This window comes from Neoarius graeffei, chromosome 17 (genome assembly GCF_027579695.1).
Source record: "Neoarius graeffei isolate fNeoGra1 chromosome 17, fNeoGra1.pri, whole genome shotgun sequence".
NCBI lineage: Eukaryota > Metazoa > Chordata > Actinopteri > Siluriformes > Ariidae > Neoarius > Neoarius graeffei.
Window position 1 is genome coordinate 57,959,893 of NC_083585.1, and position 72,089 is coordinate 58,031,981.

Here is a 72,089-nt window from a genome sequence, read left to right on the forward strand (position 1 = left end):
TCCATTAGAGCTGCACCTGAGTGGAACATAATACCGTCCCACATCAGAGACATAAATACACATCATATATTCAAATACAATCTAAAGAAGTGGCTAGTTAGCCACCAAACATGTCAATGCTAAACAGCTTTACACCACTAGCACCTCTACACGGAGTGCAGAATTATTAGGCAAGTTGTATTTTTGAGGATTAGTTTTATTATTGAACAACAACTATGTTCTCAATCAAACAAAAAGACTCATAAATATCAAAGCTGAATATGTATGGAAGTTAGAGTGGGGTGTTTTTAGTTTTGGCCATTTTAGGAGAATATGTATGTGTTCAGGTAACTTTCACTGTGCAGAATTATTAGGCAACTTAATAAAAACCAAATGTGTAGCCATTTCACTTATTTATTTTCACCAGGTACACTGATATGACAACTCCAGATTTGCAAATAAACATATCTGACATTCAAACACAAAACAAAAACAAAATCAGTGACCAATATAGCCACCCTTCTTCATGAGGACACTCAAAAGCCTTCCATCCATAGATTCTGTCAATTTCTTTATCTGTTCACGACCAACATTGTGTGCAGCAGCAACCACGGCCTCCCAGATGCTGTTCAGAGAGGTGTACTGTTTTCCCTCTTTGTAGACCTCACGTTTTATAATGGACCACAGGTTCTCTATGGGGTTTAGGTCAGGTGAACAAGGGGGCCATGTCATTATTTTTTTCACCTTTCAGACCTTTACTGGCTAGCCACGCAGTGGAGTATTTGGATGCATGAGATGGAGCATGAAAATCATGTTCTTCTTGAAAGATGCTGACTTTTTCCTATACCACTGCTTGAAGGTTTCTTCCAGGAACTGGCAGTAGGTCTGGGAGTTGAGTTTGAGTCCATCCTCAACTCGAAAAGGTCCAACAAGCTCGTCTTTGATGATACCAGCCCATAGCAGTACTCCACCTCCACCTTGCTGGTGTCCGAGTGGAGCTCTGTGCCCATTACTGATCCAGCCACAGGCCCATTCATCTGGCCCATCAAGAGTCACTCTTATCTCATCAGACCACAGCACCTTAGAAAAATCAGTCTTAAGATATTTCTTGGCCCAGTCTTGACGTTTTATCTTGTGTGCCTTACTCAGTGGTGGTCGTTTTTCAGCCTTCCTTACCTTGGCCATGTCCCTCAGTATTGCACACCTTGTACTCTTTGACACTCCAGGAATGTTGCAACTCTGGAATATGGCAGAACTGGATGCTAATGGCTGCTTGTTAGCTTCACGCTTGATTTTCTGCAGATCATGTGCAGTTATTTTGCGCCTTTTTTTTCCCCACACGCTTCTTTCGACCCTGTTGACTATTTGCAATGAAACGCTTGATTGTTCGGTGATCACGTTTCAACATCTTCGCAATTTCAAGAGTGCTGCATCCGTCTGCAAGACATCTCACAATTTTATACTTTTCAAAGTCTGTCAGATCTCTCTTCTGACCCATTTTGCCAGAGGAAAAGAGGTTGCCTAATAATTATGCACACCTGATATAGGGTGTTGATGTCATTAGACCACACCCCCTCTCATTACACAGATGCACAGCACCTGATATACTTAATTGGTAGTAGGCTTTCAAGCCTAAACAGCTTGGAGTGGGACAACATGCATTAAAAGGATGTTGTGGTCAAAATACTCACTTGCCTAATAATTCTGCACTCAGTGTACTGATCAGTTGTATCTGGACGTTGCTTTATACCACCACTGCCATGTCAGCCATGTTTGTTCTTTCTTTCTTCTGCTTTTTTTTAACCTTCTCTTTCTTCCCCCTATCTTTACTGCCCCTACTGTAATTGTATGTTTTATGTGGTAAGTGTCTTTTTACCTATTTACCATAATGTATGTGTAGTTTATGTATATTGATTCTTTTAATATGCATCTGACCTTTTAACACCGGTCCATGGACAACAGATATAAAATAGCCATTTTGGCTAATTCTGGCACATTTACATTGTATGTTTATTAATGTGTACTGGACATGTCAAATAAACTTCATAAAAAAAAAAATGGGAGCGCTTGGTCTACACAGGCTGTGCACTTAAACCGTGCAAAGCTCACACAGCCTGCTTGTGCTTCTGCAGATAACGTCACAATTCTGGCTCCAGACTCCCTTGGAATTTTTCCAGACGCGTTTTTTTTTTTTTTTTTCTGCTGTAGACAGATGGCCTTGTGCAAAATTACCGTTCTGGATGAGTGTGTAAAGGGACATTCTTTCATATTAAAAAAAAAAAAAACAAAAACAAAATTGGTCCAGAATATGCACTTTAAGTTGGTTTGCCAACTGCCAAAAAAACCCTAAAGAAGGAGAAAAATAAAATGTCGGGGTGTGTTGCTGAACCAACCTCGGACAAAATAAAAACTCTATTCGACAAAAACAAAACCCCCAAAAATACAAAAAAAAAAGCAACAAAATATGGAATGAAAATGTTTGACAAGAATGTATCTTTTTTTTTTTTCAAGAATTATTATTATTATTATTATTATTATTATTATTGCATTTTTCACAAATTACTCCTGTCATTTTGCCGGTTTGTTTACATTCTAAGTGTAAATAATTGTCGGACATTTTGTATAAAGTTTTTATTTATTGAATTTGCAAAAAAAAATGCTCGGTTTCTCAAAATCCAGTGAATGTGGATAGAATAAAACAGTTATTCCACTCAATCTTGTCATACATGGCTTAGAGCTGACTTGGTGCTACGCACCTCGTTGGCTATCAGCTCATGTACGACTTGATTTCATGGAATAACTAACTGTATGGCACACACTGTTGCTATCAAACAATTTAATCACGTGGTGAGAAAGACCTATTTACTGGCATTTGTTAAACTAGCTCCTTACACAATCTTATTTTTGCAGAGTTAGACATTAGCCTAAATAAAAACAGTAATGAAATACATCACTTTTGTGAAATATATATTATTTGTGTTACACTGGACTACATTTCCCATCAGCCACTGCACCACACCTGATCATGTCACATGATTGTGTACCTGTTTCACGTCTTTGTTAATGAGCTCCACTATTTAAGTCATGGTTGTACAGCACACTTTGTTCGCTAGTCTCTACGTATGCGTTCAGGGCTGTGGGCATGTGCCGTCCTTGACTGCCATGCAACGGAGTAGTAAGGCGTCTCCTTCCCTCCATTAGCCTGGGGTGGTGCACTAGCACATCAAGCACTAGCAACCCTTCGCTCCCCCGGTCAGATTTACGACTGAAGACTGGACTTAGCAGACTGCATGGAGAAGACCACTACGGGCAGGAAGGCAGACCCAGCAAAGTGTTTGTGGAGCATGATCAGGGCACAGTGCATCACATAGAACACTGTTAGCCATCCACTGCATCCCGACCTAGCTCTAGCTGTCTTGATTCTGTCTTACCTCTGGACCCTGTTAGGTCAAGATGACAGAGTGAAGCTGATGGCTGCGCAACTCTCCCTCACTCTAATTCAAGTCACGTGCAAGTCATGACTTCAAATTCAAATCGTCTGGTGAAGTAGCGGGTGTGGAAACACTGGAAGCTGTAGTCATGAACCTGCACACAGGTGGCCCAGGGCATAGGGTCGCTCTCTGCTGGAACGAAGCAGTAGTGGAGTTCGGGAGCCCCCTGGGTGACTGAGCAGCCCTGTTTAGGATTCTCTCTGCTCACCTCCATGGAGGAAGGGGCTAGAAAAGGTCCCCAAACATAGCCTGCTTCACCTCACCCTGGTCAGTACACTGCAGCTGGTGGGGATCCCACTCAGCGGTCAGAATGCAACAAAAAGATAGTGAGGTACTCAATCTTGGAGATGTAGGCATACCTTCAAAGCCCAGATTGGTTCATCAGTCATCTCTGGACCCACAACCGCCACCCAACAAATTGTAGTCATGGTCATCTTCGACTCCAAAGGACGAACATAATCATCACTGTGTATGTTCTTGTCGCTTAGTCTTTCTTCACTTTCATCTGCCTTCACCTCTCTTACGTGATATGCTTTCCTGAAGTAACACTGTTAAAGTCCATCACTGGCAGAGAAGCTCAATTTTGGTCAAAATCCTGATTATTTTTCTTGTGCATATTCTGCTGGAGTGACTTCTAACGGGTTTTTACCAGTACTTAATTTGTGTTGGATCATATCGAAATGGGGTGGCAGTGTTGCCTCACAGCAAGAAGGTTCTGGGTTTGAGCCCAGCGGCTGATGGGGGCCTTTCTGTGTGGAGTTTGCATGTTTTCCGTGTCCGCGTGGGTTTCCTCCGGGTGCCCCGGTTTCCCCCACAGTCCAAAGACATGCAGGTTAGGCTAATTGGTGTATATTCTGGATACGGCATAGTAGGTTGGTATAATTGCCATCCAGACACTGCTGTTGTTGCACTGTTAGGGTCCAGGTCTCAGCTCCATAGAGGAGAATGGGCTCCACAACAGATTTAAAGAGGCGTAGTTTCAGGTTGTTATCCAGTTTCGAGCGCCAAATCTTGTCAAGGGAGTTGCACGCCTTCCAGGCAAGTGCCTTCCGGGTCTTGAAATCCTTATGAGTCCATTATGTGGGAGCCAAGGTACTTAAAATCATCCATGCGCTTTAGTTCTTTACCAGAGAGACAGGAAATGCTTGTGGTACCTGTGGTAGTAGAGATGTATTCCGTTTTGGCTTCGTTACAATAGAGACCTACTAGGGAGGCTGAAGTCTCGAGGGCTTGGAGAAGGGATTCCGCATCTCTAATATGTTCCGAAATAATGGCGAGGTCATCTGCATAGTCGAGATCAGTAAGGTATTTGGCAGGGTGTCTGCGGCTTTTTCTTGTTTGTAGCTGAAGGCCTTTCTCAGGGTGCATGTCTAAGGATATCCAGAGGACATAGTCAAGCACAATAATGAAGAGGAACGGAACCAGTGTATCACCTTGTAGCACTCCAGCATGGATATCAAAGAATTCAGTCACTCCATCAGGTGTAATAACAGTGGCTTTGGTGTTGGTGTAGAGTGCCCGGATCACCTTTACGATGTGGTCAGGTATTCCGTAGAGGGGAAATATTTCAAACATGGTCTCTCTGCAGATGGAGTCGAAAGCTTTCTTGAAATCTACAAAACAGAAGACGACATCCATGTTGTACCTGTTCATCTCCTCAATTATTCTTCTACGTGTCAGAATCTGGGTGATTGTAGATCTTCCTCTTCTGAAGCCATTCTGATTCACGCGAAGGAGCAGGTCCACCGGTGGTATAAGTCGGTTCAGAATGAGTTTGTTGTACATTTTTGCTGCTATTGGTATTAGCGAGATGCCTCTATAGAAGAACTGGTTTGTGAGATCTCCCTTCTTTGGAACAGGAATAATGCCGGATTCTAACCATTTCGAGGGTGGCGTCAGATCTGTGAAGGTGTTATTACAGATATCCAGGAGTAAGCTGTGGAATACTGGGTCCTTCCATAATACTGCTGGGATATTATCAAGGCCCAGGGGACTTGTTAATTTTAGTCGTCTCAACCATGGCAAGCAGCTCAGCCATCGTGAAAAGCTCAGTTGAGATGTCCAAGTTATCAGCAACTTGTATTCGTGGGAGATTTTAAGTGTCAGGAGTGTTTACAGGACGCCCTAGAAGATTACGGAAGTGGGTTAGCCAGTTGTCCTTTCTTTTCTCTGGAGATCCGCCCTTAATGGTGATAGAGGGTCTGCGTTTTTGGCCTGTAATGTCATTGATGGTTTTCCAGGTGGCATGTAGGTTCGATGCATTTTCTTTTTTCAGCTGGGAGATTTTACCCTGGATAAGCTCGGTCTCAGCTTGGATATATGCATCATCAAGTTCTCTTTGGGCATCTACTACGGCCATTCTGGCGGCTTGTGTCTGATTTCCCTGGAGTGCCTTGGATCTTTGAAGCACAATTTCCCGTGCCTTGATGACTTGCGGATGAGCGCTAAGATGGTTGGCTTTGGTTTTCTTCTTCCTTGGAAGGGTCTTAAGTGCAACCTCTTCGGCTGCAGTCATGATATTTAGGTACTGGGAATCGGCATCATCGTCAGGGTTCTCTAGCACCTCGAAGCTGTTGTACACTTCTATAGCATAGGTGGAGGATAGATCAGGGCTGGACAAAACGAGTCGCCAGTCTATTTCCTTCATGGGATGCTTGGTGGACTTCTTTGGAGCTCTAAGGCTTAAGCTGATAGAACAGGTTACAATCCTATGGTCAGAGCCAACACTTGCAAAAGAGGAGTATGCCTGAGCGTTTCTGACTCTGTTTTTCCACTTCTTTCTTACGAGGATGTAGTCTAACTGTGAGCGAGCACCTATGGGATATTGGTGAGTCCATAACTTGCTCATTGACTTCATGAATCTGGTGTTAGAGATGGAGAGTTGGAATTTGTCAGCAAAGTCAAGGAGCTCGAGCCTGTTTCTGTTCATTGTGAAGTTGTAGGAAAAAGGAAAATCCTCTGGACCAATTTGGGCATTAAAGTCATCAGCAATAACATGGAAATTGTGTGCAGGGATGCTTTCTGACATGCTTTTCAAGTCAGTATAGAATTGGTTTACTGTAGTCATTTCACTCATGTTGGTAGGGCTATAGCAGCAGGTGATTGTCAGCTTTGGATTGCTTTTAAACTCGACCACTAACACTCGATCACTGATCTTTTCAACATGTAACGTTGGTTATGACTCTGGGGGAGAGGAGTACTCCTACACCACCGATAGTGGAGCCTTGTTGGTTCTTGTACGCCGATGATGAGATCAGCTGGTAGTTCTCCAGTGTCCTGTATTCAAGATCTGAGTCAGGGTGATAGAACCTATGTTCTTGTATGCAGATGATGTCTATGTGGTATTTCGAGGTGCAGGAGACAAGCTCTTCAAGTCTTCCCGGCTTTGCGATGGTCCGCACGTTAAACGTACTGATGCCGATAGGGCTTTTACATTTTAGTAGTCGGGAGGTTGATGATCCCGTTCTTCCTCCATTGGGAAAGGCCCGTCCAGAAGGCTTTAGGGAATTTCTGTCATTCAACCTTGGGGTACGTGAGGTATGATTCGGAGCAGGATCAGGGTTAGCAAGGGCTGAAACTTTGGTGCGGTTAATTGTTGTACAATTCGCGGATCATCTCCTTGTTGTGGAGAAGCAGCTTGCATGCCTCAATGACCCATAGAGCTACACCAGCGGGAGCTTCTGCTCCTGTTAGGGTTTCCCATGCTGGATTGGTCGAAGGGTAGAGGCCAGACAAAGAATGATCCAACCCAATCCCAGAGGTAGCCGTGGTGACGCACCTTCTGTAGACTCCCTAGCCACCGAAAAGATGAATCGTATGACAAATTTTAACCCTGTGCCACACAGCACCAGTCAAATGTTTGTACACCCCACTCTACTCATTCATAGGTTTTTCTGCATTGTGACTATTTTCTACACCGAAGACATCAAAACTATGAAATAACATCTGGAACATATATGGAATTATGTGGTAAACAAAAACGTGTTTCATATTTTAGATTCTTCAGCGTATCCAGGGTTTACCTTGATGACGCTTTGCACACTATTGGCATTATCTTAACCAGCTTCATGAGGGAGTCACCTGGAATGCTTTTCAATTAACAGGTGTGTCTCATTAAAATATAATTAGTGGATGAGCTTACCTTCTTAATGTGTTTGAGATCAAACAGTAAATAGTAAATAATAAAAATACTACAAGTAAACAGCCCTATTCAACACCACAACTGCAGTGATCCATACATATTATATCAAGAACCGAACAAGTAAGTAAAGAAAAACGACATCCATCATTACTTTAAGACATGAAGTGACTTTTAATTTATAACAATAAAGAAAAATCACTGAATTAGACAGAAGACGTGTCCAAACTTTTGACTGGTACAGTCTGTGCAGTTATAGATTTCTAAAGGATGTAGAAGTGCCACAAATGAACAGAGCAAATCATGACAATGACAAGAGACTATACATTACGTGGCTTGAGGTTTTGCAGAATAATTTGGGTAATAAGGAAAGCAAGAGAGGTTTTTTTTTTTTTTTTCACCTCGTCCGCGATGGAGTAAATGGGGCAAGGTGTTGTAATCAGTGCTGTTTGTTTGTCTGTCTGTTAACAATCTAGCGTCTAAACGGTTGCACCGATTGACTACAAATTTTCAGGGTAGATGGGCAATGGTCCGTAGATTACCTGATTAAATTTTGGGGGTAATCGGGTCAAGGTGAAGGTCAAACTTTCGGTCAAAATGACATTTTCTGTTATAACTCAAAAATGGCTGCTGATAGATAGATGTTTACTATAAAGAGTATATACCGTAGGAACTCCCATATGGCCTTTCATTTGGCACCATGATCTTTGACCTTTAGTGACCTTGAAAGGTCAAACTCAAGGTCATGTATTTTCAGAGGGCTGTAACTTGAAAACAGCTGATGGTCGACAGATATTTACCATTATCAACTTATAGGAAGTGCCATATGGGCTTCCATTTGGCACTATGATCTTTGACCTTGAGTGACCTTGAAAGGTCAAACTGAAGGTCATGGGTTTTCAAAGGGCTATAACTTTAAAATAGTTCATGATAGCCAGATGTTTACCATTATCAACATATAGGTATAAAATAAGTGCTGCTAGGTGAGGTTTGTTTTGCCTGGCAACACTTGTTTTTCTTTCATTGGATAACAGTGTTTGTTTTTATATTCATGTGATGTTATAGACCCAGTGTTCTGAGCAAAACGTTTGTCATGAAGTTGAGCTCATATTACACTATTAGTCCTAGTTCTATGATGGTTTTCAACACTACTGTGTGATGTGATGTACTTGGAGCACTGTTGTATTTGTACATTCTGGGACACTTTCCCTTCCTGTTCACTTACCCAATCAACTCTTCCTTGGACAAAGCAGTACCTCATGCTTTGGATAAGATGGATAAGTTAGGGGCTTGAACCGTAGAGCTGTTGGTTGTGTCCATTTCATCTTTTCATAAGGCTAAATGGTCCCTGTGGAGTCCCCTCCACAGTGGCAGTTGGACCACTTCCAATGCCACCCCCTACCAGAACACTGGGGGAACCAAAGTATTATTTTTTTTTTCAGACACCATTTCTAGGAAGACTGTCAACCAAGACTAAAGAGCCCTTCCTCCCCATGAGACATGGTTATACCCCACCAAATGCCAACCTGGTATTTCTAGACCATGGGGTAACTGGGGTAAAACTCAATTACTCTTCATTTGGCCTGTTCCCTTTGACCTGTCTGGCTTGTGTGTCCCTTCCAGGAGCAATAGCTCCCGCCAGCATAGCTCTAAGGATCATCAAGACACACAAGGCTCTCCATCACAACAAAGTGGTAGTCCACCGAGTACATGCTTTACAATGTAAGCACTGGTTTTCATAAGCCATGTTTCCATTCATCTGCTTAATGTGCAGTTTGAAATTTTGAACTAAAAAAAGGAGTAATGGAAACGTGAATTTAAAAAAAAAAGAAAAAAGTTTTTGCGTTCACCAGGTGATTTTTCAGACAATTCCACAAAGCGATATTTTTCAAATTTGAAATTGGAAACACATTTTTCACTTTGAAATCACCGTGCCAACACTTATCCGGTCTTGGAGACCCATTACCATGTTTAACTGGAATGATTCTAATGAGAGGAGAAAACCCAGCTTTAAATCGTATATCAATAGCCAAGTTTCCGTTTCAGTAAATTCTGACGAAACACAATTGCGAATGTTCTGTGTTTGTTTCCATTGAGTGATGTAATGTGATTTAAAGCTGTGTTTTCTCTTCTCACAATAGCTCTTACAGAGTGCTCTTTTATCTGAAACATAGTGCTACAATTTGCTGTTCATGTCATCTCATGTGATTTAAATGTAAAATATGTTTCCATTTCAATTTTGCAAAATATTGCACAATTTTTTTTTCAAGTTTATTGAGGCTTTTTTTTTTAGATTAATGTTTCCATTACTATTTTTTTTTCAAATTATGCATTAAGCAGGTTAAAGAAAACACAGCTACTCGATGGAAACAAACCATTTGACTTAAAAAAAAAAAGTTTCTATTTTGTGCAAAACTACAATGGAAGCCCGCTGAGAGACTGTCTCACGAATCCTAGAATCCAAGAAAGAGTTTTTGCATCAGACTAAAAGGAGATGAATAGATTTTGTCTGAAAATCACATGTAAATATGAAGTAAAATCAATATGTAAGTGAAGGATGGTGGCGCAGGAACAATGATATGCACATGCACGGGGTTTGTGTCGATCATTTGGCATGGTATTGAACACAGTGTCATGTATTATGTACAGAAACCCCAACGTTTTACCCATCGATATTTCTGGGCTGGAATCCATGCCAAGTCCTTGTTTAAACTGCCCTCTGTAACTGCTGTGTTATTTTTATTCACTTTTATCACAGAGAAATAATACTTCATTATGTGCAATGATAACTCCATAAATATAATGACCCGAATGCAGAGCTACAAAAATATCAATAGATTTTGATGAATTGTTGGTTCATAAAAGCTTTATATTAAATGAGCGAGCTTCGCTGAACAGAGAGTAATATTTAATCCCAACACACTCGGTGAATTAAATCATGTGTGGCTGTTTTACATGCTGGCTGACTTACTGCTCTACAAAAAGACATACATTTTTTATCGAGGCCCAACATTAGTGAGGCTGAGATTATTTTAATTCTGAAGAAGTTTTTATTTAGATTATGCTCAAGTAATCTTGGAGCGAAACGAAATAAAGCCATGTCTTAAATCTGATAAGCAAATCCAAACTGCTGATATAAACACAGAGTTAGATACAGTATCTGTATTAAAAATAAACTATTCATTCATTTCTGACCTCCAACACAAGTCCAATCTGAATCAGGACACTATATAGGAGTTTGGGGGATCTATGATCAGAGTTCAAATGTTGTGAGTTCAAATCCCAGCATACTCCAAGCTCCAACAAGCTTGACTAAGATACTTCAACTACTCAAGTTACTGGTCACTCGAGTCACTGATCAGAAGGTTATGAGTTCAAATCCCAGCATAGTCAAGCTTGTTGGGTCTTGGGGCAAGATACCTCACCGACTTGAGCTACTGATCAGAAGATTGAGTTCAAATCCCACCATAGACAAGCTTGTTGGGTCTTAGGGCAAGATACCTCAACTACTCAAGATACCTCAATTATTTGTGCTACTGATTAGAAGGTTATGATTTCAAATCCCAGCATAATCAAGCTTGTTGGGTCTTAGGGCAAGATACCTCAACTACTCAAGCTACTGATCAGAGAGTTGTGAATTCAAATCCCAGCACAGTCAAGCTTGTTGGGTCTTCAAGGAAGATAATTCAATGACTCAAGCTACTGATCAGAAGGTTATGAGTTCAAATCTCAGCATAGTCAAACTTATTGGGTCTTAGGGCAAGATAACTCAATTACTCAAGCTATCTATCAGAAGGTTATGAGTTCAAACCCCAGCATAGTCAAGCTTGTTGGGTCTTCAGGCAAGATACCTCAAGACTCGAGATACCTCAACTATTCACACTACTGATCAGAAAGTTATGAGTTCAAATCACTGCATAGTCAAGCTTGTTGGGTCTTGGTGCAAGATACCTCAGCTACTCAAGCTACTGATTAGAGGGTTGTGAATTCAAATCCCAGCACAGTCAAGCTTGTTGGGTCTTCAAGGAAGATAATTCAATGACTCAAGCTACTGATCAGAAGGTTACGAGTTCAAATCTCAGCATAGTCAAACTTATTGGGTCTTAGGGCAAGATAGCTCAACTACTCAAGCTATTGATCAGAAGGTTATGAGTTCAAACCCCAGCATAGTCAAGCTTGTTGGGTCTTCAGGCAAGGTACCTCAACTACTCAACATACCTCAACTATTCACACTACTGATCAGAAAGTTGAGTTCAAATCCCTGCATAGTCAAGCTTGTTGGGTCTTGGTGCAAGATACCTCAACTACTCAAGCTACTGATCAGAGGGTTGTGAATTCAAATCCAAGCACAGTCAAGCTTGTTGGATCTTCAAGGAAGATAATTCAATGACTCAAGCTACTGATCAGAGGGTTATGAGTTCAAATCTCAGCATAGTCAAGCTTGTTGGGTCTTAGGGCAAGATACGCGATTTACTCAAGATACCTTAACTATTCGAGCTACTGATCAGAATATTATGAGTTGCAAGCTTGTTGGGTCTTAGAACAAGATACCTCAACTACTCAAGCTACTGATCGGAAGGTTAAGAGTTAAAATCCCTGCACAGTCAAACTTGTTGGGTCTTAGTGAGATATCTCAACTGTTAATGCTCAAATACCTTGTTGTGTCTTGTTTCAATTGTAATATCAGTTGCTTTCAATAAAATCATCAGTTAAATGCTGTTATAGAAAACTAATCAACAGCACTGTGGTATAATAATAAATAGTGAACAGTCAAAATATGAAATGATATAATAACCTCGACAACAAGGGTTATTAGATCAAAATGGCAGACTTGGAAAGGAGAACCAGAGAGAGGAAATGCAATGAAGATGTAAAGTGTCTGAGGTAACATATTAAGGATAATAAGTTCATGGAAATTGACAGCAGGAGCAGTGTGATTGGATGAGACTGGGGAAGTGGGCGTGGCTACAGAGTGGAAGTGTCTGTGGTAAACCAGGATATCACGCTGATATCTACACTAACCTGACATCCTGAGGAATTAGGGAGACTGAGGTAATGTTCAGTTTCATGCAGACAGGGTCACAGGAAAGGTATGAGTTCCAACTCTGAATAACAGGTGTGATTTTGCCCATTTTTCTTATTATGTCTTATTACAGCACAGACAGAAAGAGTGATCGATTAAACAGAGATGAACAATAATAACACGAGTAAAAATAAATAACTTGAGCTGAAGGTGTGTGAGTTGAAGCAGAAGTTTTGCAGGTATCTGACTTTCTGCATGAAAACACCAGCTTTTGAACAAACAGTAGTAAATTATTTACACCCAAACATTTCACAAGTTATGTTTTACACCTTTTCACATGTAGTGCATGCATTTGAACGTTTAATTTTTAAGTGTTTTTTTTCTCACTTTTTTGTGATTGTTCTTATCACATGCAGTACATGCTTGTTTATTTCTGCCAAGGTTTGTTCACAGAAACCATTTATTTTTCACATGGAGTGCATGTAAGTGTTATTTTTTATTTTATTTTTTTAAAAGCAAATTATTCTTTTTATTTCTACATATTGATTTCATAGGAAGTGCTTGTTTGTGATTTTTTTCCCCCTGCCCACATTATTTATTCATGTTCATGATTTAGAACAAGGGGCGGCACGGTGGTGTAGTGGTTAGCGCTGTCGCCTCACAGCAAGAAGGCCCGGGTTCGAGCCCCGGGGCCGGCGAGGGCCTTTGTGTGCAGAGTTTGAATGTTCTCCCCGTGTCCGCGTGGGTTTCCTCCGGGTGCTCCGGTTTCCCCCACAGTCCAAAGACATGCAGGTTAGGTTAACTGGTGACTCTAAATTGAGCGTAGGTGTGAATGTGAGTGTGAATGGTTGTCTGTGTCTATGTGTCAGCCCTGTGATGACCTGGCGACTTGTCCAGGGTGTACCCCGCCTTTCGCCCGTAGTCAGCTGGGATAGGCTCCAGCTTGCCTGCGACCCTGTAGAACAGGATAAAGCGGCTAGAGATAATGAGATGAGATGAGATTTTTCTTTCTTGATTCTTGATATTCACATTTTTTTATTTATTTTAATATTTTATAAAAAAAAAAGAGATTCTCGTTTTTAACATCTTAATTTTTCACATCCAGTGTATATTTGAACAAATGATTCATTTATTTTCTCATGATAACGGGGAATAAAATGGTTCTAATATTTTTCAGGTGTGATCACACACACCTCACACCATTACATATGAATGCAAGTGATTCCCCCCCCCCCCCACACACACACACACACTCAGAAAATAAAGTAAATTATTGTACCTTTAGGGGTGCAATGGCTTGTCGCTGGGTCAGGACCCACTAATGTACTTATATGTACCCTTTATATACTGATTGGGAATATATATGAACCTTTTTGGCCCTAAAAAGGTACAGATAGTTACCGTGAGGTCTAATAATGATCTATAGGGTGTACGTTCATGTAGATTGTACCTTGGGGGACAGAAATGGACTCCTACTGTAACTGTACCCCTATTTCTAAGAGTGCATAACATTATCCATCCTGTGTTTTCACTTTCTGTCCTTTTAAACTCCGAGTTATTTCCTGTGTGTCCTCCAGCCTCCGATGGTGTCATGGCCGTACTCTCGGACAGAGCGGGTGGCGTTGCAGTACGAGCTGGACCCCCTGACCTCATCACTCTTCCTCTGCTGTGGATCCTTCTCTTCAGGCTAGTGGATGCACAAGGTCAGGGTAAGTGTCTGTCTGTGTGTTTCTTAACGCCACATGGCTCTGTGTGGTTTTTGGGTCAGCTCGGTATTTATGGATCTTCTGAGCCACTGGACTCTGTGATTTGTGCTGTGATCGAGTGTTTCATGTGCACTGCTGGTGGATTTGTATCTTGACTTTGCTTTGCAAGACATGAACTAGAAAGTGTTTGGTTTGTTCGAGATTAAGTTGTGGCCAGTGGTTTGTAGTGATGTTCTTCTGTAGTAGTTGTGCTTCATATTTATTTGATTTACAGACCGCTAATCTCTCTTTAAAGGCTTGGTCTCTATTGTTTCTACTTTTTTTTTTCTCTTTCTCGGTGCTCCATATTTACGCTGCCAGTTCTTAAATCATATGATCAGGGTTCCTGGAATATCATGGAATTTTAAAAAAGGGCATTCCAGATATGGAAAGTCACGGGATTTGATCATATACTATTTGGGTCAAGTTATGTAAGATCATGTTTACATTTCATGTAATTTTCTTTAGCTGGTTATTTCACTCTGTTTAAGCAGTGACAATTTTAGGTTTTGTACTGAAAACGTCTATGAATTAATGAATAAAGCTTGCAAATCGATGGGTTTAACACTGTCGTGGAAAAATGACCAACACCAGTCTCGTCCTTTTGCAAGTGAAAGAAGGTTTATTGCAGAAACATAGTGATGAAGGTTCGGCACACCACTCATACTGTCCCTTTGTTCTCAAATCTATATATACTCTTTTTACTAGATAAAAAGGAGACATCTATTGCATTACATCTATTGCAATTACATGCCCTGATCGCTCTCCGGGAGCGTGATCAGCTCTAAAGCTGATTGGATCTTCTCTAATCGCTGGCTTGTATACTCATCTGCTACGCACGTCTGTTACGTACATAATGAGCATGATAAGATGAACATGCTTCGGTGCAGAATGTTCTAAGTCATTAGTCCTTGAAGAGGCAACACTCAGTGAAAAGGAAAATTACAAAACAGTATGACACTAAGGCCGAATCCCATTTCACCCCTTGGACCAACCCCTTGGCCCTTCCCCTCCATTTTGCGCGTTCACGTGAAGGGGTAGGGGTATCCCAATCCCAGTTAACGCGGAGGGGTAGGGCTTCTGTACCCCTCCAAACGGAGATTTTCCTGGAGCTGACTCCGAACGAAGGGGTTTGAGTGATTTCCCACAATGCCATGCGGATTTCAGCGAGATTTCATGCGGATTTCAGAAAGATGGCGGTTCCCGCGGTGAAAGATTGTCATAAATGTATTTTCTCCATTATTTACGTGTTTTAAGTTGTTATCCAGAGGAAACACGCCGCTTGATTCGCTTTCGAGCTGAGAATGAGCAGCGATTTCTGAAATCCAAGCTGCTGCTAAAAAGCTTTGGGAGTGAGTATTGTTTTCGGTTGCTTGACTGCGTACGTGTTGTTCTGTTATTCTCGCTTTTATTGTTTACATGAGTGTTCTGACACCTCATTCTGTCGGATGTGGTGCACGAAGCGCCAAAGATATCCCATTCAGTGGTGTTAGTTAACAAATCACACCCTGCCAGCAGAGATTTCTGGTTCTGGCTCTGACTGTAGCGGCTGGTCGCAGCCAATGACGCATTTGGTCGCGTTTTGCTAAAGTAAACGCTGACGGAGGTACGCGATGATGTATGCGATCGTTGAAGGGCTATCCCAATACGTAAGGGTTGAATTTCAAGCCCTATCCCTTGTAGCTCAGTTTCAAGGGGAAGGGCCAAGGGGAAGGGGGAGGGGAAGGGGGAGGGGTAGAAATTAGAATTGGGATTGGGCCTAAAACTTGCTCTACAAAACACTGGCTGCTCAGCAAAATGGCGGCTTATTTTTCAGTTCAGGGAAATTTAGCTTTGTAGTCTGAGAAAGTACAGGAAAAATGAGGGAATTTGACATTTGAGCATCAGAGCTATCCTGTATAAGCTTGACATTGTAATGTTAAAAAAAAAAAATCTTTTTTTAACTTCTTGATGTATTACAATGTTTAATAAAGCAACTCATTCCAGAGATGTCCACAAGCACCAGTAACCAGAAGTTTTCTCCACCGACACAGTTTGCGCTGGCTACTCGATCCCAGAGATGATAAAAAAAAAAAAAAAAACTTTCAATGTTCAAGCAAATTATATTGTTTCCATTGGCCATAATTTGCTGCAAATCCAATTATTCCACGACAAAATTAATTGTCTTTGATTCGGGTCTCGCATGACCAGCAGTGACGCCATATTTGTTGATCAATTCTCTCGCTCTGATTGGCTGAGCCGGACCATGTGGCCATGCCGTAGCAGACGGTAAATATGGAGTTGGTGGTTGCTGCAGACGATTTCACTGGGTTTTCACAAAATGCCATCGAAGAAGAAACTAAAACCTTCCATGAGCCAAATAAACTCAAAGTGTATGTTTTCTGCAGGTTTGTACATATTGTCATTAATTATTTTCATATCTAAGAATTGTTATTTTCATATCCAGAAGCTACCCAGAGTGCCCGAGTTCCTGTAAAGCTGTCTGGTCCCTTAGCTAAGGCTTCATACTTATAAAGTGTAAGTGAAAATAACTACAAGTGTGCAAATATTTATGCTGAAAATAAAACTGTACAATACACAATACCACACCAGAAGTACTTTACACATGCACCGAATAAGCTCACCATGTAGTTATGTTACAGAGCCGGGCAGCATACTACAGAGGGGAGCTGAGAAAGACAAGCACACACACATCTGGAGGGAAATTTCATACATATTTTGCAAGTGTTTTACAGGGAAATGGTTAGTAATTTATTATCTAAGAATGCACCAGAAGGCATGTAAATTTCAAATTTTTTTTTTTTTTTTTTGGGGGGGGGTATGCCCCAGACTCCCTTAGCATTAGCATGCCTTTGGTGTGCCACTGCAAATTCCAGAGCCGCCTACTACTTTTTATTTTTTAGCCGGCTAGTTCAGATTTTCTGGAGAACCCTGTTATTTCATTTTACTACACACAGTGTTACAACACCATCATATTACGAGATGCGATCAAAAAGGTTCTGGGACTGTTCCTGTTGCAAACGAACAAAATGCAGTAAGGCCATGTGTGTAGAGCAGGAGTGAGCAGGAACTCTCGTGAGTAAGTATGCCCTGTGATGATGTGTTGTCAACATCAGGACCTGTATTACACACGCTTTTGTTACGACGTGTGCTTTTGCGATGTTACGATGAATCAGACAGCATGACGTCAGTGTCTACATGATAAAGCCTTAATCAATCATGATGCGTTGTTCAACAAGGGCTTTTTTTTTTTTTTTCTTGTCTGAACAAACTTTTGGGAACCCCTGCATGTGGCCTGCCGTGTCTCATTTCTCAGCTTGTGAGCGAGGTGCAGTAAAGTCGTGAGCTTCGAGTTTGGGTCCACTCTTAATTGGCATCTCCTGGAGAGACAAGGCCACATTGCCCTCTGCTGTCAGACCTCGAGCTCACTCACTCCTCCTTCCCCTGTGGCCAGGCTTATTTATAGCAGGGCCATATAACCACACACACACACGGCAAGCCATTCATTCAGTCAGCTAAGGCAGAAAACAATCTGGGAAGTTCCACACTTGCCTTCGTTGCCAAGTCTTTGTGGACGGGAACTGAAGGTTAATTCTGCACTTGTGATGGTCGATGGTGAGAAATGGAGCAACGCTTTGACTTTCAGCCTTCATTCAAGCAAAACAGGCGTGATTAATGAGTGTGGTGCATGCCAGAAGGACGTATATTCCAGAGTCAAGGGGATGGGACAAAAGACAAACCAGACACATTTTAAAATAAATAAATAAATGAATAAATAAATAAGCTTTGACATTAGGCTTAGTTGGTGCTCTTTTGTCATTCCTTATAATCTCTAACCTCCCTTTAGAACTTTTTCAACCCTGGTCTAGTGGTTAAGGCGTTGGGTTAAGAATCAGAAGGTTCTTAGTTCAAATCCCAGTTACCGTAAGTATGAAAAAAGATATTTTTTAAAAATGCTAATGAGGTAGATAGGAATAGACAGACAAGAAGAAATACTAGGTGGGTGTAGACAGAGAGGAGGTAGATGGAAAAAAGAGAGACAAAATAAGTGATGGAAAATCCCTTTTAAGAATCTTAGATAAGCCAGCATTTTACCTAGGTTGAAAATTATGAACTAGGTTAAAAAATCTAACCCATGCCAAAAAAAAAAAAAATCACCTAGGTTGAATTTTTTTTTTTACTTGTAACATATGCATTTAATGTTCATATATTTGGCATGTTTTTTTTTTTTTTGTAGTGCTTAAGAGCTGCTAAGTATGACACGCTTGTGCATGTACCAGTAGACTGTACTGAGTGCCAAACCATGCAACCTGTTAACTTTTCTATCGAGACCAAAGTTCTGTCCATGTTACACCAACTTACGGACTTGTTGAATGTTAACTGGAGTACGCGTAGGTCAGATTTAGGTCTATGAGATTTTTATAACTGAATAGCCTGGAGCTAGAAAAAAAATATTAGGAGAAATAACGTGCACAGAGTTTTCACACTAACCGGATATACTGTAAAATCTTCACACACACGGGAATGCTTTTTTGGCATCCAGTCTTCCTATTTAACTGCAGTCTGCCATTTTTCTCATCTTTCTGAGTTCATCGGGAAGCAGTGAAAAGTTAAACCAGGCTTATCTAAGTTTAAGTTTCTTATGACTTATATTGCATGTTATGTTCACATGTGCATTATAATAATTAAATATATATACAACACCACAAAATTTAACCTCAAAATTGCTTAAAAGGAAAACCTCAAACATAACCAAAAATTATTTAAAAACATGATAAAATAAATTAATAAAACCATCTAAATATAAACATTAATGATGGAAAGGCTCTTTTAAAAAGATAATTCTTAAGTAATTTCTTAAAAATATCTACAGATCCTGTGTTGCGAAGCTCCCGAGGTAATTTGTTTGACAGTTTGGGCACCGCTGATACAAAAGTGCGGTCACCCAATGTAGTGAGTGTTCTAACTCTTGGTGGCTGTAATAATAGTTCATGATTAGACCTTAGGCTATAACGTGATGGAGTTCTAATAGCAATGAGTTCTCATATATAGTCTGGGGCTAGGCCTTTATAAAAGTCATTAACAATATCTAAAAATCAATGCGAAATTTAATGGGCAACCAGTGTTATTGTAGTCATTGGCTGTCCGTCACTAGGGATGATGACTGCTTAATTAGGATGCGCAGAAATGCAGATGGGCTGCGAGGCCCACACCAGAGCAACAGAGTCACCTGCAGCAGTGCCACAAATGGCTCGGCTGAGCCGCCACAGAATGTCTGGTCTCGTGAGCTCGCTCATAGTATTTTCCTCTCCTAATGAAGTGCTTTGCACAGTAAGGTAAGACAAACGATGTTGTGCCTGCATCATGTTGTCTCTCTGGACCTCCAGACCTGATGCCAAGTGGTGCACAAAAGTGCCACAGATCTGACTGGTATGGAAGTTGCCCCACAGTGACAGCTGACTTCCTGAGTGATGCCATCCATTGGTCATTTGAATGATGCCATCTGGTGGTGTGCCACTGACCCTGTTGGGTTCATCTGCCACATTGCACCAAAAAGTGCCCTGTTGCCAGCAACTTATTGGTGATGTACTATTTAACCCATAGCTGGAACCCAGGCAGGTGCTACCACTTTGGGTCAGAGCGGACCTGGGAGCAATGGTGATTAAGGGGTAACTCCACTTTCCCCAATACTCAAGTCCTCCTGGACTTGAGACTCACAAACAGTTGCAGTTTAAAGTCATACCCAGGACTATACCAATGTAAATCTACTAGCGCTGGCATAATGTGGTCAAAACGCAAAGTGTTACAAATAAGCCTAGCTGCCGTATTTTGAGCCCTTTGCAGCTTTTGTAGCCACGGGTAGTCCGTAGAGTAAACTATTACAATAGTCTAAAGGACTGGTTACCAATTAATTCACTAGAGTCTTTGCACAATCTTGGTTTAAGAATTTCCTTATTCTTTTTTATTTGTATACAGTGGGGCAAAAAAGTATTTAGTCAGCCACCAATTGTGCAAGTTCTCCCACTTAAAAAGATGAGAGAGGCCTGTAATTTTCATCAGAGGTACACTTCAACTATGAGGGACAGAATGGGGGGAAAGAATCCAGGAAATCACATTGTAGGATTTTTAATGAATTAATTGGTAAATTCCTCGGTAAAATAAGTATTTGGTCACCTACAAACAAGCAAGATTTCTGGCTCTCACAGACCTGTAACAACTTCTTTAAGAGGCTCCTCTGTCCTCCACTCGTTACCTGTATTAATGGCACCTGTTTGAACTCGTTATCAGTATAAAAGACACCTGTCCACAACCTCAAACAGTCACACTCCAAACTCCACTATGGCCAAGACCAAAGAGCTGTCAAAGGACACCAGAAACAAAATTGTAGACCTGCATCAGGCTGGGAAGACTGAATCTGCAATAGGTAAGCAGCTTGGTGTGAAGAAATCAACTGTGGGAGCAATTATTAGAAAATGGAAGACATACAAGACCACTGATAATCTCCCTCGATCTGGGGCTCCACGCAAGATCTCACCCCGTGGGGTCAAAATTATCACAAGAACGGTGAGCAAAAATCCCAGAACCACACGGGGGGACCTAGTGAATGACCTGCAGAGAGCTGGGACCAAAGTAACAAAGGCTACCATCAGTAACACACTACGCCACCAGGGACTCAAATCCTGCAGTGCCAGACGTGTCCCCCTGCTTAAGCCAGTACATGTCCAGGCCTGTCTGAAGTTTGCTAGAGAGCATTTGGATGATCCAGAAGAGGATTGGGAGAATGTCATATGGTCAGATGAAATCAAATAGAACTTTTTGGTAAAAACTCAACTTGTCGTGTTTGGAGGAGAAAGAATGCCGAGTTGCATCCAAAGAACACCATACCTACTGTGAAGCATGGGGGTGGAAACATCATGCTTTGGGGCTGTTTTTCTGCAAAGGGACCAGGACGACTGATCCGTGTAAGGAAAGAATGAATGGGGCCATGTATCATGAGATTTTGAGTGAAAACCTCCTTCCATCAGCAAGGGCATTGAAGATGAAGCGTGGCTGGGTCTTTCAGCATGACAATGATCCCAAACACACCGCCCGGGCAACGAAGGAGTGGCTTCGTAAGAAACATTTCAAGGTCCTGGAGTGGCCTAGCCAGTCTCCAGATCTCAACCCCATAAAAAATCTTTGGCGGGAGTTGAAAGTCTGTGTTGCCCAGCGACAGCCCCAGAACATCACTGCTCTAGAGGAGATCTGTATGGAGGAATGGGCCAAAATACTAGCAACAGTGTGTGAAAACCTTGTGAAGACTTACAGATAACGTTTGACCTCTGTCATTGCCAACAAAGTGCATATAACAAAGTATTGAGATGAACTTTTGTTATTGACCAAATACTTATTTTCCACCATAATTTGCAAATAAATTCTTTAAAAATCAGACAATGTGATTTTTCTGGATTTTATTTTCTCATTTTGTCTCTCATAGTTGAGGTATACCTATGATGAAAATTACAGGCCTCTCTCATCTTTTTAAGTGGGAGAACTTGCACAATTGGTGACTGACTAAATGCTTTTTTGCCCCACTGTGCGTGTGTGTGTGTATGTATATATATATATATATATATATATATATATATATATATATATATATATATATATATACAGTGCTCAGCGTAAATGAGTACACCCCCTTTGAAAAGTAACATTTTAAACAATATCTTAATGAACACAAACAATTTCCAAAATGTTGAAAAGACAAAGTTTAATTTAACATCTGATTAACTTATAACGTGAAAGTAAGGTTAATAATATAAACTTAGATTACACATTTTTCAGTTTTACTCAAATTAGGGTGGTGCAAAAATGAGTACACCCCACAACAAAAACTACTACATCTAGTACTTTGTATGGCCTCCATGATTTTTAATGACCGCACCAAGTCTTCTAGACATGGAATGAACAAGTTGGCGACATTTTGCAACATCAACCTTTTTCCATTCTTCAACAACGACCTCTTTTAGTGACTGGATGCTGGATGGAGAGTGATGCTCAATTTGTCTCTTCAGAATTCCCCAAAGAAAATAATTTCTTTACACCACAAAGGTAAAGGCTACAAGAAGATCAGCAAAGCTTTACTTATCAGTCAGAATACTGTAGCAAAAGTCATACAAAAATTTAAGAAAGATGGAACTGCAACCATCTCACAGAGACATCCAGGTCATCCATGGAAATTAACACCTCGACAGGAGCGTCTTCTGATGAGAAGGGTTGAAGAAAATCGGCATGCAAGTTCACTGCAGTTATCTAAAGAAGTAGAAAGCCAAACTGGGGTGACTATTTCCCGTGACACAATATGGTGTACGCTGCAGAGGAATGGCATGCATGGATGCTGTCCACGAAAGAAGCCTCTCCTAAAGCCCAGGCACAAAAAAGCCCACCTAGAGTTTGCCAGGGCCCATGCTGACAAAGATGAAGACTACTGGGACTCTATACTCTGGAGTGATGAGACCAAGATAAATGTTTTTGGAACTGATGGCTTCAAAACTGTATGGTGTCGCAAAGGTGAGGGAAAAAAAAAATGCATGGTGCCTACAGTGAAACATGGTGGTGGCAGTGTCCTTATGTGGGGCTGCATGAGTGCTGCTGGTGTCGGGGAGCTGCATTTCATTGATGGCATCATGAATTCACAGATGTATTGCTCTATACTGAAAGAGAAGATGCTACCTTCACTCCGTGCCCTTGGTTGTTGTGCACTTTTCCAACATGACAATAATACTAAACACACATCTAAGGCCACTGTTGGATTTCTGAAGAAGAACAGGGTGAAAGTGATTCAGTGGCCAAGTACGTCTCCTGATCTGAACCCAATCGAACACCTATGGGGAATTCTGAAGAGACAAGTTGAGCATCACTCTCCATCCAGCATCCAGTCACTAAAAGAGGTCATTGTTGAAGAATGAAAAAAGATTGATGTTGCAAAATGTCGCCAACTTGTTCATTCCATGCCTAGAAGACTTGGTGCTGTCATTAAAAATCATGGAGGCCATACAAAGTACTAGATGGAGTAGTTTTTGTTGTGGGGTGTACTCATTTTTGCACCACCCTAATTTGAGTAAAACTGAAAAATGTGTAATCTAAGTTTGTTATTAACCTTACTTTCACGTTATAGTTAAATTTTGGAAATTGTTTGTGTTCTATAATTGCTTGTGTAATAGATATTGTTTAAAATGTTACCTTTCAAAGGGGGTGTACTCATTTACGCTGAGCACTCTGTGTGTGTGTGTGTGTGTATGTATGTATATATATATATATATATATATATATATATATATATATATATATATATATATATATATATATATTAGAATGCAGCCTGACAGAGTTTATTTCTGTGGGAGTTGCTGCACGTCTGTTATTACATCCAAAAGCAATACAGGTGTCTGGCATTGTTCTTTTAGATGTAACTTCAAGTTTATCTGTAGATGTTTACTGAATCGGGCTTACAAACAGTCACATAGACTTGTGCCGGTCATTGTCCAACACAAAGCTTGCCAGCAATATGGTCGCATAAACAGATCCGCAGTTACGATGATATGTGAAAGGCCCCATAGAAGGACCATTCTTGCTCCTATTGCTACACAGATGAGGCAAAACAATGAACTTGTATTTAATTTTTACATTTTCTATATGATTATGGACATTTTAACAGCTACTCCAATCTAGGCTCTGTATTTTGGCTCATTCGCAGAAAAAACCCAGAGATTGATGATGAACACCAGCGCAGGGTGACAGGAGATGAGCCCATAAAGCCATAAAACCTCATCTGTTCTCCTTCTGAAATTTGCCTTTCACTAGAACATGGTGTGACTCTGAAAAGTGCCAGATTGATTATTTTTTGGGTTCAGTAAAATGTAAAGACAGTGTAGTGTCGTGTCCCCCCCCCCCCCCCCCCCCCCCCAAGTTAGATGTCCTTATGTACTCTGTGTTTAGTTTTATTTTACAGACTTTTCAGGATGTCAAGGAATGATTACCCTGCCATGTAGTTCATCTGTTTGGGTTATTTTTTCCCCTCCTCCAGTTAAATCTTGTTGAGCTCTGGCTGGATTCCTCTGTCCTTGTGGCTAACTGCATTACTGAACATCAGTCTTTATTGCCGGCCTGACTGGCTCCACTGTGGCTTCAGGTCAGGTTTCATGTCTGTGCTACAGGTTAACTCGCACTCACTCTGTGCACATCCTTCCCTTACGAGGCTGAACTAAGTGCTCATTCAGTAGCAGTTAATTAGATACCGAGTATATTGTGTCTGTCTACTACTTATGGTGACCAGAGTTGGGCTGGAGGACATGCTCTTCCAGGGTTCTTCAAAAATACTCAAGATTATTTTGAGCACTACTCTTCTTCTCCTCCATATTTTGTCATGTCATAAGCTGGAACTCAAAGGACTATCTTGGGATTTGATGTCATGAATCTATGCAAAAATCCCCACATTGGTTCTGGTGAAGCCAGTTGAAATATGAAGTGTTCTATGATCTCAATAAAATACACCTGTTCATGGAGGAGGAAAAAAAAGTTTGTTCGCGAACATGCCGAAAACAAGAAAAAAAAAAAGGCAGGGACAAATTTCTGGATAAGTATTATTCAGGGTTTGGTTATCAAAAATATCCTGAATACTGACACCATTAAATGTTATTAAAACATGGAAACAACAATATGGCACAACAGCGAGGCCATCCACCAGAATTAGTGAATGGATAAAGAAGGGATTAATTCGAGAAGCACCTTCAAGGACAAGAGTATGTCTGAAGGACCTGGAGAGTGCCACAGCTCAGAAGTTGTTCAGCTCTGCTTTCCGGAAGAGTGGCATATCAGATCATATAGAGGCTTTGTACCATCACGTGACCCCCATAACAACTGTAACTACACAGCCATGACAGGAGGCAGCTTGGAGTGCTTCATTCAGACAAGTTAGTTGTTTTTGATTGGTATAGGAAGGTTTTGCTGCCCAAAAGTAATTCATCGGGTGGACCAGATAAATTTCTATATATGTAGAAGGGAAAAATGGCTTGCAAATATTCTGCGGGAGTCGGTGTCAGATGGAGAGGTCCAGAACCCAATGGTATGCTCACTTAATTTCCACAAAGGTCAGAATTAAAAAAAAAAAAATTTTCAAAACTTGGAGCAAGACGGCCTTTTGATTTCATAAAATCGGTGAAATTTAGTACCCTCTGAAATGTGGACATTGTGATGTATGTTTATTTCTGGAATATCTCACAAAACATCAGGCCATTCTGTGGCTGGGAAGTTATTCAAGTTGAGGGGATTCCAGAGCAAATAATGTGCATGAAATTGCTCACTTCACGCAGTCAACTTCCAGACAGAGGACATCCGTGTGCACATGTGCAGGTTTACCTTCTTCTTCTTTTGGGTTTTACGGCAGCTGCCATCCACAGTGTTGCATTAAGCGCAACTTTATTCATCACACACTTGTGAAATTCCTCTCTGCATTTAACCCATCTGAAGCAGTGAACACACATGCGCACACACACATACCCAGAGCAGTGGGCAGCCATGCTAACAGCGCCCAGGGAGCAGTTGGGAGTTCGGTGCCTCTCTCAAGGGCACCTCAGCCCAAGGCCGTCCCAGATTAACCTAACCGCATGTCTTTGGACTGTGGGGGAAACCGGAGCACCCGGAGGAAACTCACGCAGACACGGGGAGAACACGCAAACTCCACACAGAAAGGCCGGCCGCTGGGCTCGAATCCAGAACCTTCTTGCTGTGAGGCGACCATGCTAACCACTACACCACTGTGCCACACTGCCATCTACAGGTTTACCTTTGAGCGTGCACTGACAGTTCCATCATTCTGCCGCTAAATGAACAGCTGATCACACCGAGGTGCTCGCTGAGCGCCGATATTTATTAGTTTGGTCCTGCGTTTCCTTTCCTTTGTATATAACATAATGTCTTTTCTTCTCACTTTCTGTTACTGTAGTTGGTCTTTCACGTTTCATTTGCACACTCACGTCCTCCGTTTTTCTCTCCTGTTTCAAATTTGCATCCCACAATGCCTTGCATGAACGAGGAAAGCCCACCACATGAAATCACCACAGGTAATGCATCGACTTAGTTTTTGATGGCTTTTGACCATACGATGTCCATACGCATGACAAACACGTACCACCACAGGGAACCTGATTGTAAGTGCAAGGCAATGGATCTCATAAACACTTGACCACCGGATAATGAATTTTGTATCATTATTTCCATAAGACAGATGTTTTTTTGTCCAGCGTAATTTGCTTAAAAAAAACCCCAAAACGTAGGATTATTTACTAACACATTTTACAGAAAATAATCACGACAGTTTCATATAAAACGAGTTAAAACAGTTTTATTAGTTCATTAGCTTGTTGGACAGTTGACAGTTTGTGTCATGTAAGGGTGATAGATGTTTGTAATCGCAGAAAGAGTTTTACTGAGCAAACAGATCCAAAACATAGACAAAGGCAGAGTCAAAAACCAGGCAGTGGTGGAACGAGGCACAGACAGGCTATCAGAGGGAATACAATACTCACAGTCCAAAAACACAAACAGGGTCAAAACCAGAAAAGTGACACAAAATACAAGGGTTTCGCAAAGTCTGTGTGTTACCGAGAGTCCTTTATATATATGTCTGCGCTGTGATTGAGCTCTAATCAGGAACAGGTGCATGGTGATTAGTCCTACTGGCTCTGTGCTCATGGATGTGACAGATGTAACCAGATGACTGTTTGATGCATCAAGTGTGATATTGGACGGCAACTCTATAGTAATGGTGTAAAGTGAAAGCGCTGGTTCACTGCTGTCCACCAGGCACCCAGCAGAATCACACCATAATAAATGTGGTGGTGGTGTTTGTGGTGCATGGCATGTGGCAACAAAGAAAGGAATACATCTGTATTGTAACTGTGATGCACATCTCATTATTGGTATCACAATAATGTCAAGACAATGCAGTGGTTTATTGAGGTGAAAAACACGACACAATTCGATGGTTCATTCATGGTGCTGCATTATTATTATTATTATTATTATTATTATTATTATTATTATTATATTCAGGGTGATTTTGTGCCTTTGGAAATATTTTGCTCATAAACTCATCAGGAGCTCTGCTTTTAGGCACTGACTAAATATCTGTACAGTATATTCATCATATATGTGCACATCTCCTCTGTGCTAAAACTTTTGCTTTGGATGAGTGAGTGAGTTATCAGTTTGTTTGTTTTTCCCCTACAACCCCAGATGTTTGTGTCAAAAGCAGTGATGCAACATGATGGTTTTTTTTTTTTCCCTGAGAAAATCTTCCAAAGCATCAATCATGTCACGATTGCTGTAAATGTTTCCCCTGAATCCACAGGCAAGAACAACAACATGCAGAGAAGCTTTTTTTCTTTCAAATTGAGGAAACTAAGCATCATTAAAAAAAAAAAAAACACCTGTAATCAAGGGCGGCACGGTGGTGTAGTGGTTAGCGCTGTCGCCTCACAGCAAGAAGGTCCAGGTTCGAGCCCCGTGGCCGGTGAGGGCCTTTCTGTGAGGAGTTTGCAAGTTCTCCCCGTGTCCGCGTGGGTTTCCTCCGGGTGCTCTGGTTTCCCCCACAGTCCAAAGACATGCAGGTTAGGTTAACTGGTGGCTCTAAATTGACCGTAGGTGTGAATGTGAGTGTGAATGGTTGTCTGTGTCTATGTGTCAGCCCTGTGATGACCTGGCGACTTGTCCAGGGTGTACCCCGCCTTTCGCCCGTAGTCAGCTGGATCATGTCCTTGGTCATGTTGTGTACAATTCATCTTCATCACTGAAGAAAAATGCATCTTTGTAATATTTCACAAAGAATATTTCACTCATTATTCTGATTTAATGTGCAACCTTGTGCTGTATTTGTCTTTTATTTCGCAGACAATACACAGATTTCATAAGACGTCCTGAAATTAAAAGGCTAACCGAACACGTCCTGTGCCAATTAAGTTCCCTTTGAAGTCTAAATTGGAAAGGGACCTTGTAGGAAACATCTGTTACCTCTGGAGACTTTTTTTTTTTTGAATAAATTTATTTAGTTTTAATTCCTGCATGTTTATAATCCTTTTCAGAGCAAATGACTAAACCCTTCTGCTGAAGAAACACTTCAAGGCTTTGATTTTGTTGCATTTTAATTAAGTTTTTTTTTTTTTAAATTTCCAAGCAAATAAATCGCATCCATGTTGTGTAGGTGTGAATGTGTTACTTTTCCAGATGCCCACATCCTTCAGTGGGTTGCGTTTTATTCCTGAAGGTTCTCTGTGCAACCTGCACCGAGTCCCCCTGAGCTCACGCAGATCCTGTAAAGCTGCATCGCCTCTGATTTATCTGATCTCAGCGTGATAACGAGTCACTGCCACACTGCAAACAGCTGTCCTGCCAGATGCTGGCTCTCTACAGGGCCCTATTTAAGACTCTCACTCATCTCTCGTTCTTGCTCTCTGAGGTATGCATGCTGGTCAGAAGGTGTTGATTAATTTTCCTTAACAGCAGCTCAACTGCAAATCGCAGCTTTATGTTAATGTGCTCATCATAATTGTTGTCTCAAGAGTAAGTATTTGCACATGGTAGATGCTCCATATGTGCTGTTTAACTAACAACAAAAAAGTTATTAATATGGTTTTCTTTGAGGAGATGTTTATTTAGGGGTGGCACAGTGGTGTAGTGGTTAGCACTGTTGCCTCACAGCAAGAAGGTTCTAGGTTCGAGCCCAGTGGCTGGTGAGGGCCTTTCTGTGTGGAGTTTGCATGCTGTCCGCGTAGGTTTCCTCCGGGTGCTCTGATTTCCCCCAAAGACATACAGGTTAGGCTAATTGGTGGCTCTAAATTGACCGTAGGTGTGAATGTGAGCGTGAATGGTTGTCTATGTGTTAGCCCTGCGATGACCTGGCGACTTGTCCAGGGTGTTCCCCGCCTCTTGCCCATAGTCATCTGGGATAGACTCCAGCTTGCCTGCGACCCTGTAGGACAGGATAAGCGGCTACAGATAATGGATGGATGTTTATTTACCGTTTGTGGAAGGAGTCTCCAGTGTTAGTGCTTTGGAGCAGTTGGAGGTAAAGCTGTGACGGAGTTTTCTGACACAGAGATATCACCAGGATGGAGGAGTTTGCTATGAAACAATGTTAGGCTGTGTTTTTTTGTGTGTGTTATTAGTTTTAAGAGACAGGGGAAAAAAGAGGCTGGTGATGGAACGGCTGTTTGTGCTATAACTCGGCACATCAGGTGAAAATTCAATCCAAATTACTTGAAACTGTTCTCATTGAATTCAGAATTGAATGCAGAATAACATACTTTTTTTCACAGAATTAAAATGTGTTTATCTGTTCTTGAGGTATTACAAATAAAAGATTGAAAAAAAGGCTTAATTTTTAGAAAATTGCCATAATATTCTGTATGAGGATCACATGACCCAAAATGGGCCTCATTTATCAGAATCACTTTATTAATCCCTGGAGGGAAATTCAAATTTGCTACAAAGCTCCTGAATCAGAGAATAATTAAGCACTTCCAAAAATAGAAGATAAAATCGTCTGAAAAAAGAATGCAAATAAATTTAAATAAGTTCAATAACTTCAAGTAAATAACTTCTCTGCGCCTTCGGGTCGGGGAGAGGGCTCTTGCTGTTGTTTGTGCCTATGGGCCGAATAGCAGTATAGAGTATTCAGCCTTCTTGGAGTCCCTGGGAGAGGTACTGAGAGGTGCTGAGACTGGGGACTCCATTGTTCTACTGGGGGAGTTCAATGCTCACGTGGGTGATGACAGTGACACCTGGAGGGGCGTGATTGGGAGGAATGGCCTCCCCGATCTGAGCCCGAGTGGTGTTTTGTTCTTGGACTTCTGTGCTAGTCACGGTTTGTCCATAACGAACACCATGTTCGAACATAGGGGTGTCCATAAGTGCACATGGCACCAGGACACCTTAGGTGGGAGTTTGATGATTGACTTTGTCATTTCTTCTGATCTCCGGCCCTATGTCTTGGACACTCGGGTGAAGAGAGGGGCTGAGCTGTCAACTGATCACCACCTGGTGGTGAGTTGGATCCGCTGGCAGAGGAGGAAGCTGGACAGACCTGGCAGGCCCAAACATATGGTAAGGGTCTGCTGGGAACGTCTGGCCAAGCACTCTGTCGGGGAAGTCTTTAACTCCCACCTCCGGGAGAGCTTCTCCCAGCTCCTGAGGGAGGCGGAGGACATTGAGTCTGAGTGGACCATGTTCTCTGCCTCCATTGTTGCATGGCTGTTCGGAGCTGTGGCCGCAAGGTCTCTGGTGCCTGTCGTGGCGGCAATCCCCGAACCCGGTGGTGGACACCAGAAGGTAAGGGATGCTGAAGAAGGAGTCCTATCAGGCCATGTTGGCCTCTGGGACTCCTGAGGCAGCTGACGGGTATCGGCAGGCCAGGCGTGCCGCAGCTTGGGCAGTTGCGGACGCAAAAACTCGGAACTGGAGGAAGACTATCTGTCGGCCTCGAAGAAATTCTGGCAGACCGTCCAGCACCTCAGGAGGGGGAAGCAGTACTCTGCCAACACTGTTTACAGTGCAGCTGGGGAGCTGTTGACCTCGACTGGGGATATTGTTGGACGGTGGAAGGAATACTTCGAGGATCTCCTCCATCCCACCGTCACGTCTTCCAGTGAGGAAGTGGAGGCTGATGACTCAGAGGTGGACTCGTCCATTACCCAAGCCAAAGTCACTGAGGTGGTTTGCAAGCTCCTCGGTGGCAAGGCACCGGGGGTGGATGAGATCCGCCCTGAGTATCTCAAGTCTTTGGATGTTGTGGGGCTGTCTTGGCTGATACGCCTCTGCAACATTGTGTGGTGGTTGGGGACAGTGCCTCTGGAGTGGCAGACCGGGGTGGTGGTCCCTCTTTTCAAGAAAGGGAACCAGAGAGTGTACACCACCAATTATAGGGGAATCACACTTCTCAGCCTCCCCGGGAAGGTTTACTCCAGGGTACTAGAGAGGAGAATTTGGCCGATAGTCGAACCTCGGATCCAGGAGGAACAATGCAGTTTTTGTCCTGGTCGTGGAACACTGGACCAGCTCTATACCCTTCATAGGGTGATCGAGGGTTCATGGGAGTTTGCCCAACCAGTCCACATGTGCTTTGTGGATCTGGAGAAGGCATTCGACCGTGTCCCTAGTGATATTCTGTGGGGGGTGCTTCGGGAGTATGGGGTTTGGGGCTCTTTGCTAAGGGCTGTCAAGTCCATGTACGAATGGAACAGGAGTCTGGTTCGCATTGCCAGCAGTAAGTCAGACCTGTTCCCAGTGCATGTTGGACTCCAGCAGGGCTGCCCTTTGTCACTGGTTCTGTTCATAATTTTTATGGACAGAATTTCTAGGCGCAGCCAGGGGCCGGAGGGAGTCCTGTTTGGGAACCACAGGATTTCATCTCTGCTTTTTGCGGATGATGTCCTGTTGGCTTCTTCAAACCAGGACCTTCAGCATGCACTGGGGTGGTTTGCAGTCGAGTGTGACACGGCTGGGATGAGAATCAGCACCTCCAAGTCTGAGGCCATGGTTCTCAACCGGAAAAGGGTGGCTTGCCCTCTCCAGGTTGGTGGAGAAGTCCTGCCTCAAGTGGAGGAGTTTAAGTATCTCGGGATCTTGTTCACGAGTGAGGGAAGGATGGAGTGTGAGATCGACAGGTGGATCGGTGCAGCCTCCACAGTGATGTGGTCGTTTTACCGGTCCGTCGTGGTGAAGAAGGAGCTGAGCCAAAAGGCGAAGCTCTCGATTTACCAGTCAATCTACGTTCCGACTCTCACCTATGGTCATGAACTTTGGGTAATGACCGAAAGAACAAGATTGCAGATACAAGCGGCCGAAATGAGTTTCCTTCGCAGGGTGGCTGGGCACTCCCTTAAAGAGAGGGTGAGAAGCACAATCACTCGGGAGGAGCTCGGAGTAGAGCCACTGCTCCTCCACATCAAGGGGAATCAGCTGAGGTGGCTCAGGCATCTCTTTCGGATGCCTCCTGGACGCCTCCCTGGGGAGGTGTTCCAGGCATGTCCTCCCGGGAGGAGGCCCCGGGGAAGACCCAGGACATGCTGGAGGGACTATGTCTCTCGGCTGGCCTTGGAACGCCTCGGTGTTCTTCCCGAGGAGCTGGCTGAGGTGTCTGGGGAGAGGGAAGTTTGGGCTTCCATGCTCAGACTGCTGCCTCCGTGACCCGGCTCCGGATAAGTGGAAGAAGATTAAATGAGATGAGAACTTCAAGTAAAAGCAAAATGAAGTGATTCTGTATACAATGATTCCTATATACATATATTGCACCTGAGTTAAGGATCCATGGTAAGAAGTGTACCACAGTTATACAGTGGCATTGTACAGTTTGACTGCAACAGGTAGGAATGATTTCCTGTGTTTCTCAGTTGTGCAGCGTGGAAGAATCAGCCGTTTACTGAATGTGCTCCTGTGGCTGATCAGCTCCTCATGTAGAGGGTTAACCAGTGAGATCAAACGTTTTCTTTCTTAATTTTTTTTCAAAATATTTACATGGAAATTGGCAGGCACATAAATGGTTGTATACTGAATACAAAGCTTGAAAATTAGTAAAAAAAAATTACTATTTGATTAGTATTAATTATGCTAAATAAGTAAAAATGTTAAATTTGGACATACTCTTCTTCAAAGTTTCACCCAATGGCTTTATTTGTGCAATATAAAGCTGATCTTAACTCTCATTTATACATCACAAAGAAGGACAAATCAATGTTAATTATAAAATCTGCATAAATAAGCACTGAACATCATTCACATCTACCATTCTCGATCAAAATAAAAAAGTAATACAATATTATTTCTAATCCCCTCTTTGTGCTCTGTAGACTTTTGTATTTCTCAAAAGTAGGACCCACTAGTGTTTATATGAAAGAATATAAATGATCATTTTGATTAATATTCACAGCTTTCAAGGCGAACCTCAAAAAACTGTCTGATCCACATCCAATAAACAATTCACATTAACTGAACTGAAATTGATGCTCGTGTTTCTGATGTCTGTTTTTTTTTTTTTTAAATCTCACTCCGATCACTAAGATCTCAATATTTTTCATGAAAACAACTCCAGTTATATTTTAAAATAGTTATTTATTTACATGAATCAGTTTGATTTGAAAAAAAAAAGTAGGTAAAGCTATGAAAACTCACTTCAAAGTCTCCCACAAATCATTACATCAAAACTCGCAGACGGAAAATTTTGATGAATCCCTCATCAGAAACAGTGAGAGTGAGAGAACATCCCTATAAAAGTTATCTGATTGATATTCACAAGTAATCCAGTGGTAAACCGATCACGAGAGAGAGAGAGAGAGAGAGAGAGAGAGTCATGAAAGCAGAGTTTTTACTCTGTTGTACCGATTTCAAACTGCCGTTACTCCCAAAGTACTGAACAAGATAAATTTATTTGGAAAGCGGTGATTATAAGCTGTTTAATGAGAGTGTTGACGATAGAAAATATTCAAGAGTTAAGCAGTGACAGGTTTGGAAACTTAGATGAGCGTCTGCATGGACAATTTTCCCAGCACGGCCAGCGAGTGTCTGATATGCCTAGCGTAATGTAAACAATTGCCAGAATGAACTTGCTTTAAACTCCTTTCCACCACATTAACCAGACAAAAGTATAATGTATTGTTCTTTAATACATTTATAAGACGCTTCAAGACCTGCCGTCAGTGTAAAATAATCAAATTTGGAACAGCACTTCATTAAACCACTCAATCGTTGATTATTTTCCCATAACGACATGCTGTTATTTAACAAATAAATGTTTATTAGGTTTGGATTATGTGAAGTATCTGCCATACAAGTCGCTGTGTTTGTTGTTACTATAGAAACTTGTGATTGAAGCTACACTACCAAAGATCTTGGAATATACCAAGATGGAACAAGTGCAACATAATTAATCTCGAATTCATTCCGTCTTTTCCACCAGTAGGGAAGGGGTTCTGTTCTGGCTCGTGCACCAAATTTTGAACCGTTCAGAGCATCTCAATTAAAAATAAATCGGTTCAGAACCTGAAAAGTTGGTTCCCATCTGGAACCAAAATATTGCTGGTTTTTCCAAAGTGAACCATAAGATCAGGGGGCGTGCAATTAGTTTGGAGAGGAAGCAGAGTGCAGCAATTGAGGATGCAATGGAATGTAAACAAACATCTACAAAAACAGAACAAAAGCTTGCAGGTCATCAATGCTCCATCTCCGCCATCTTGCTACTACTGTTTACTCCTGTTGTGAATTGTGCAACACCCTCCGTTCATGATGCATCCATGATTAAGAAGAAGAAGCTTATTTATCACAAGTACTCTCAAGCACAGTGAAATTCCTCCTCTGCGTTTAACCCATCTGAAGCAGTGAGCACACAAGTGAGCAATGAACACGCACACATACCCAGAGCAGTGAGCAGCTATGCTACAGCACCCAGGGAGCAGTTGGGGGTTTGGTTCCTTACTCAAGGGTACTTCAGCCATGATACAGAGGAAGGGGAAAGTGCTGTACATTCACTCAACTTCCCTCACATTTTTCCTGCCGGTCCTGGGAATTGAACCAGCAACCCTTTGGCAGCCATTGCAATGGTTCTGCTCAAAACTGGTGAAAGTGTGGGCTGGTTCACTACCTGGCATCAAGGTCCCAAGAATCCTGAATGGATCTGGTTCAAGAACCCGTTCCCTGTTGGTCAAAAAGCAGTATATGGGAGTGAAAGTGGAACAGTTCTGGTCTCATGAATGTATGTGCACCCACTTTGCATCACCATAGTGTAGTGGTTAGCACTGTTGCCTTACAGCAAGAAGGTTCTGGGTTTGAGCCCAGCAGCCAATGGGGGCCTTTCTGTGTGGAGTTTACATTTTCTCCCCGTGTCTGCATGGGTTTTCTCTGGGTTGTAGCTTAGGTGCCTTGGTCAAGGGCACTTCAGCCCAACTTCAGCCCATGGCCGCCCCATATTAACCTAACCACATGTCTCTGGAAACCAGAGACATTTCAGTGTGCTTGAGTGTACATGTGACAGACTTTTTGCTTCTCGTTCTTCTTGTTCTAAATGGACCTCCTCATTGACTTGAATGGAGTGCTGGGTTGTTCTTGTCTGCAAAAAGGGGGATCAGTTCTCACTCCTCCTTCTGAACATCGAACAAGGAAGTGGTGATATGTTTATGGCTCTCGCTCCACCTCAGTCCTCTCTGGCACTACCATCAGAGCTGCTGTTATAGAAAATGAACCCATTCTGATTTTAACAGTGCTGACAGAAAACTGTTTGACTTCAACCAGGATTCTGATCATCCGGGTTTGGGTTAGTTACAGAGCGGAGTTCATGTCCAATCCGAGAATTAGTTTTTAAATTCATAAGAACTGATTGAATTTTTGTAATACGTTTAACAAAGTCCCTAAAATAAAGCCGTATGTTTGAGTACAGTAGTTGATCTTCTTTGGCCTACTGTAGGTGTGATCTGTTAGATGCCCAGTGTTCTAAAAGGAGCTTATCTGCCATGACATGGCTGGGTGTGGTGTTTATTCATCCCATCTGCTCACCAGCCTCTGTTTATCCCTTGTGCTTTCTTTCACCTCCTCCATCTGGAAGATGACACACACACACAGACAAGGTGAAGTAACTATTTGTATGGAACTGACAGGAAACTTGGCTTTAGTCCTGAGTGTTGCCAATATTGAGCTCAAAATATGCAAAGACTTTGACCGTATCTTTATGCTCAACAGAATTCTGGATATTAGGATAATAGACTTGATCATGGACTTGAATGCAGATCTTATTTTAAGTGTGGATGATCATGTCCAAACTAAATTATATAGGTATTTCTGCAATATTTAGAGCTTTCCTGGCTTGTTTTGTCAAGGATAAGTTTACTCGTAATTTATTTCTATGTAGGCAGGAAAAAAAGAAAAGCGAGTGATTGGAATGGTGGATGGATGAATGGATGGGCAGGAATTGATCATCTATAAAAGACAAACAAATCAAGTTTAAAACAATAAATACATGAAACAAATGCATTATGAATCTGAGCACATTTAAAACAAGTTATATTAAGGTAAAACTCTGCTTTTACACTTTACGGCCAAAAGTATGTGCACCCGTGACCATCACACCCATCTGTGCTTCTTCTCCAAACTGTTACCACAAAGTTGGAAGCTCACAATTGTCAAGAATGCCTTTGTATTACGGTATATAGCTTTACAATTTCCCTTCACGGGAACAAAGAGGCCCAAACCTGTTCCAGTATGACAATGCCCCTGTGCACAAAGCAAGATCCATGAACAGATGGTTTGCCAAGTTTGGAGTGGAAGAACTGGAAAATGGAGTGCATCCCAGGCCTCTTCATATGACATCAATGCCTCATCTTATGAATGCCCTTGTAGCTGGATGAGTACAAAATCCCAACAGCCACACCCTGAAATCTAGTGGAAAGTTATTATTTATGATAATAAAGGCTTCTATCGATGTGCTTGTTCTGGTATGTGTTTCTATAGTAACAGCTCATTCTTCTGTGGTGGATGATGAAAATGATGTAAGCCTAATATTATTAAATCAATAATCTTTCAAAACAAGTTTATTTGATAATTGTTTATGGTAAAGGAGACATTTATTTAACATTTATGGAAGCAGCTTCCAGTGTTACCATTATACAGTACTGTGCAAAAGTCTTAGGCACCCTTTTTTTTCCATACAAACTTTATTATAGATTTCTATTTCATGACTTCTACATTATCGAGTCAAAACATTACAAAAACTTTTTAGAGTTCCAAACGTTTGGGTTTTTTTTCAGCACAAAATTAAATGTTATAGAAAAAATGTTTGTATCTGAGCAGCATATTCCATAAGAGAGCACTTTCAGATTAAAAAAGAAAACACAATAAAGGCTACTGGGTTTTGGTGTAAAATTAAGAAGCGAGTGATTTTTGATGGCTTGACTGTACCACATCCATATGTATGTACGAAGGTGTACTACCATCACAGGGAGCCCAATCATTAGTGCAAGGCAATGTATCTCATAAACACTTGACCACCGGACAATGAAATTTATAGCTTTATTTACATAAGACTGATAGGTTTTTATCCAGCACTTATTTTTAATTTGCTTTTTTTAAAAAATAACTTGGGGTTATTTAAGAACACATTTTACACTCATCGGGAGCTCCGCGTTTAGGCAGTGCCTAAATATGTACAGCACTATCCAAAAGAATTAGGCACCCTATTTTCTTTATACAAACTTTTATTTCTATTTTATGAATTCTACATTATTGAGTCAAAATGGTACAAAAACATTTTAGAGTTCCAAACGTTCGGTTTTTTTTTCAAGCACAAAATTAAATGTTACAGAAAAAAAGTTTGTATCTGAGCAGCATATTCCATAAGAGCACACTTTTCAGATTAAAAAAAGAAAACATAATGAAGGCTGCTGGGTTTTGGTGCAAAATGAAGAAGCAAGTTTGACACAGTGTCCAGAAGAACTGCGGCTGGTTCTGTAAGATGCTCAGTAAAACCTACAGCTCATTTCCGCATAAAACTGCACTCACTGGACTTGAGACTACTTTTTTATTTATTTACTTATTTAATTAGTTTAATTTTTTTAAGCAAAGGGTCGTCTCACACCAAATACTGACTTTATGTTGATTTATTATGGCTTATTGATTACTGTTTATAGTATTTTTTTTAATGTTGAAACATTTCATTTCATTTCATTATTTTTGAAGCCATTTTTGGTGGACAGCATTTTTTTTACGTGCCTGAGACTTTTGCACGGAACTGTACATCTGACTGTTAAACTGTGTGATGTTTTCTGATATGCGGAAAGTCTTTGGGACAGAGGAGTTCACACTTTCCAGTTTCTTGGTAGTATGACGAGCAGCATTTTATGTCTTATTAACTGCGATATTGTGGATGTTCGTCAAATGCAACTCTAAATGGATAAAAAAAAGTATATCACTGATAAGTTTAAAATATTACTCTTTGGATATTCACTGGGGCGGGACTATGGTGTAGTTGTTAGCACTGTCGCATCACAGCAAGAAGGTTCTGGGTTCGAGCCCAGTGGCCGACGAGGACCTTTCTGTGTGGAGTTTGCATGTTCTCCCTGTGTCTGCGTGGGTTTCCTCCGGGTGCTCCGGTTTCCCCCACAGTCCAAAGACATGCAGCTCTAAATCGACCATAGGTTTGAATGCGAGTTGTGTGTCTCGATGCGTCAACCCTGCAATGATCTGGTGACTTGTCCGGGGTGTACCCCGCCTCTCGCCCATAGTCAGCTGGGATAGGCTTCAGCTTCCCTGCGACCTTGCACAGGATAAGTGGCTACAAATAATGGATGGATATTCACTGTTGTGTGTGGGGGGGGATAGCCTCAAGGAGGCTGTAGCTCATCCTGGCCACTGTTGTGCGCGAGTTTGAAATCCGATCAATCCTGTGAGAGGAGTAGCGATTTTTATGAGATTGCATATGACCCAGTGTAGCCGCATCCATGGTAGGTGGCGCCACCTGGTGAACAATTCTTGTTGGAGTATGCCTTTAGAGTCTTCTGGGTGAGTTTCAGTGAAAATGTCCCAGCAGTTTACAAAGAGCAGTGTTTTATGTGACGAGTCACCCAAATTTTTCAGACACCCATAAAATCGTAAACATGACGGGTGGCGCCACCGTCTTGACAACCTTTATGCACACCCACCTGAGGAACATCGTATGTGAGTTTGACTGAAATCCGATCAGTCCTGTAGGAGGAGTAGCGATTTTTTGTAAATTGTGGACGGATGACGTGTGATCGCATGAGCTAATAAAAACTGCTGTTATGAGAAATGATTTAACTCGTGGGTGGGAACAGTAACTCTGCTTCATCACACCATCCTGTCTTTATTTTCCTATAACAGCACACCATCATGTTTTATTCCCTCACGTACGGTATCTAACGTGCATCAGTGAACACAGATTTGCTTTTGCTTTAAGCCAATATTTCACTCCGGTAGTAAAAGGGTAGAGCTGGGTATGGCAAGATGAATTGCAGTATAAGTGTTTTGTTAAATGTCAATATAGCTACTGCAGAATACATCTAGTGCAAAAGCATTCCTTAATTTGTCTTGAGAAGATTTCTCGGATTCATCATAGAAATTGCTCAGAGACATCCATTAAACAGCCTCCCCTCCTCTCTCGCAGAAATAAATGGACCTGTGATTGATATTAGAGCCCGAAACCGCTGAGCAATAGCAATCGAAAACAAACTGGAGTTAAATACAGCTGGCGCATGTCTGACGCACGTTACAGCTCAATTTGTAAAGACTAGTGCTCTCTGGTTATTAATGCTGCACATGGACATCTATCATTGTGTCTGTGTGTTTGCACTGATTGGCTTCATCTGGCTTCTCCATCTCAACTTAAACATCTTTCTCACAACACGAGTGATGGAGAAGCGATGAGCATAATAGTTTCACAAAATGGTGATTTTACCCCCCCCCCTTCTTTTCCCTGAGCAATGAGTCATATTAACTAAATCATAGCTGATGGGGAAATTTGTTTTCTGATTTCTGATAATTGGCCATCTGTGAGTGTGGAGGAGGCTACCTGCAGAGTCCAGGGCAAGCCAGATCCATGCTGTGGCAGAGTGAGAACCGAGCAGAGGCAGATGGTGACTTGTGCACTGATCTGATGGATTTCACAAGGGGATGGTTTATTCCTGTGTGAACTGACGTCTGTAGGTTTTGCTTCACTGTATTTCCCAGACACTTTAAAGTAGGTTATTCTGTTTAATTAACATTCGTTCATGCAGATATAATTTGAGCACTTTGAGACATATTGTTATAGAGAAGCAGCCAATGATTGGGTGGTGTCATTAAACACATCAAAACGTGGTGTTATGGGCTCCTGGATCGGTGGGAGGGGCACACACGATCTCCCCTGTCAGTCACCATGATGCTAACTAAATATTTGTGCCCTGATCTTATGGATTTCAACAAAAAGATGGTGTACCAAAGCAAGAGAACAGTCTACAGAATGCCAAACCTGTACCCTGACCACAACACCAGAGAGCCAGGCTTGTTGGTATGGCAGTCGGAGCACATATGCAACTGTAGTGACAGGCACTCCATCACACTGCCCTCCCCTTTGGGAGGCGCACTCATGCACTTCACGCACACAGGTGTTCCTCACACGTCCCCAAGCTGTACTTCTCCCATACCAAGGTGCCCCACACACTCGTGCTTCACCCATCTCTGGGGTCCCTCACACAGGCCACCTATCCTGGGGGTCCCTCGTACAGCTCACACACAGGGCACACCTCCAATGGCCTCCTGGCAAGCCATCCCACTTCTGACACCATCTGTAGTGAAGCGAGAGAACAGTTACCTTATCCTGCCTTGAACTCAGGTCTACAGGATGCCAAACCTGCACCCTGACCACAACACCAAAGAGCCAGGCTTGTTGGCATGGCAGTCAGAGCACATACACAACTGTAGTGACAGACACTCCGTCACAGATGGATATACAACAAAATCTGATGGGTATACAACAAAAAGATAGTGAAGGTACTCAACCTTGGCACGTTGAGTGCCACCCATCACATCAACATGTGGGCATACCTTCAAAGCCTGGATTGGCCTCATCAGTCACCTCCAGACTCACAACCTCCACCCACCAAATTGAAGTCATGGTCATCTTTGACCCCAAAGGATGAACATCAGCCAAATATTGGCTCAGGTATGCAGAAGGGCTTTCCTCTGAGTGTTTTACTCCACACTGTGGTGCAGTGTGAGCAGCAGTTTGCTGAAAGATGTGTCTCAGGAAACATGCATTGGCCTTCACTGTCCACAGTTGGTAGCTGTCGTGTGATGGACGAGACCTGACTGGTGGCTAGGAATTGGCTGGTGGGGGGTTAAGGCATGCTGTTTTTCCTCTTGTACCACAACAGTGACTGTTTTTGACAGCATGGCTCCATGCTCTTCCATTCCACTCAAAATTCACCCATCATGTCAAATTTGGATCCAGAGTCTGCATGGTAGAGACGAGAGTCAAAATTGGATTTGATGGGCCCCGCCCCTTCTCTCAATACCAAGGTCTAGCATGTCACCAAGGCTGCCAATCACTTCATTCAAAATTTTTATCCATGCCTTCTTGCGATATAGTGGAATAACGTTTTAAAAACTAATTTCTGGGGAAAAATTAAACGTGCAGATCTCAGCACAGGGAAAACTAACTGTACGGATTACACACTATAGATGGACAGACTGTTTAATCAAGAAAACTCCCATGGGAAATAAGGTATTTTGTCATTGTAATGAAGATCTTTGAGAAAACAGTACACAGACAACTTAATGATCCTCCATTGCAAAACAACATACTGTCCTCTGATCAATCTGGTTTTTGACAGATTGAACCCTGAACCCGGTGGTACTTCTAAAGAGACTGACAATGGGTCAGAGAGAATTCCATTAATAGATACTGACTATGATCTGTTATCAAGATAGTTTTCAAACCAGAACAGAGTGGTGCTTTTGTGCTTGGCACTCTACCTCAACAACATTGGTGCATTTTTCTGATGATATACTGAGAAATATCGACAATGGCAACTTTATTGGTGCAGTTTTTCTAGACCTAAAGAAGGCCTTTGACTTGGTTAGTCACCAAGTTCTTCTGAGCAAACTTCAGAGCATTGGTGTCAATCAAAAATGTCTGTTCTGGTTTGAAAACGATCTTGATAACAGATCACAGTCAGTATCTATTAATGGAATTCTCTCCGACCCATTGTCAGTCTCTTTCGGAGTACCACAGGATTCAGTTCATGGACCATTGTTGTTTCCCATTTTCATAAATGATCTACCCATGAACATGAAACACAGCAAAACTGCTTTTCCATTTCTGGTTGAGAGTACGCCATGTGCATTCTGGCTGCCACTTCTCACCAGAGCTTAATTTATTTTATTTTCCATTTATTTTTCTTTTTTGTGTTAGTATAGTTTGTTTGTTTTTGTTTGAGTATTTTGTCCACTGGTTGTGGTGTAGCTCCGGACCCGGTTTTGGGCGTTGGTTCCCTTCAGGCCTTGGCGCGCCATGGGTGATGCCTGTGCTCCTAGCTATGGACTGCAATGAGCTTGTTGCTCTTTAAACATCAGGGTTATCCAGCACTCTGTTCAGCGGTGCTTTAGTGCTTGGCGCGGTGTTCCAAGTGATGTTGCTTGGTGCCATTGCGGCAGCTGTGCAGGTGATTTGGGACATGCCAGCACTCTGTGTAGCGGTGCTTCTGTGCTCGCTTTGTGGATCCATGGCGCGGTGTTCTGAGCGATGTTGCCCAGTGGCGTCATTGTGGTGTGGGACTTGTTTTTGTGCACCTTTTGGCGGGACTGTGGTAACTACACCATTGGAATGACATCCTGACCTTTATTTGGGCCCCCCCTCCATTTCCTTATAATTGTAAAGTGACCTTATTAGTGGCTAGAGATAATGAGATGAGATGATTATTATTATTGCAGATGATAATGCTATTTTTTTATGATAGCAAGGACTCAAATGAAATTAACCGGAAATTGTGAGGGGATCTAAACAACCTTTCATCTTGGTTTGATAGAAATGAGTTGATCGTGAACAAAAAGAAGACGAAGACGATAGTGTTTGGTTCAGCAAAGCGTTTATCTAACACCTTATCTAGTAATAGTCAAATTTGGAGAGCACACCAAGTATTAAATACCTAAGTGATACTCCAGACCCCTCTTTGAGCTGGAATCATTGAATCACATTGACTACCTGTGCTTTAAAATCAGCAAGAGATCAGGGATACTGGGATGTTTCAGAAAATACATTGGTACCAAACCAGCGAGATGATCTTTAACACCTCGGTTTTACCTCTCTTCGACTACCGTGATGTGGTCTGGTCAAATGCAGATGTGACAAAGTTGGAAAGGCTCAATCGTTTGCAGAAAAGAGGTGCATGTTTGATCATTATGAATCATGATGTGGCTCAGCAAGCCTACTCTTGAGTGACCGTCTCGGCTGCAGTTGTGACACTTAAACGCTGAGGGTCCTGCTGGCCCTTCCTTCTGTCTCCGCCATCACTCTGCAAGCATAGTTTGCATTTTCTCTTCAAACTCCCTCACTCCTTGTCCAACAGCCGATCGCCAGGTGAAACGAACCACTGCTTTCTCTTCCCAATCTGTGGTGCCGATGCTGGTCTTCTTGAGGTCCTGTTTGATAACGTCCTTGAAACTGAGTTTTGGGTGGCCAATGGGCCTTGTGCCCTCAGACAGCTTGCCATAGAGAAGGTCCTGCCATCGTCCATTCTCTTGATGTGTCCAAGCCAGGTCAGGCGTCTCTGGCTAAGCAGACCGAGTATGCTCAGAATGCCTGCACACTCTAAAACTTCAGAGTTTGATACCTTAGCCTGCCAGGGGATGTTCATGATGCATCTCAAACAACGTAGATGGAAGCTGTTTAGCTTCTTTTCATGCTTGGCGTAGGTGGTCCATGTTTCACTAGCATAGAGGAGTATAGATAGAATGCAAGACTGATCGACCAATACTTTAGCCTTAACCATGAGGTACGGTAGCTGTTTTCCCAGACACAATCCTGAAGTCTTGCCATTGCACCTGCAGCCTTGGCTATGCGTTTGCTTACCTCATCGTCAAGGGAGAGGTTGTCCATTATTGTTGAATCCAGATAGGTGAAGTCATTGACCACCTTGATAGAGGAACCATCGATTTCCATGCAAGGAGAGGCTGGCGTGCCTTGGTCTTCTTGAGACTGATGGTTAGCCCAAAGTCAGTGCAGGCTTTGGAAAATTTGTCGTCTAATGTATAAAGATAAACAAGTTTTATTCATTATGAATCATAATGTTTGTCTCATTATATTGTATATTAGTTATATATTACAAATTTAATAATGTGGATATAGATTATTAGCACAAGTTTATACACATCTCCAATGGAAACCAGTGTCAGCTGAGTGGATCTTGTGTTCTATCTATCTATCTATCTATCTATCTATCTATCTATCTATCTATCTATCTATCTATCTATCTATCTATCTATCGAAACACATGGGGATGGGCAGAGCTATACATTATACTTCAGCCAGCAGGGGCGCTAGACCTGTGGTCGCGTCACTTTTTCAAGATATTACATTGTCTATTTATTTATTATTTTTTTTACAGTCATTGTACTACATTGGCAAGCTAATGATTAACATTTTATAATTAGTAAAGCTTTTTACTAATAATTCAGAAACTTTTCTGAACTTGTGCTGAACACTTTGAGCTTCCACGCAATACCGACACTGGAGACTCCTTCCATAAATGTTAAATGTCTCCTTACAATATCAATGACATCTGTATGTTCAATCAGAATTCGGTTATTTTTCATTCTAGATCATTGTAAATCATCCTTAAAAGTCCTTGTGAACGAGCTTTTTCTACAGAAACGATTACAATGAGTGAGATCAGAATCGCAAATTCAATAATGCTGCAGTTCAACTGATGCTCTCGAAGGAACGAGAGCAGAAAACCAATTAGACACCGTGGCCCTAAAACCTTTTTATTGATGCTAATGGTTAATTCAGAACACAGCAATGTGTGTAATTAGAATTTATTATCGATCTTCACATTGACCTGGTGTGGAGCAGCGAACAAACCTCAACCTGTCTTAATGACGCCCCTGATCCTGACATCTTTCGCGCTTTGGTTTTGTTTTGCTTCACAGATTTAGTGTGACATTCTCCCGATAATGAGCTGATTCTCTGGACATTTGTTAGCGTGACCAGCCGGTGTGGTGTGATGAGCCGTGTAGGCGGCTTAACTGATGGAAACGGCCAAATGCACAAACACAGGCTGCAGGAATGGAGGAGAATAGGACTTGGCTGTGGGTAAAAATGGTTTTATAAGACACAATGCGTGATGGGATGTTAAGTTTCGCTGTTTCTTAGCAACCTGACAAGCTATCTAATATCGTCATGCTGACAAGTTCTTAAAGCATAAGAGACTACAGTTTGTTCCAGTTTTGTTATACAATGTCTCGTTTTCACTTGGTTAAAGTTGCAACGGCATTAAAAAAATGTCAACTCTTACCAAATTTAAGTAGTTTGAAATGAAGAAGAGAAAAATTTCGGCCTTTAGAGTTGCTGTAAAAGTCCTGGTGCTCAGAATGCCGTCACTAAAGTGTATTGTGACGGAATGTATATCTCGGTAATATTATTTTGTCATATCCGTTATTATTCTGTCCATGTTCACTAGATATGAGCAACTGCGCACTCTGATTGGCTACTATACTACTACCAGGATATCAGCTCATATAGTGAGTAAAGAAAAACAAAATGGTGGAGTGTGTTGCTGAACCAACTGAGGACGAAATAAAAACTCGACTCGAAAACAAACCCCCCAATTTTTTTTTATCAATTATTTAAAAGAAACAGAAATAGCTAAAAGAATATACCCTCCCCCCCAATCTCCTGTTCCACACTCCAGGCCAGTCGGTGGCGATAATGCACCTTTAAGTTGGTTTGCCAACCATCCAGAAACCCTAAAGAAGAAGAAGACCCCCCCCCCCCAAAAAAAAAAAAAAAGAAATGAAAGTATTTGATGGTAAGAACATCTCATCTCTAGCCGCTTTATCCTGTTCTACAGGGTCGCAGGCAAGCTGGAGCCTATCCCGGCTGACTACGGGCGAAAGGCGGGGTACACCCTGGACAAGTCGCCAGGTCATCACAGGGCTGACACATAGACACAGACAACCATTCACACTCACATTCACACCTACGCTCAATTTAGAGTCACCAGTTAACCTAACCTGCATGTCTTTGGACTGTGGGGGAAACCGGAGCACCCGGAGGAAACCCACGCGGACACGGGGAGAACATGCAAACTCCGCACAGAAAGGCCCTCGCCGGCCACGAGGCTCGAACCCGGACCTTCTTGCTGTGAGGCGACAGCGCTAACCACTACACCACCGCGCCGCCCTGGTAAGAACATATCTTTTTTTTTTTTTCAAGAATTATTATTATTATCGCATTTTCCACAAATTGTTCCTGTCATTTCACCAGTTTGTTCACATTCCAAGCAGAAATTTTTTTGTTGGACGTGTTGTACAAAGTTTTTATTTATTGAATTTGCAAAAAAAAAAAATGCTCTGTTTCTCCAAATCCAGTGAATGTGGATAGAATAAAACAGTTATTCCACTCAATCTCGTCGTACATGGATTATAGACAACTCGGTGCTACGTGCTCAATATGTATGACAAGATTGAGTAGAATAACTGTTAAATATAAAAATTAAATATCTCCTCCAAGCCAGACACAACAGCTCTGCCATCTTGGAACGTGTCTAGGATTTGGAGGGTCAATTCAGATTTTTCTTTCCTTTTTTTTTTTTGAGGAATGTTGATTTGGTTTGTTGGTGTTTATCCAGTCTTTGTTTATCAGGCTTTGATAGCTGAAGCTAGCTTGAGACCATGTCTGTCAGATTAACTTTAGCTTAAAATTTAGTTGCTAAATTTATATTGAGCATGTTTTTGGTAATGTATGTTTTTTTTTAATACACACTCATGTATGAAACTTGTATTTTGAGGTTTACTTGGACATTTTACTTATTGCTGATGTTCCTGTAATGTGTAGGAAAATATATATATTTCTGATTTATACTCATTAGACTTATAGTCCTGTTTGTGTTGGGTGATGTAATAGATTTAAATTTGTCGACAGCAGTAATAGACTTGTAACAGTCACTGCACTTATACCCACTGAGTAAAAAAAAAAAAAAGACGACTGGGGGTAGCGTGAGCATTAGGCTCAAATACTGCAAAAACACATCTAAAATAGGAAACGGTTGTTGTGAGATTGACTGTATTGAGTTTATAGATGGCTTAAAGCTACAGAATGGAGAATCAAATGGATTTGCAGAAACAAATGGAATCCAGGGACTGAAATGTGGATCTGTGGTTACAGCTTTGTCGGGTAAGCTGTATTTTTGGGTAAAATCATATCTCAAGCTATATACTGTATTGACTTCATCAGTTATTCATTCTCTGGCTGTATTTTTTAGCAATGTTTTGGCAACAGGAGAAGCCATGGCCTAGAGTTTATTGAAATAGCATTGGGACCAAAAGGTCACTGGTTTGATTCCCTGAACCAGCATAGTATTACAGTACATTACATTCCAGGCATTTAGCAGGCGCTTTTATCCAGAGTGACATACAACATACCCAGAGCAGCCTGGGGAGCAGTAGGGGGTTAGATGCCTTGCTCAAGGGCACTTCAGCCATTCCTGCTGGTCCAGGGAATCAAACCAGCGACCTTCTGGTCCTAAAGCTGCTTCTCTAATCATAAGGCCATGGCTTCTCCAGCTTCCCCAGCAGGAATGGATGAAGTGCCCTTGAGCGAGGCACTGACGGAACCCCCAACTACTCGCTGGGTGGGGTGTGTCAGGGTCCTGTTGTATGGTACGTCCTTCTGGATGGATAAGAGCATCTACTAAATGCCTGTAATGTAATGTTGGCTACGAACAAAGGAGGCTTTCCAAATAAAAATTATAGTAAAAACGAAAAAAAAAAAAATTATTCGTGTGTGTTCATTTTGGTTGAAATCAGGTACATATCAGGAAACTTGGGTCCTGGCCATATCAATGTCAATGCACCACTGAATTTTTGGAAGAATGTAAGGATCACTGTCGAGTCTAAACCTAAAACCTTTAATTTAAGCAAATACATGTTTATATTCCTGATTTCGCTGTTTCCCTGACTAATACCACCATGTTTTGCTCCTCAACCTGACTGAGGGGGCACGTTCTGGCAGAAAAGTGATGTATACCCTCTAGAATTTCACCAAATCCCAAGATGGAAGGCCTTTTACACCCGCTAATGCTTTTCTTTTTTTTTTTTTTTTTTTAATATTTTTATTAGGATTTTTTTTTTCATACAAACAAGAACATTACACAATTCAAAAAAAAAAAAAATAAAAATTGATAACGAGATTCTATTATGAAATAATTAAAATATTAAAGCTACACAGTACAAATAAAACCAAAAGGGGAAAAAAAAAAAAAAAAAAAAAAAAAAAAAAAGGGAACGAGAGGGTCCGTCAGTTAGGGGGCAGAGACTGGAGAGAGTGGAAGAATGTAAGAAAGGGAAGCCACTTGTTATAAAATTTAGCAGAGTTACCGTTCACTGAATATCTGATCTTTTCCAACTTTAGAAAAGACATGACGTCACTGAGCCACTGACGACTCGAGGGAGCTTTAGTCGACTTCCAGTGGAGTAGAAGGTGGCGTCTTGCCAGTAAGGAAGTAAAAGCTAAAATATCCAATTGATGAGAGGTAAACCGGTTATGGTCCTCTGGGAGCCCGAATATAGCAACATGGGGGGAGACTTTTATGGTCACTGATAGTATTTTAGACATGGTATCAAAATAATTCAACCAGAAGCAAGAGAGTAGCGGACAAGAGTAGAACATATGGGTTAAATTGCAGGATGAGGCATGACATTTGTCGCATTTGTCAGCAATACTGGGATAGATTTGAGACAATCGAGCTTTGGAAAAATGGACTCTAAACAGTACTTTAAACTGTATAAGTGTGAGACGAGCACAGGATGAGCTTGTGTGAATTTTCTTAAGAGCAGTGTCCCACCAGTCATCCTCCAAGTTTAGATCCAGTTCATCTTCCCAGGCAGTCTTAACTTTAGTAACTGGCGAGCAATCAAAAGAAAGAAGTTCGTTATAAACTTTAGAAATAAATGATTTTTGAAGTGGATCGCGGTTTAAAAACACCTCCCAGTGTAGAGTAGGCGGTAAGGAAGGAAAAACTGGAAACAAAGCTTTAGCGCAGTGTCTAATTTGAAAGTATCGAAAGAGATGAGAAGGTGGGAGATGAAATTCTTTTGAGAGATCTATAAAGCTGCGAAAAATACCATCCTTGTAAAGGTCTTTAAAACATTTCAGGCCTTTATTATGCCATGCAAGAAAGGTTGAATCTGTAAACGGAGGTTGAAATAAATTATTCTTCAGTAAAGGAGCTAATGTAGACGCTGACTTAAATTTGAAGTGCTTCCTAAATTGATACCAAATTTTAAGTGTGGAGAGAACCACTTGATTATTTGTAAAGCCAGAGGGGTTAGATGGAATAGAAGAGGTAAGTAAAGCAGGTAAGGAGGATGAAACACATGACTGTGCCTCCAAGTTGCACCATGGCAGATTGGTAGATTTGAACCAAAATGAAATTTTATGAATATGTGCCGCCCAATAATACAGTTGGAAATTCGGAAGTGTCAATCCACCATTGAATTTACATCTCTGAAGTATGGATTTACGGATCCTGGGAGCCTTTCCACACCATAAGAAATCAGAAATAGTTTGATCAATTGTTTTAAAAAACTGCTTTGGCAGGAAAAGTGGGAGACAATGGAACAAAAATAGAAATTTGGGCAAAATGTTCATTTTAACTGCGTGAATTCTTCCAATTAACGAGAGAGGCAAGCTTCTCCATCTTTGGAAGTCAGATTTAATTTTAGACATTAAAGGTAAAAAATTAGCAGAAAAAAGTGACTTTAACGTTCTAGTAACGCTGATCCCAAGATACCTAAAGCCAGACAGATTCATCTTAAAAGGGATATCTGACTGTGTAAGCTGTGATGCTGAAGCATTAATAGGATAGCATTCACTTTTAGAGATATTCACTTTATAGCCTGAGAATGATCCAAATCTCTGGAAAGCAGATAAAATTGTGGGAATGGAAAGTACAGGATCTGAGACATATAACAATAAATCATCAGCATAAAGTGACAACTTAAATTCTGTGCCCAATCGTGAGATCCCTCTAAAAGTTGAGGAGGACCTCAGAAAGATTGACAAGGGCTCTATAGCTAGTGCGAACAATAGAGGAGATAGGGGACACCCCTGTCTGGTACCACGGGTTAGAGTAAAAAAAACTGGATTGGATGCCATTAGTGGAGATGCTTGCTTGTGGAGATGTATAAAGGAGACGTATCCATGAAATGAACCCATTTCCCAGTCCAAATTTCTTTAGTATAGTAAATAAATAGTCCCATTCAACCCTGTCGAAAGCTTTTTCTGCATCAACCGAGATTACTGCTTCGGGTGTTGTTGTGGTAGTTTTAGAATAAATAATATTTAGGAGTGTGCGGACATTAAAAAATAACTGCCGCCCCTTAACAAATCCAGTTTGCTCATGTGAGACAATAGTTGGTACAATGTTTTCCAGGCGACAGGCCAAAGCTTTAGCAAGGATCTTAGCATCTACATTTATTAATGAGAGAGGTCTGTATGAGCTGCAGAGATTTGGATCCTTATCTTTTTTTAAGAGGAGACTTATGGAGGCTTGCCTTAAAGTGGGAGGGAGAGTGCCATGTTCCAGTGATTCTTTATAAAGAGCATGCAGTAAAGGGAGCAGTTTTTCCTGAAATCTCTTAAAAAATTCAACTGGGAATCCATCAGGGCCAGGAGCTTTGTTATTTTGCATGCTACTCACAGCGAGAGTGATTTCTTCTACCGTTAATGGGGAATCAAGTTTTTTAGCAGCATCTAAGCTTAACACAGGAAAATTGAGGCTATCCAGGAATGAATTCACTTCAGTGGTGTCAGGTGAAGATTCAGATGTATATAAAGAGGAGTAAAATGAGTGAAAAACAGAATTAATGGTAATGGGATCCTTATGCAATGAGCCAGATGAATCTTTTATCTGAGGGATCATACGTGAGGCTGCCTGGCGACGTAGTTGATGAGCCAGGAGCCGACTTGCCTTGTCGCCATGTTCATAATATGTGGAGCGTGATCGTAAGAGAAGTCGCTCTGCATCACTAGTGGTAATGAGATCAAATTCAGTCTGTAAATCAACACGTTGTTTAAGTAAACTGGGAGAGGGGCAAGTAGCGAGTTGTTGGTCCAATTTGGCGATATTAATAGAGAGTTCTTGCAATTTGGTTTTACGGGACTTATTCAAGTGGGCAGAGTAGGAAATAATTTGTCCCCGCAAGTATGCTTTTAATGATTCCCACAGCAATGAACAAGAAACAGGTTCCATATCATTCTGATTTATAGAGATATAATCATCAATTTTAGTTGCAATAAATTCTGTGAACTTATCATCTGAGAGAAGTAATGTATTGAACCTCCAAGGTGTTGAGTAACGGGGTTGTGAAGAAAACTGAATATCTAAAGAAAGAGGAGCATGGTCAGAAATAACAATCGGGTGGTAATTGACAGACAGTACTTTGGGAATTAGTTTGGCATCAATAAAATAATAATCAATCCGAGAGAAAGACTGATGCATCTGAGAGAAAAATGAATATTCCTTGGTACAAGGGTTATAAAATCTCCAAGGATCAATGCAACTGTTCTTAGACATAAAATCTGAAAGTGACCTTGACATTAAAGAAGGGGTCAGAGTTTGTGGGTTAGAGCGGTCTAGGTTGGGATCAATTACACAGTTCATGTCCCCTCCAATTATAAGAAGGCTGTTGTTCAATGAGGGAAGACATTCAAAAAGTTTATTCATAAAGTGTGGATCATCAAAATTGGGGGCATATATGTTAACTAATAAAACGGGAGTATGGAATAGCGTGCCTGTAACAATTAAGTATCTGCCGTTTTTGTCTGATATCACCTTAGAAGCTGAAAACTGGATTGACTTACCAATTAAAATAGCAACCCCCCTGGCTTTAGAGTTGAAATTAGAGTGAAACACCTCAGAAACCCAGGAACATTTAAGTCTGACCTGATCTTTGACGCGCATGTGGGTTTCCTGCAGAAACACTAGGTCAGCTTTAAGACGTTTCAAATGAGCAAATATCCTTGATCTCTTAATTGGACTCCCCATGCCTTTAATATTCCAGCTCAAAAATCTCACAGAGGACCCAATATGTGGAATATCAGGAGTACGAGCGTTGGTGGACATATGTTAAGTTCCTAGAGATAGAAATAGACTGAAAACGGACCCCCAGGGAAGGAAGGAAAAGAGGGGAAAAACGCAAAAAATAAAAAAAACCCACAAAAAAGAATAAAATAAAAATAAAAAAAAAAAAACACCACACTTACAAATTGAACCCCCCACCCCGCCCCATTGCACTTACAACGACCCCATCCCCAAACGATGGAGAACCCAGTGCTAACTCCACAAGGAGTCAGATCCCCAAAACGAAAACTTGCGGCTTTGAGCATGACTATCGAGCTTCGGATTGAGCTCCTGCAGTCCTAGCAACATTTGACAGATCGGTACAACCAATCAAGTCCAAGTGAAAACTGAAAACCACACATTGTGCGTATATGAGAATAATAAAGAGGAAACAAATGAAATAAAGTAATAACTGTCAATATTAACTGACTCTGCTTCCTCAAGGTTGTGTATCATTTCTCGGTTCTCTCACTACTGAGCGATCTGATGAATGCACTGGCCTCTTCTGGTGATTTAAACTCCTTCTCTGCACCGTTATGAGTGACCCGGAGGCGCGCCGGGTACAGCAAACCAAAGCGAATCCCCGGTATTTCGCGGAGCTGGCGTCGGACCTCATTAAAGGAGGCTCGGGCACGGGCCGTCCTCGGAGTGTGGTCGGGGAAGACAGAAAAACTCATGTCTCCAATCTTGATCCGTTGCTGAGCCCTGGCTCGGCGCAGTATGTCCACACAGTCTGTATGGTAGTGCAGACGAGCGATTATGGGGCGCGGGCGCTCTCCGGGCTTCGGTTTCGGCTGGAGAGTACGATGAGCGCGGTCCACGAGAGGCTCCTTCGCGAGGTTAAAGGCCTCCTTGAGCAGAGAGGAGACAGCTGTAGCAGTAAAGGAGGTGGAAAAGTCTTCGGGAATGCCCACTAGCCGTATGTTGTTGCGCCGCGATCTCGCCTCCAAATCCTCGCATTTATTGTCCAATCTCGTCAGTTCAGTTGTCAGATGCTCCACTTTAGCCTGTAAGGTAGTAATGTCGTCGGCGCAGGAGGACAGCGATGTCTCCATTTCACCTACGGTAGTCTTCAGAGTGCACACATCGGACTGGATGTTTGTAATGCTACTGGATAATTCAGTCTTCACTGCCTGTAGCTCAGCCTTGATATTTGACAAGTTTTCGGTCAAGGCAGCCTGAAGCTCAGTTTTAAAAATAGCCGACATCTCAACACGGAGTGACGAGAGCAGCTCGGCCTTAAAGTCGTGGAAAGCAGCGCCGCCTGCGGCTTCAGCCAGACCAGAAGAAGAATCACTACGAGGCGGGGATGTAACGTGCGAAGCAGGCCGCGGTGGCTGCACAGGTACTTTAGGCTTTGGAGGCATTTAGATCGGCAAAAAAAAAACCAGCGTTAAATTCAAATTATGGTGGTGGAGAACACACACACCGAAAAAAGATACAAAAGGTGTACCTAAAATAGGGTTTTTTAAAGGTTGCTGCAGGAGCTCGGAGAAACGCGTCCTACTCCATTAGTCGCTACACCGGAAGTCGCTAATGCTTTTCTTGAACATATCTCCCAGTGCTACATCAACACTTCCTACAATGGTATAATGGTTTATTTCTTTGCTATAAAGGCATTCACAAAGCAGAACAGTAAACCTCAGACAGATTTGTACCAGGACACTGTGTATATTCAGTACCCGGTGCTTCCCTGATGTCTTTTTGTCTTTATAATTGTACATCAGTGCGAAGGGCAGGAGAAACGGTTCCACTTGCCCCAGAGGACACTGATACGTATTTTCAAAGCCAGACTGATTCTATTACTCCGAACATCTCGTCTGCTCTCGGCTGCTTCGGCATTAAACTTTCATCCGGTGTCCTGCTTGTAAGGGACATGAGGTCTGTTTAAATCTCTTGACCTGCTGCTTCTTAGTTTTGCAAAGATTTACTTTCAGTGTGCGATAAATGAGCTTACGGGAATCGGCTATAACCATGAACTGTTAATATTTATAAACTAATACTAAATGTGAAGTATAGAAAAAGAAGGCAAATATGAAGTGTTGCAGTGTGCAAGATGTGAAAATGTTTATAAATCTTGTCTAAGTCGTCCTGAACCAGAAGCAGTCCACTCAGGCCCTCTAGTGGTGATCTGTCTGCAAAACAACCCAAAATGTTCCATGTCGAACCACAATGGTGTGAGTTTTATCAAATTATTTTTAGCATCAGCGCAAAGGGATGGGTTTAGTTTCAAAAGCCCTACAGCAACAACGAACAATTACCTATTATAACTGGTTATAAATGGTATAATAATTAAAAAAATATGATGATGGATAGATACAGATACAGTTGATGCATGTTTTTCATCCAACAGTTACTAGGAAAAAAAGTCCTTTCTTGTTTGCCATAGTGATGGATAGCTTGACGGACAAAGTGAGGCAAGAGTCACCATGGAACATGATGTTTGCGGATGATATTGTGATATGTGGTGAAAGTAGAAAGGAGGTTGAGTTGGGTTTGGAGAGATGGAGGTATGCATTGGAACGAAGAGGAATGAAGGTGAGCAGGAGCAAAACAGAATACATGTGCATCAATGAGAATGGGGATGAGAGTGTAGTGAAGATGCAAGGAGTAGACGTAAAGAAAGTTGGGGAATTCAAGTACCTGGGGTCAACTGTGCAGGAAAATGGGGGCTGCGATAGTGAGGTGAGAAAGAGAGCGCAGGCAGGGTGGAGCAGCTGGAGAAGGATTTCGGGAGTCATTTGTGATCGGAAAGTCCCGGAAAAAGTGAAAGGTAAGATGTATAAGACAGTAGTGAGACCAGCTGTGATGTATGGATTGGAGACCGTACCCTTAACGAAGAGACAGGAGGCAAAGTTGGAGGTGGCGGAGTTGAGGATGTTAAGGTTTGCAGTGGGAGTGAGAAGGTTGGACAGGATAAGGAACGAGCACATCAGAGGGACAGCACATGTGGAGAGCTTGGGAATGAAGCTAAGAGAGATGAGACTGAGATGGTACGGGCACATCCTGAGAAGAGATGCAGAGCATGTTGGAAGGAGAATGTTGAGGATGGAGCTGCCAGGCAAATGAAAACGAGGAAGGCCAAAGAGGAGATACATGGATGTGGTGAGAGAGGACATGAAAGTGGCAGGCGTGGTAGAGAAGGATGCGGAAGACAGGGAGCAATGGAGACGAAAGATCCGCTGTGGCGACCCCTAATTGGGAGCAGCCAGAAGAAGAAGAGTTACTCGGAAAAAAAAGGTTAACTTTTACTGTGATTAACAGTGGAGTTGTAAACTCACAGCTGCTTAACTAAACACAAAAATGCATCATGATGTTCATTCATACATCACAATATAGCTCTTATAACATCGTATGATCCAGCACCATTTGATTCGTCATCCATGATCAGGTGTGGAAATCACAGAGGCTTGCTGTATAATATTTATTATTAATCAGACATGTGGGACTTTTCACTTTTTTATGTGCATAATCCTGTGTAAAATTCAGATTTTGTAAATCTCTTATCAATTTATATTAATCAGTGGGCGGCACGGTGGTGTAGTGGTTAGCGCTGTCGCCTCACAGCAAGAAGGTCCTGGGTTCGAGCCCCGTGGCCGGCGAGGGCCTTTCTGTGCGGAGTTTGCATGTTCTCCCCGTGTCCGCGTGGGTTTCCTCCGGGTGCTCCGGTTTCCCCCACAGTCCAAAGACATGCAGGTTAGGTTAACTGGTGACTCTAAATTGAGCGTAGGTGTGAATGTGAGTGTGAATGGTTGTCTGTGTCTATGTGTCAGCCCTGTGATGACCTGGCGACTTGTCCAGGGTGTACCCCGCCTTTCGCCCGTAGTCAGCTGGGATAGGCTCCAGCTCGCCTGCGACCCTGTAGAACAGGATAAAGCGGCTACAGATAATGAGATGAGATATTAATCAGTTTGATAAATCAATACATCAGTTTAATAAAACAATAAATCAAATTAACTTAATCAGTAAATCAATTTATCTTAATTTTTTAAACTTTCATGTGACACAGTGCATACAAGATTATTATTATTATTATTATTATTACTAAAAATAATCCTCTTCCTTGGAATTGTTCTAATAGATTTGCGTGTGTAAAGGTTGTTTAATTGCATAAAAAAAATGTAGTAATAATAATAATAATAATAATATACCCAAAATAAAATACATAAATTTGTGCTGCTGTAGTCTTGTGTGGTCTCTTTCTTCATTTCTATACAAGACTAGAATTCAAAACCACACTGTTTTTGTAATAGTAAAAAACAAAGCAAAACATTGCCTTTATTATTTGTTTGCTTGGTTTTTTTTGTATAATTAGTTATTTTTTCTTACTATTTGCAGGGATGAGAATTTTCCGCCGATCGGCGGATTTCCGACTTTTTCAGACCAAAATGATCGTTTTTGAGATCGATGTAAATCTGTTGAGAAATTTTTTTTTTTGGGGGGGGGGGTATGGTTAACGATCTGTGGTCAGCTTATAACGTCTTGATTCTTGGTGGGCTCCGGGTTAACACACACGAGTCTTTCGACATGTCGTAATTAACATTCACTTTTGCGACAATGTTCGACTTATTTACGGTAGAATTTTCGGGAAATCCCATCGCGTGCAGTGTATAAACACAAGTGCACATGCTCTCCACGCATGGCTTGCAATCGCCGTTCACCGACCGTACACACTGTTTGAAGATACGCATTTGTAAAATCGGAAAGACGTATTCAGGCGGGATGTTTTAGCATATCGACAATGGCAAAAGTCCTGGATAAGAAAGAAGAGGATCGAGCGAGGGAGATTGATAAAGATGCAGGAATAAAGAACTGTTTTCAATGGGCTTGGTTAGAAAGAACACTGAATGTCGAGATCGACAAGCAGACTGTCACAATGAAGCTCGGTGATCACATACGGAAAATAGACGTCCCAGAAAAAGTACTTTGCTCATTGTGTTCTGACATGATGAACTACGCTAGTAGAGGGGCAAGGACTATCGAACTTCACATATACACCAAAAAACACAAAGGTAGGTCGAAAATTATTTTGCCTGTTCAATGATTCATTATATTTATAATGTATATTGCACGAATCAATGCCATGGTGTGTGTGTGTGTGTGTGTGTGTGTGTGTGTGTGTGTGTATATATATATATATATATATATATATATATATATATATACATACACACACATACATCTCATTATCTGTAGCCACTTTATCCTGTTCTACAGGGTCGCAGGCAAGCTGGAGCCTATCCCAGCTGACTACGGGTGAAAGGCGGGGTACACCCTGGACAAGTCGCCAGGTCATCACAGGGCTGACACATAGACACAGACAACCATTCACACTCACATTCACACCTACGCTCAATTTAGAGTCACCAGTTAACCTAACCTGCATGTCTTTGGACTGTGGGGGAAAACGGAGCACCCGGAGGAAACCCACGCGGACACGGGGAGAACATGCAAACTCCGCACAGAAAGGCCCTCGCCGGCCACGGGGCTCGAACCCGGACCTTCTTGTGTATCTTTTATAAATGGGGTTAGCTTATCTAATGTAGCATGTTGGGGAGAATCATAGTATCGTATCTATATTTCTGATAAAATTTTAGGTATGATAGCATGTATAACTCTCCTACTTATTGCTCATTTCATAGGGGGATGGGGGGGGGTTGCTGGCATGTGCCGCACGGGAGCGTCTGCCCAAATTTTTTAGGCCGAGATGAACTTATAGTTTTTGATTAAAAAAAAATTTCTCATATGTTATGCCCATTGTACATGCCTGTTCTTTAATTCAAAATCACCATCTTGATCTTCAAATTGACCATATGGTATCTGTATTACATTACACAACATCCTGTCCAGATAAAACCTCGTTAGTTCACACAGCAGTTGAAAGGGAAGTGATGAGTGATGTTGAATGTTGCCTGCTTAATATGCAAGACCTCCTGCTACCATGATAACATCAGAAGAAAGCTTAAGAGAATTATATGATAGAACTTTTTTCTGGTTTGCACTTCATTTTAAAGGATTAGAGTATTCAAAGACATGAATAGCAAAAATGCAGATATATAATACTGTAGAGCTCGTTTATATTAAAAGGTGCATTGATGTTTTTTGAAGTCATCAAATGTGAATTGATTAAAAACAAGTCTCTTGTACCATATTAATCATTTTCACCTGGTAGTCCACCAAGAAGGGGAATTTATTTCCAAATAAATTGCAGCATTTTGCTGATAAAATTAATGGTTTTGGGGTAAAAAAAAATAGCCAAAAATCATTAGCACCCGCCCCCTGGGCCCCCACTGGGGCTCTGCCCCAAGCCCCACTGGGTGCCTGCGGCCCCCAAACCCCCGGCTTTTTTCAGACTTTTTAAATATTTTTCATTCTCATCCCTGTATTTGATTTGAACTGCATTTAATTTCTTATTTTCCCCATCAAACACTCTTAAAATATTTATTGCATTAAATTTGTTATATAGATTGATGTTTGTATTTTTTTTTAATCATGAAAAAGATTTAAAAGGATCTAATTTACTCAAAAAAAAAAGTAAACATAGTAACGGAGTATAAACCTGTTAGTTGCAGCAGTGATTGATTGATTGTGTGTCTGTGTCCCTGGGTCATGTGACTGTGATGGCTGTGATGTAACCCTGCTCTGAGCTGGGCTTTAAACACAACTGTTCACCAAATCATCACACGAGAAGGTGCAGGACTCAGAGTAAACACTAAAGGGCACCAGCATCCTGCTTTTCACAAGGCTGGGTGTCGAGCTGAAGACGTGTTCAGGAGGACGTGTTTCCCTCACAGAGAGGACAGTCTGTGCGTTACCGTCCAGTTTGTGTCTCTGCCCCGTCCCTTTTCTCTCAATGTGTCGAAGCATCAGAATGAAACATAGATCAGATTCAGCATTTTATATTCTTCTTCTTCCTCAGCTGATTATTATTTTATTTTTGTGCTTCTTTATCTTCTTTATTTGCTTCTTCCTCGTCTGCTGATTCTGGATTTGCTTCTTCTGGGGCTGCTGCTTCTTCGCCTTCCTTGTCTGTCCCATTTTTTTCTTGGTTTGCTCCTGCGTCAATAACTTCTTCCTTGGGTACTTTTTTGTCTTCTACTTCTGCTGCTTCTTGTTAATTGGCAGTTGTTTATGTCCTCCTCCTTCCTCTTCTTCTTCTTCTTCTTCTTCTTTGTTGTCATCTTCATTTGCATCAGCTTCTTCTTCTCCTTTTTTGTCTGCATCAGTTTCTTCTTCTTCTCCTTTTTTTGTCTACTTCTCCTTTTTTGTCTACTTTTTTCATCTATTTCCTTCTCCTCCTCCTCCTCTTCCTTTTTTGTCAATTTTTTTCATCTACTTTCTTCTTCTTCTTCTTCTTCTTCTTTGTTGTCTTCATTTGCATCAGCCTCTTCTTCCTCTTCTCCTCCTTTTTTGTCTGCATCAGTTTCTTCTTCTTCTTCTCCTCCTCCTCCCTCTTCTCCTCCTCCTCCTTTTTTGTCTGCTTCTTCTTCTTCTCCTCTTTGTCTACTTTTTCATCTATTTCCTTCTTCTTCTCCTCCTTTTTTGTCTACTTTTTTCATCTACTTTTTTCTTCTTCTCCTCCTTTTTTGTCTTCTTTGTTGTCATCTTCATTTGCATCAGCTTATTCCTCTTCTTCTCCCCTTTTTGTCTGCATCAACTTCTCCTTCCTCTTCTTCATCTCCTCCTTTTTTGTCTGCTTCTTCTTCTTTGTTGTCCTCATTTGCATCAGCTTCTTCTTGTCCTCCTTCTTCCTCCTCTTCTCCTCTTTTTTGTCTACATCAGCTTCTCCTCTTTCTCCTTTTTTGTCAACTTTTTTCATCTACTTTCTTCTTCTGCTTCTTCTTCCTCCTCTTCTCCTCCTTCTTCTTTTGTCTGCATCGGCTTCTTCTTCACCTCTGTCTGCATCTGCTTCTTTTTCTTCTTCCTCTTCTTCGTCGTCATCTTCGTCTTCATTTGCATCAGCTTCTTCTTCCTCTTCTTCTCCTTTTTGTCTGCATCAGCTTCTTCTTATTCATCTTTTTCTTCTTCTCCTTCTTTGTCTGCATCATCTTCTTTTTCTTCTGTCTGCATTGTCTTTTGCTTCTTCTTCTCCTTTTTTGTCTGCATTGGCTTCTTCTTTTGACATCATTATCTATCCATCCATCCTCAGGATGAGAACCAGAATGAAAGCAGTAATCAGCTGAAATAAAATGGAATGTAATGAGAAGAAACATGGAAACATTTAAATAAATTTTATTTTCATCAGCGCATTAGATAACAGATCAAATTATCATGAATAAAACAGAATTAAGCACTGAGCAGAAAAGACTCGAGTCTCCTCTTAAACGTGTCCAGATCTCCGAGAGCTCTCGGGTCATCAGGGAGGGAATTCTGAAGTTTACTAAAACATCATTAAAATATCTTCTTTTTAAAAGGGAAAGGAACACGAATGGACATTGAGATCTAATTTATTGTTGATTTGTGACTTTTTATTCAGCCAGGATCAGTCCTTGCATCTAACCTTGTCTCAAGAAACTGTTTAGCCTCCTGTTTTTATAAGATGTCGAGTATTTTTAACATTGTGTAAGGCCTTGAGTTTATTGAGCCATGCGATGCTAATACAGCTGTGCAGCTCCGCTTGGCAGTAGCAAGGCTCATGAAACATTATGGACGCTGTGCCGAGGATTGTGGGAGATATGACCTGGCGTACTTCAGCATCCCTCTTCAAGCCCCATTAACGCTTCCCCAACTCGTTATGCACTGGGGTCTCGGTTTCTCTGTCAGCAATAATGCTGATCTTTTTTCCATATAAATGAAAAGAATAGTCGTTCTGCTCGGTAAAAGCAAAAGCCTGAAGCTTTGTGGAGTGGCTCTGCTTTATGACCTTGAGAGTAAAAAGTGAGTTAATGGTTAATGTGTACCTCATCCGTTAATGGAAATTATTTCATATCGGCTTATTGTTAACATGGAAAAAAAAAAGTAATTCTCCCTAACAAGGCCAGAGTATGTGAAAGTCTTGTGGATGTACAGTTTCACTTTTATTGTTGGCGTGCTCCAATCAAGGTGAAATATTCACCTATATCCATTTGGAAATATGAAATAGCATTAGTTTTTAAAAGGTTTTTTCCTTTGCAGACAAAAAAAAGTCCCTCTTGACCCAGGACGTGGTGGTTAAATCTAATGGAGCTGCTTTGATTGGCGCTCACGTTCCCTTTCCCAGATAAACACACAGCGGTATGATGGAACATGTTGCCACTGATATGGATCACCCTCAGGGAAATGTTACAATTACAGAAGAAAAGCTCAGTGCTGACCTTTAACCTTTGCCTCCATCTGTGGCACTTTTGGTTCCCCTGAGAACGGGGAGTGGAGCTATCTGATTGGCTGATTGCTCATCACTTTGACTAGCAGCGAGTCCTCAGCTTTCGGGGAGTGTTTCACAATTTTATGACTCTTCAAAGTGAGCCATTATGTCTTTCTGAACATAATTATTATTAAGGATGCATCCAAACTCGATCTTATTCGTTTACTTCAGGGATCAGAATCAGGTGGTGTTGGGTGAGAGGTATAAGTATGTAACGGTCAATACGTAAGAAATAAAACTGAAATTATGCTTAGAAGTATTATTATTATTATTATTATTATTATTATTATAGGAAATTAATCAATGATGGGTTCCTGTTATCACTCCAAAGTTGATGATTAGCTCATCTGGTCGACAGGTGATGAGTTTATGCCTTCAAGTGTTGTCTGCTGTCTGTCTGTCTGACGTCGTACACATTTCACGAAAATCATTTCTTCTCTCTCAATTCTTCACTGATTTTTATTCCTTTTGGCAGGAAGGTAGGGGAACCTAGCAGTGGCGTGCACAGATAGACACGAGGTGGTGCTCAAGCACCTGCCCCTCTGCCCTCTGTCCAAAAAAGTGCCCTTTTGAATTTTTTTTTTACAGTTTACTGAGGCCAATGTCGACATGATCTTTTAGAAAAGCCGCGGCATTAAAAGCGTGTGTGAAAATAATGTCCCGATGTGTGTCCCCTCCGCACACACACCGGACCTCTGTCTCTCTTGCTCTGTCACGTGAACAAGCGTGCAGTGCATTCAATGTGAGGTTGCAGCAGCATAGCGTCCTGGAAGCCACGGCCTTGTCGTAGCACAGACAACACATCGGGCAGTCAGTCAGCTCTTCCCCTGCCCTACCAGCCAGGTAACACATGAATCGAGTGAAAATGTATTGTTTGCCCTCTAAGCCCAAGCTGTAATTATTTTGTCGTGAAGTAGCCCGTCGCATACAGAAACAACTGCACATGGCAGCCTTTGCCAGCTTATTTGCTCCCTTTCCATATGGAGAAACAAACTGAACAACATTTTAAATGTAGCCTAAACCATTGAGGCAACCCCACACTCCATCAATTCCGACCTGTTTTTATAACATGATTAAGAATATCACGTATTATTATTATTTAAATTCGTTTCTTAAGACAAGGATTTTTTAAGATGTTACCTTGACAGTTTTGGCGATAAACTTCCGCCTTCTTCAAAACAGTCACCAGATGTCGAGTGGTGACGTGCCTTATCAGCTGATGTTATGCTATGGAGGCGTGAACGTCCCGCCCAATTTGACAGGTAGTTCACGCCTCCTGCTGTCAGGTCGCTCCTCCAGGACGGCGCTCCAGGTGTGCGACAGTGCATGCGCTCCCTCATCCCGGTTCATCGTTCTCTGCGCACGCTTTCGTATCTCCACTGCCTCTAAAATCCAACGCTGGAATCTATTTTCTTCAGCGCGAATGACTCTGGCCTCTTCCCAATTCATTATATGATTATGTCGTTTGCAGTGGTCGGAAATGGCTGATTTTAAGTTTTCTTGGTGTGCTTTTTCTTTTTCGGATCTTGTGAGTCTTTTCGTTGTTTCTTTTTCACATTCTATTTGGTGTTCTTTTTTGCGAGTATGGAAGCATCTGCCCGTTTCACCAATATAAACTTTATTACATGAACGGCAAGAGATTTCATATATGACGTTGCATTTATTGTCCAGTTGTATTTTGTCTTTGGGGTGAACTAGCAGCTGTCGACATAATCATATAATGAATTGGGAAGAGGCCAGAGTCATTCGCGCTGAAGAAAATAGATTCCAGCGTTGGATTTTAGAGGCAGTGGAGATACGAAAGCGTGCGCAGAGAACGATGAACCGGGATGAGGGAGCGTACGCGCTGTCGCACACCTGGAGCGCCGTCCTGGAGGAGCGACCTGACAGCAGGAGGCGTGAACTACCTGTCAAATTGGGCGGGACGTTCACGCCTCCGTAGCGTAACATCAGCTGATAAGGCATGTCACCACTCGACATCTGGTGACTGTTTTGAAGAAGGCGGAAGTTTATCGCCGAACTGTCAAGGTAACATCTTAAAAAATCCTTGTCTTAAGAAACGAATTTAAATAATAGTTTCAATAGGGAGACATAATGAACTTTCACTACATAAGAATATCACGTTATGCTAGTATGCACACCGTTATGCAAATAAAGGAGAGCTCCGTTGAGCCCATTGAGTGTGTATATTTCGTTACAAATTTTAAGATGATCTCACGGAAATCTGTGAATAAACACAGTCTTGAGACTCAAGTCAGTGACGGGAAGATCAGACTTTCAGACTTTATCAGACTTTTTAAAGATGGAACTACAGAAAAATACCCAAAACTTTGATATGATTATGAACACAAGAGGAGGGTTAAATCTCAGACTTTTATAATAAGGTGTTCCACATGCGCAAAAAAGTGCCCTTTATTCCCCCCAGAGCACTTGCCCCCCAAAATGTCTGTGCACGCTACTGGAACCTAGGGTGTATATAACTTCTACCCAGATTTGCTTCATTACAATTATTAATGAAGTTATGGACTAATTAAGTCTTAATTCAACAGCAGTTCAACAAAAAGGTCAATTCCTCGCCATTTTGGATTCTCTCTGTCAAATAGGTTGGTATTCCTAGGATGGATATTGCTTCTATATATAGCTTGTATATAGTGTATATAGCTTACAACATTATTAACATTAATAACATTATACAACGTTATTGCGCAAGGAAGGTGGCCCACTTTAGATTGTTCCTTCTGGACTAGACGGGGCCGGAGTGAGCTACGCCATCATTGACAGTCTCGTTTTCCTATAATAGCACTTCCTGTCATGTTGTAATCCTCTTATGTCACAGCAGTTAACTACATTACTACTTACAACTTTTATTGAGGACACAATGATGATACATACGCTTTTTATCCATTTGTAGTTGCATTTAAAGGAGAACTGAAGGCAAATTTTTTATCAAGATTATTTTTCTAAATTTATTAATTATAGGAATGCATTTTTGATCGCTATTTTGTCACTGCTATAGCAAGTTCTGAGTGTTTGAAATATGCTCTGTAATACATCAGTCCATATGTCAAAGCAATGGGCGTAAACGAGATTCGTTGAGACCTGTGCGAAACATCGTAGGATGGAAGTAAAACGTACAGCGGAAATCAAAGTGACCGACATCTGCTAACATTGTCAAAAGATGCGCGCGCCCTCTTTCGAATGCTGACGTAATTGAGCCGGAAGTTTTGTTTGTTTTGATAGCAATCAGGAAAGTTTGAAAAAAGTAGGCAGTAATCGTCATTTAAACTCGTTTTTGGGCAATACTTCGTTTGGAAAACAGTTTTCAAAATGGCGGCACTGACACCTGGCTGACACTTCACGTTTCGAAGTCTCGCACAAGTCTGGTGAAGATCACGCGGATAAGCGACGCCTGCCGTGGACCAAACGAACTAAATTCAACACGGCTACAAACCGAATAGGCCGATAAGTATAATATTTAATTGCAATTAGTTGCCAATACGAGTCACGAGATAAGGTTACTAAAACCGAAAACGTCACTGAATAACACGTTAATTAAGAAATAAAGCAAGTTTAAAAATGACTTCAGTTCTCCTTTAATGTTGTGGAACGTCTTTGAAATGAGTCAGTTCCTGTTCTCACTTGCTCTAGCAGCTGTAAGCAGTCCGTCGTTCCGTTAACAGTTTGTGATGTTACAGAGAAACCAACCGTAAAGTGTAACCTGCTCTGTCCAAGACTTGGTCCATGTCGTAAAAACAGACTTCGAGCTTGAACTCTGACTGTCCTGAAGCAGTGACACTGGAGACTCCTTCCATCAATGGAAATAAATGCACAAGGAAGAAGTACTTTACCTGCACAGACACTCCATGTTAAGAGTTAAATAGTTAAACCACATACCAGTTCATTGCCCCTGGAGAATTAGTTCACTCTTTTATTAGTCTGATAAACAGAGAAGGGGAAAACAAAACAAAACAACCTCCTTATATTTAGCTCATCTGTCCATAAGGCCGATTGCCATGGCGTGGCGTCCATCAGCCGTCTGTCGTCCACAATTCAGTTCAATCGTATCTCCTCTGTCAGTTCTCCATGGATTTCCGTTCCAATTGTTTTGTTTGAAAGAACTCATCACTCCGCACAAAACTTGATCTTTTTTTTTTTTTGCTAATGAGTTACTAATTAGGCCAAATTAACACATTTTACAGGCCTCTCACTAGAATTGTATCTCCTCTCTGATTTCTCATGTGATTTCAGTTCTGATTGATATTTTGGGTAGATCTTCCCTTGAGGAACAAAACTTGGTTGGTTGTTGATTTTCCTTTCATCTCATCTCATTATCTGTAGCCGCTTTATCCTGTTCTACAGGGTCGCAGGCAAGCTGGAGCCTATCCCAGCTGACTACGGGCGAAAGGTGGGGTACACCCTGGACAAGTCGCCAGGTCATCACAGGGCTGACACATAGACACAGACAACCATTCACACTCACATTCACACCTACGCTCAATTTAGAGTCACCAGTTAACCTAACCTGCATGTCTTTGGACTGTGGGGGAAACCGGAGCACCCGGAGGAAACCCACGCGGGCACGGGAAGAACATGCAAACTCCGCACAGAAAGGCCCTCGCCGGCCACGGGGCTCGAACCCGGACCTTCTTGCTGTGAGGCGACAGCTCTAACCACTACACCTCCATGCCGCCCTGTTGATTTTTCCTGTTGTATACAACTTGTTTACAACTTTGTTTATTTTCATTTAAATCGTATCTCCTCCCTCAGTTCTCAATGGATTTCAGTTCTGATTTTGTTTGAAAGAACTCGACCTTCTGCACAAAACATGGTCATTGTTTGCAAAAAAATTGACAATACAAATTCGTAATTTGGTCAACTTAACGCATTTTCTTCTGACTAGAATTGTATCTCCTCTCTCATTTATTATACGAATTCAGTTCTGATCGATGTTTTGGGTCGATCCTCCCTCGGGAAACAAAATGTAGTCCTTTGTTGATTTTCCTGTTGTAAGCAATTTGTCGTGGAGGTTGGTCCTCTCTCACATCGTCACATTTCAGTTCTGTGTGATGTTTTGGCTGTCATGGTTGTTTTGATGGCAGGCCAGATGAGCCAAGACGTCCCTGACATTCTGGTTTGTCTCTCCGAGACTTTTCCAGGGTGACACCGGAGTGGAACTTTGTCTCTGTCGCATCACACACTCAAGCGTTACAGCAGCTGTAGATTAATGTACGTGTGAGATGATTATGCTGGGCTGTACATCATGTCTGTCTGCCAGCTGCTCTGACTCTTCATATCCACCCTCGTGCCACTGAACCGTGTCGAGCATCTATCCTGCCGTTTTTATCCTCTGTGTCCCGGGGACACAGTCAAGCTCCTGATCCGCTCTAACAGAGGCTGAGCTGAACACAAACAGCTGTAAATAAGCGGCAAAATATTGTTGTGATCGGAATTCGAGTTACAAAAAGCTATGGATATGGGTTTGAAATGAAAATAAAAAAAAACAACTTTTGTTGTTTTCAGTGCTGTATTGAGCTCGAATATTGAAATATATTCATATTATACACAGTTATTTATGTTTAATGATCTGAGCTGATGCTCAGTTGAGCTATGGTTTCAGAAACCTACTCACAGGCAATATTTCTTTTTATTTTTTAATCTTTATCATGTCATATGAAGAACCCAGATTGTGCTACAACCTACAGTACCAGTCAAAAGCTTGGACAAGCCTTCTAATTCAGTGTTTGTTTTTCTTTCTTTTTATTAATTAAAAGACACTTCTTCATGTCTTAAAGTGATGGATGTCTTTCTATTTACTTAGCTGAGCGGTTCTTGATATAATACCGTATGGATCACTACAGTTGTGGTGTTGAATAGGGCTATTTACCAAGAGTTATTATTTACTGTTTACTGTTTGATCTAAAACACATTAAGAAGGCAAGAAACTTGCCCACTAATTACCTTTTGACGAGACACATCTGTTAATTGAAAAGCATTCCAGGTGACTCCCTCATGAAGCTGGTTAAGATAATGACAATAGTGTGCAAAGCATCATCAAGGTAAACACTGGATACGATGAAGGTTCTAAACGATCAAATGTTGTGCATGTTTTTAGGGAAAACCTACAACAGATGGTGCTATCTAGACCAGCCCTCATTTCCTCACGTACAGCAGTTGCTTCCCTCTGAATCCTGATTAGTCGGTGTTTGGAGAAAATCTTGAACAAGACCATGTATGAAGTATTAAACGAGACTGTGAATGACACTGTAGCTCACTCCGGCCCCATCTAGTCCAGAAGGAACGATCTAAAGTGAGCCACCTTGCACAATAAATGTTTCAAGCTATATATAGAAGCGATATCCACCCTAGGAATACCGACCTGTTTACCAGAAAGAATCCAAGATGGCGAAGAATTGACTGAGAAGAAGCGATTTTTGTTGAGCTGCTCATTCAAGCTTAATTAGTCCAGAATTTCATTAATAATTGTAATGAAGCAAATCTGGGTAGAAGTTCTATGCACCCTAGGTCCCCCTACCTTCATGCCAGAAAGAATCAAAATCGGTGAAGAATTGAGGGAGAAGAAGTGATTTGTGTGGAAACTGCTTGTTAGGGATTGATTAATTACTCCATATCTTCATTATTAATTGCAATTATGCAAATTTGGGTAGAAACTATGTATATGCACCCCAGGCAGACTGACCTTCCTGCTAAAAAGAATAAAAATCGGTGAAGAATTGAGAGAGAAGAAGCGATTTTCCTGAGTGGATGACGCTAAACAGATGATGGACAACACATGATGGGATAAGATCATCGCCCGTCAGCCCGATGAGCTAATAACACTTGGGGCTGTTCTGTTCTACTCCTCTTGTACCACAGCAATTTGCCAATGATAATTTCTCATTTATTAGTAAACATTTATTTGTTTTAATGTTGTATAATGTCAACAAATGTCCACAGGTTAGTTCCTGTTATCATTTGTTAGGTTTTGTCTAGTAAATGCCTTGAAGTTCATAAGACAAATAATAATTGCAGCTTCTCATGTCACAGAGAAACCACAAAAGTGTAATCTCCTTAGTCCTAAAGACTTTCCCATGGTGGAGAACTTTTAAATATTGTGTCTTTGACTGATGCAAGGTACTGATACTGGAGCCTCCTTTCAAAAAATTTTCGCCACATCAATGATTTGTATGCATTTCTTTGTTAAATAATGACATACCACTCCCACCCGACTCACCTCTCCCCTTCATACCTACCAAGCAGATAAGAGCATCTGCCAAATGCCTGTAACATAATGTATGTATAAAAGTGCTGTCTACCCTCTTCTACATACATTACGTTACAGGCATTTAGCAGATGCTCTTATCCAGAGCGACATACAACATACCCAGAGCAGCCTGGAGAGCAATTGGGGGTTCAGTGCCTTGCTCAAGGGCACTTCAGTCATTCCTGCTGGTCCAGGGAATTGAACTGGTGACTGTTTGGTCCCAAAGCTGCTTCTCCAACCATTAGGCCATGACATACCTGAGCACATGGATGCCTTTGATTAACCGGTGTCTTTGTGACTCACCAGAAAGAGAATATACCCCAGACAGCACTGCCAATTTTACTCTCTATGCACTTGTTTATGGATGGCTATGGCATCATCAGGATTTGAACTTGATGTGGGATTTTTCAGTAATCCAGTAAAAGCTTTCCTGTTGCACCACTTGGGAGCCAACAAGTATGAGTATTATGTGGAATGTCCACCAGACATGTCCCTGTGTAAGTTGTTGCTGTCCATATAATGAAACATTAGAATGAATGCCATCCATCCATTATCCATAACCGCTTATCCTGTGCAGGATCTCTGGCAAGCTGGAGCCTATCCCAGCTGACTATGGGTGAGAGGTGGGGTACACCCTGGACAAGTCGCCAGATCATCGCAGGGCTGACACGTGGAGACAAACAACCATTCATACTCTCATTCACACCTACGGTCAATTTAGAGCCACCAATTAGCCTAACCTGCATGTCTTTGGACTGTGGGGGAAACCGGAGCAACTGGAGGAAACCCACACAGACACGGGGAGAACATGCAAACTCCACACAGAAAGGCCACTGGGCTCGAACCCAGAACTTTCTTGCTGTGAGGTGATGGGGCTAACTACTACACCACCATGCCACCCCTAGAATGACTGTGTGAATCTAAATCTGTAAATTACAGATGATGTTATTGAAAATTAATCAACATCTTCTGACTAATCGGAATCAAGAATTCAGCCGGACTTTGGTGTGATTTAGTATTATATTACAGGTATTTAGCAGATGCTGTTATCCGGAACGACATACAAGGAGTGCAAAAGTCAGGTACATGAAGTGTTGAACTTGTAGACAAGGAAGTTCTTGTGCCAAGTAACAAGTGATGGAATAACACTTCATGTATTATTCTGTTGAAGTACCACCAATGAGCAACAAGCCGACCATACAAATGAGCTGACAAAGTACAACTAAATGGAAAAAAATTAAACTCAGACAGCTAATACGAAGTCATCATGACCAGGCTAGACAGTACACAGGCTGGGTAGATCAAGACCGCTATGCAGTTACACAGCAAACTGAAGAGGTGGGTCTTCAGTCTGCACTTGAAAGTGTTCAGGGAGTCAGCAGTTCTGACTTCAATGGGAAGGAGAATGGAGAGCCAGGACAGACAGCAGTCTTGACCAGGATGGGCAGGAGCCAAGAGGAGGAGGGGCCAAGCGACCGGTAGTAACGGAGTGTAGGGACCTGACTGGCATGTAGGGTCAGACCAGTCACACAACACCATATTAGACTTTAAAATTCCACATATTTGCTGTATTTTTCACAAATGTTCAACTTGATTCTCAAGGACTGACCCCAGTGTTGTAGTCGAGTCACTAAACTTCGAGTCCGAGTCCAGTCTTGAGTCCCTAGTGTTCAAGTCAAGTCCAAGTCATTAAAGAAAAGTTTGAGTCAAGTTCACTATTAAGCCAAGTCAAGTCCGAGAACAAGACTCTAACTGTACCTTTTGACGGTGGCTGTTGCCTTTATGTGAAACCATCTCTGCTACTCTCTTGGACTAATGTTACTGCTTGACTGCCCCATTTTGGTTAAGAGGCTACAAATAAATACCTTGTTCATTGATCAGCAAGCCCCACCCACTATCAACAGGGCAAAAAACATGAGAGAGGGTTAACACTAGCTAGTTCATCGCTCAGCTAGCAAGTCCTGCTATCAACAGGGCAATGAACATAGCATGTCACTTCCTTCTCTGGGTGTCGTCTTGCCAAATGACGACTGAAGTTCAAGGTTGTCCCCGTCGTCTCTTCGATAGTTCTTCTACATATGGAACACACAACAGTGCATTTTTTCCCACTGCCCGATAAGTCTGTATAGGCAAAGTGGACAATCCTAGGGGCGTTCTGTCTGGGCATTTTAACACCGTGAACATTAGTTTGTTCCTGAACATCACGTATGAACAGGTAAATGTGCATTTTCTTTGTCAGGGAGTGTGAAATATTCTGTCAGAGATGGTTGGGAGACGGATGTCAGTGCAGAAGGTGTGTTTGTTAATACAAGTGAAGACGGTAAACAATCCAGAATGGCAGGCAAAATCAAAAAACACTGAAACAGGCAATAGGTTGAGCGAGGCACAAAGAGGCTATCGTAGACTTGGCAGAATCAAAGACAAGAAACAGGAAATCAGGGATCAGGAAACCAAACAAGGAAATAAGGCTCGGTAATGTGTCAGCAACGCAACTCAATACTTTTCAAAGTAAGGCCAAGTTTACATTAGACCGTATCTGTCTCGTTTTCTTCGTGGATGCACTGTCCGTTTACATTAAAACGCCTGGAAACGCCGGGAAACGGGAATCCACCAGGGTCCACGTATTCAATCCAGATCGTGTCTGGTCCAGTGCTGTATAAACATTGAGAATACGAAGATACGCTGTGCTGAGCTCTAGCTGGCGTCGTCATTGGACAACGTCACTGTGACACCCACCTTCCTGATTCACTGGCGTTGGTCATGTGACGTGACTGCTGAAAAACGGCGCGGACTTCCGCCTTGTATCACCTTTCATTAAAGAGTATAAAAGTATGAAAATACTGCAAATACTGATGCAAATACTGCCCATCGTGTAGTTATGATTGTCTTTAGGCTTGCCATCCTTCCACTTGCAAGTGGTAAGTGACGCGCATGCCCAATATGCACTAGGATCACACACACAGCGGCTCAGTCCCGAATCACTGCTCGTGCACTTCACTCGCGCGCTCTGTGAGCTGCGCAGGGTCGGAGTGCGCACCCTCCAGAGGACACTCGCTGTTCAGGGCGGAGTGATTTGGAGCGCAGGATGCCTGCGGAGCCGAGCGTATCCGTGTATTGGCGTTGCTGTGTGCACGCGAATCGTGTATTGGCGTTGCTGTGTGCACGCTAATCGTTTTAAAAACGTTAATCTGATGAT